This window comes from Punica granatum, chromosome 5, assembly GCF_007655135.1.
Source record: "Punica granatum isolate Tunisia-2019 chromosome 5, ASM765513v2, whole genome shotgun sequence".
Lineage (NCBI taxonomy): Eukaryota > Viridiplantae > Streptophyta > Magnoliopsida > Myrtales > Lythraceae > Punica > Punica granatum.
In genome coordinates, this window is record NC_045131.1 from 29,099,298 (window position 1) to 29,169,585 (window position 70,288).

Consider the following 70,288-nt stretch of genomic DNA (forward strand, 5'->3'; position numbering starts at 1 on the left):
AAGCGTATTGGAAACTTTCAATAAATTAATAAATTTAATAAATTAATTCATACAAATTCGTCTCTCTTCTACCCAAGGGATTGCATCCCTGACATCTTTTTTTGGGTAAATGGTATAACTTCATTGATAACAAAAGGGATTTACATCAGAGACCAGTGCCAAGTGCCAATTACCCCTGTACCGATCAGTAATGTAAAATACTCAAATACTCAAAATCACCCCCCCAAAATCAACTAAGGGCAGTATCAAAATGGCGAAACAAATGCCCCACTAGAGTAGATTGTACAATTTTGCATGAGAAGTGGGGAAGAACGGACAACTTCGCTTGCACATCCGAGAAGATCTTCCGAATTATGACTGCTGAAGACGAGACCTGCTTTTGGTAGATCCTGGAATTCCTCTCCCTCCAAATGCAATAAATATAATGAGTCCAAAGTAGCTTTAGGCAAATAATGTCAAGCTTCTTTCCACGGAGAGAGGAGATCCAGCTAAGTTCCGTATTCCAATCAATATTGGGTCTGTTCAAACCAACACGGGCTAATAAACTTCTCCAAATCCCTTGGGTAGCCGGGCATCCAAGAAAGAGATGATCCCGAGTCTCTAGCTCCAAGCTACAAAATTCACATTCAGCGGCAGCGAGTGAAATTCCCCAATTTAGGAGGCGGTCTTTTGTGCTCAGTCTATTATGCACACAAAGCCAGCTAATGAAAGAAGATCGAGGGAAAAGCCCCTCAAACCAAACAGCACTCCTCCAATCCATCTTTGGACCCCTGGTTCTTAAGCATTTCCATGCACTTGCAATAGAAAAGGTTTCAGATTTGTGAGCTGTCCATGTGACCCTATCACGGTTGGAAGGTCGGATTGTTGCTGCGAGGTCATGGATTAGAGCAGCTTGTGGGTCCGAGCTTCTAGGCCAGTGCCAGCAGCCTTCGATTAGAATTGAACTAACAGTTGTGTGTTCTTTGATTGATGGAAAACATTGAAGTCCTCTCGTGCAGTAGTTGATCAAAGGTCCAACCGGTAACCACGTGTCATACCAGAAGGACACATTCGTGCCAAGGCCAATTCGATAGCAAATAAAGGGAGACATCAGAGTCCTAAGCTGCAAGAGTTTTCTCCAGTTCCAAGAACAATCACCAGGTATCCTTAAAGACCAAATACTGCGGCCTTTGATTAAATACTTAGCAGCCCAAGCCACCCAAAGAGACCCTGAGCTCACAAGGAGAGTCCAAAGGTTCTTTAACACGCATACTTTATTCCACATAGTTAGGTTCTTAATGCCTAGTCCTCCATCAGATTTAGGAAGACAAACAATTTCCCAGCTGACCTTTCCTCCTCCTGTATGCTGCTCCAGGCCATTCCATAAGAAGATTCTGCATTTCTGCTGCACCAATTTGATGACTTTCTTGGGTAGAATGAAGTGGGTACACCAATAAGTAGCCATGCTGAAAAGTACAGAGTTGATCAACTGTACCCGACCCGCGTAAAACAGGTGTTTCACAGTCCAGCTCCTAACGCGCTTTAAGATTCTCTCAGTAAGAGCCTCACAATTCTTCGAAGAAAGCTTACCAGAGACAAGAGGGAGCCCCATGTATCGCACAGGTAGAGTACCGTGCTTAAAGCCAGAGCTAGTCACCAGTATAGAGATGCCTTCCTCATTAATGCCACCTGTGAAAATTTCAGATTTCTCAGGATTCAGCCGAAGCCCAGACCAGTTGTGAAATGTGTTCAATACGTCCAGAATGGCAACAAGGGACTCTTTGGACGCATTTGTGAACAAGAATAAATCGTCAGCAAAACAAAGATGGATCAGCTTGATGGACTTGCATCGTGGATGGAAGCCAATTTTACCCTCATCTGCAGCAGAATCCAAGAGAGTTGAGAAAACCTCCATAGCAATAACAAACAGATAGGGCGATAAGGGATCTCCTTGTCTCAATCCCCTTTTGCCTGCAAAGTAACCAGCTAAGGACCCATTGATGGCCACTGAAAAATAAGGAGAGGTAAGACATCCCTTGATCCACCTAATAAAAATGAGAGGGATTCCCATGGCCTCCAGGCAGTTAAGAATGAAATCCCAATGCAAAGTGTCAAAAGCTTTCATCAGATCAATTTTGATAGCACAACGGGGTGTTATTCCTTGTCTATGATAATTCCTCACAAGCTCATGAGCAAGCAAAATATTATCGGATATTTTCCTGCCCTGCACAAAAGCTGTTTGGTTCAAGCTTATAACATCAGGAAGAACCCCTTTCAATCTGTTAGCAATCACCTTGGTTATGCACTTATAAAGCACATTGCAGCAAGATATTGGCCGGAAGTCCTTCATGCGATCAGCTTTCTCCTTCTTAGGGACTAGGGCTATTATAGTAGAGTTCATCTCTCTGCGTAGTTCACCTGTGGAAAAATAATGTTTTACAGCAGCAAGAAAGTCCTTTTGGACAATTTTCCAAGCATGCTTGTAAAAAAATACGGTGAAACCATCTGGGCCAGGGGACTTATCATTTCCCATCGAGAACAGGGCCGACTTGATCTCCTCTTCAGTGATAGGAGACTTAAGCAAATGATATTGGGAATGAGAGATCTTCTTTGTGAGAATAGAAGAGAGTTGTGCCGCAGAGATCCCCGCTACGCTGTCGTCTTTACCTCCGAGAAGACCTTGATAGAAGTTGATTGCTTCCGCTTTGATTTCCTGCACTTCTTCCAGTTTGGCACCAGAATTAGTGTAGAGTACACGAATAGAGGTTCTTGCATTCCTTATTTTTACCGCCTTATGAAAGAATGACGTGTTCTGGTCTCCCGCCTTCAACCATGCCACCCTTGATTTTTGTTTCAGAAGCTTCTCTTCTTTGTCCATGGCCTCCAAAAGCTCGATCCTTAGAGCAATCTCCTTTTTCAGAATTTCAGGGGGCAGACAATGACTATTAAGAATGGAGGCTTGGATTTGAGCAAGCTGAGTTTGCAAGTCAGCAACTTTTGCATGTACATCCCCAAAGTGAGATCTATTGAAATCTTTCAGGTGCCTTTTCAGATTCCTTAACTTCTTGTAAAGCACCGCCATGGGGTTACCCTCCTGTACCTCCAACCAAACATGTTCCACAAGTTTCAGGTACTCCGGATGTTCAGTCCAGAAGTGAAAAAACTTAAAAGGCTTGGGCCCAGCATTCTCTTTGACACCAAACCTTAACATAACAGGACTATGATCAGAAATTCCAGGAGAAAGAAATTCCACTGTTGAGGCAATATCTTGTTGAAACCATAAGTCATTAACCAACGCTCTATCAATCTTCCGAGCTTGGAACCCCTCCTGCCTTTTGTTGCTCCATGTGAAGTAGCAGCCGACATATGGATGATCCTTGAGCTCTGATGAGGTAATAAATTCAGCAAATTCCCTCATGCTTTGATCAATGACTATCTCCCTCCCTACCGCTTTAACCTCATCGGTATCCTTAACTGCATTGAAATCGCCCATCAACATCCAGCTATACCTCATACCCACTGCTAGAGCCTGCAAATCGCGCCATAATTCCCTTCTCTCCAACAAGTCATTTGAAGCATAGACAAAAGTTAAAGCAATCCAGCCAGTTCCTTTGGGAACTTTTACCAACAGATGGATATATTGACTAGTCTTGCTAAGGAGTTGCACTTGCAAGTCCTCCCGAACTAAAATCCACAGCCTGCCATTGCTAGCATACTGATAGTTCTCCATCAGGAACCAACCCTTCCATTTGTCCACAATCTTTGGACAATTATTTTCCTTTACCCGTGTCTCAATGATAGCAAACACTCCTATATCATGATCCTTGGCAAACTTATGGACCATTTTTTGTTTAAGAGGGTCATTTAGCCCTCTAACATTCCAGGAGGCAACTAGCATTAAGGAAGTTTAGAGGTTTTACCTCCCTTACCCGTTCTCGGTTTCCTTTTGCCTTGTACTTTCTGGACTGATTTCCCTCTCTCCATCACAATGCTTTTTTCCTGCCTTGAAACTCCCTGCCGTGAATATACCTCCGAATCATCATCAGAGTTGATGGCATCATCTTGGGGCTCCATTGCTTCTAAATCAGCTGGTTTACTGTTGGACCGTGAAGATACACCTTTGGAAGGGTCTGCAGATTTGTCCCCATGTAAGTCATTCAGTACTGTCATTTGGTTTTCATCTGGGGCAGAGGAAGTAGCTGCATTCACAGGGTTTAAGGCTTCCAGTCCATGTTCTTCCTTTCCAGCGCACTCTCCAGCACTACACAAGTCACCAAACCCAGCCTCCTTTATTCCATCGGTCCGAGAAGAAGAGGCCATTCCAGGCTTCTCTTCCACAGTTGCTGCAGGAACTTCAGATGGGGGTGGCGTCGACTCCGCTGGTGCAGCTTCAGGAGGGCTGCTGCAACTGTGCCCGAAAACCTTGCATTGGTCACACTTCGCAGGCAGCCACGGGGTATCCACTAGAACCTCCACAGTGTGTTCATTGCCAAGATCAACAGTTAAAGTATTCGGGATTTCATTTTCAACCTCAACCTCTATACACACTTTCGCATAGTCTAATCTCGAGCGTAGGGCAGTAGCTCTGTCCATGTATAGTGGCTTACTAATCGCACTCGCTATGAAGCTGATACCCTTAGGCTGAATCCCTGACATCTTTCATACACATATATATATATATATATGCTTTCTTTAAATTTAATAAATTAATATTGTGAAATTATATTTATGGAAATTATTCATATTTTGCATAATATATTTTATTTGAAGAATAAAAAATATAAACATTGACCATGCTGATTAGTTTAATATCATTTCAACTCTACAGGCATGGGTAATAGAAAAAAGAGTTCTCTTTTTCTTCTAACTTATTTCCATGCCGGAATGAAAAGGGGCGGGGAAAGCGGAAATATTAGAGGCAGAAATTTGGGGAAAATACGTTACAAATGCGGGAGAGGAGTCAATGGGTCCGATCGTCAGGTGGAATTCGTGTCAATGAAAGAGCAACCAGGGGGCATTTGAGAAGCCTTCCCTTTAGAAAAGTCAACGCAAACTTAAAGTTACAAAGAGACAAAAGTCTTCTCTTTTCCAAATGAGAAACGCCCTCTTCTCCTCGAGGCCGACAATTAGGAAGGCCCAAATGAAAGTTCAGCCCTTCAATTATAATATTTAAAAATCGAAAGGCATGACGGCAACGCACTATCTAAGCTCCGTTAGTAAATCTTTAACTCAATATCCAATATCCTCATGAATTCATTAAAAAATTAATTTTGTTCTATTTTATTTTTTTTCTAGCGTGAAATCTGATATACGGTAACTTAATTGGGTCTCGATTAATCCCGTCAAACCGGATCGAATTTTGCCATATTTTTTAGTTGGACCAAGTTTAAGGCGAAACGTTTCTAATTAATTAGTCATCATTAGTCGTACATGTGAATTAAGCTTTAAAATTCTGTCTTAAAATATGGAAAATTTTCTCGATATTCGTGGAGAGTATCCGCGATATTAAAATTAAGTTTACTTTTTTCTCCTAAAAACTTCTCCATCCTCCCATAGATATTTTATATTTGCAAACGCCTCTGCATTAATTAGTTTTCTTTTTTTATTTTATACCGGGTTTTGGCCTCGTTATTCATCGGAAAAAAAAAAAAAAAACTTCTCCATCCTTCCTGGCGCCAACCCAACATATTTATTTCTCTGAACGTGTTAATCTCAAATATGCATATGAATTTATAACTTTATATACATATATATGATGTATTTATATATGTTAATCGTTTGGATACACGAATACTATTATCTTTATATGTGTTATTTTAATATATTACAGTTAATTTATATTTAATAAAGTAGATTATTTTTTAGTTTATATATATGTTTGATTCAATTATCTTTTCTCATCTATATATTTTAAATGGGTAATTGTTTTAAATTCATATATTTTTTAAGTTAATTCAATTAATTATTATCTTTGATAATTTTCAAAAATATATATCAACTTTATATTAGCGTTGCATGGGATTTCGCCTGCTTTATTTGAAATTCAGAATTTATGAGTGCAATTTTTAGTAGTGAGATTATTCACATTTTTTTTCTCTTATCATATTATTTACTATCCTTGCCTCAATTTACAATAAAAAAATTATCATTCAAGAAAAAGGTACTGCGTGATCATGGACTTAATTAAGAGACCTGCTCTGAATTGAATATAATCAAACTAAGTTCGTGAGGAGGATATATATATATATATATATATATATATATATTCAAATAGGGCAAAGTTGGCCTTTCGCGTTTAACCAATAACCGAGAGAGCGGATGGATTCATTACTCAGAACGATTTGATTAAGATTACCTCAGACAATCCGGCTATCTATAGAATAAAGTTTACAATTGATGCTAAAACCAGAGAATTAATAGGGATCAATCTTTGGCAAATCATAGAAAATATTCTAGATATAAATTACCTAATCGGTTGGATAATTTCTTCTTTAAATATAAGTTTATATCTATTGCTACGATGGTATGACACATTTTGATCTCATTTTCGTCATCCCCTATTTATTTTCCTTTTTTTTTCTAAATTATAAATGTCTTACAGAATGTTGAGCAAGCAAAATACCATGGAGCATATGACTTGCAACTGAGGTTTACATGTCAACTTTTGGCCATTCTACAAGCCATGGAAAAGCAAGTGATGCTGTGCTAAGTTTTCAGTGAATAAAAAATGATCCTCTCTGAAGCAGTTTTTCGTTGCGATTCCAAATGGATGATAGGCCACATTGAGGGAGCTCATAAAGAAGCTGAATAAAGATCGTTGGCTACTTTTAGTTCTCGTGCTGTTTGTATTAGCTCGACAACAAAAAATACGAAGCATTTTCTCCACAAATTCTTTACGAAAGCCTAAGATCTCGGGTAGAATTATTATACAAAGTCAAAGGTGTGGCAATTCTCACTAGAGTTTGATTATGCTGGCATATATTGAGCAGACCTGCAGTGTCCAATGCTATAAGCATGAAGAAGGGGCTGGGAGCAGCTTGCCATGCTCATGATGTTAATCAATATAAATGTGTTCTTATTTTTTAAATCAAAATATGTGTTTTTATTTTAATTATTTATAAAGATTTTCGTGAAAAATATTTTTAATTTTACTTTAAAATTTATGGCAGACTTCAGTAAAAAAATGACGAAATTTCTTGTAATTATTGGACCTAGGAGGCTAGGAAAAGAATGAGATGAGAGACTCAATTAGGAAGAGGAGACAAAATTTTAGTTTTTCTTTATAAATAATATGATAAGAGAAGAAAAAGAAATAACAAAATTTTCCAGTGTAATAGAATAAAAAATAAAAAGGTCTGAAAATTTTAGTTTTTCTTAATAAGTAAATAAAATTCTAATATTACAAATAAATTCTTTCAAATATCTCTTAATTTCAAATTAAGAACGAGTACCTCTATTAAATCACTTTCTCGGGAAGATCCCTCTTGTTGTTATTGTCTACATTTGTATGTCTGACTTCGAAAGCAATGTACTACCTGTCTATTAATTTCAAGAAACTTCATGAGTTGCAACTTAATAATAAATAGCTCCCGATTAATTATTGATTTATTGAATTTCTTTTTTATGTGAAAGAAAACATGTTCATGCACGATCTCGTGACAAATACAAGTGAGGAGAAATCTGATATGGACCCAATACTCTATGTAAGAGTTGAAATATGAAGTGATTAATTTCTTTTTAAGACCGCATGATGCGCTATTTGTTAATTTGTCAAGAGAAATTTGGTTTAAATGTTTATCTATTATATATATATATATATATATATATAGTAAAATTAACTACACGTCCCATTAAATGGGATGATATTAAATGGGGTTAAAAAAAGTCAATTTACCCATAAATTAAAATAAATGAAAAATAAATCAAATTATATATATTATATTGTCATAGAAAAATATTGAAATTTAAAAATTGATAAACTGTGTAATGCGGAATCAAGGGCGCAGCACTTGAAAGTTGAAATTGATTCACCACTTCCTTCCTCTTTCTTATTTCCACATTTGCTATACCTATTTTATTTCCCTCTCGCACCTCAATTTAGAGAAGTATAATTCTAGAGTCAAGAAGTAAATTATTTTTTCATAAATTAATATTTCATGCAATGTAGAATTCTATTTTTCATGGTTTACATGGTATAAACATTTGACTTAATTAACCGTGTTGAATATTTAAGAAGAACACCTATGAAAAAAGGAATATTTAAGAAAAACTTATATAGTATAAGTACATAACTTAAGCTGATAATTTATTTAAATTATATAAGACATCTGTATGCGATTAACTTCCTTAATAAATGTTCTAATTATACTCTAAAAATGAATTTATAATAAATTTACTGAAGTAAAAAAGATACATATCTAAATTATATTTAAAAAATAAATAATTGATCATATATAGGACTTATAAAATAAATTATCACAAACCACTAATTTTATAAACGTATTGTAATGTGAAATAAATTAAATATTTGAAAATGAGGATAAAAATGCGTAAATGAAATTTGTAATTTGAGCAGTTCTGCATTTCCATTATATATCCCTCTTACACATTAACGGTTAAATATACATGCAATACATACTAATTAAAACCATTACTGCAAAATAATTATTGAACAAGCCAAATATGTATACTTTATCATAGTTTGAAAATGGAAACTATTTGTTGAAAAATTTTATTGCTCTGAAGAAGCAGATTATTCTCAGAAAATTTATGAACTATTATAAAAAATGATCAAATGCATGAAAAATGAAAACCCACTAATACAAGGGATAGAACATTTAAAAAAAAAGATCAGGTGTTCATATATAATATTGAAAAAATCACCGTTTACTAATTCTATGAACATGTGATTTTATAAAAAATATATATTAAATAAGATAATTAGTTGCAAAGTGATAAATAAACTTTTTAACATTAGTCTAACTTTTAGTAAATATTATGTTTTTTAATTTGAAATTAGTTATTAAAAAATCTTAGTTTGTTAATAAGATTATTTTGTCATTTGAAACAAATAATTTTTATAAGAATTTACAGAGAAACCCGTACATATAAAGCTCGGGGTAAAAAACTAGTTTTATCCTTTTAATGAGGTGTTTTTTCTGGGCCTCGAAGGCTCAAACCACTATAATAAAGTTCATGCATACAGACTTTATCTGTCAACTGCCTCAAGTCTTATATGCACCAAATATTTTCTTTTCCTTTTCTTTTTTCAAACACACGTTCTTGGAGACAGCAATGTTTATAGCAAAGTGGACAGCATTGTGTATGAATTAAATGCAAGGAAATTAAAGTGATCAACAGTTAAGAACTTAAGCTGGAACACATATGCACATGCTTAATTATGTCTCATTTCCAGATCCGTATGTCCTAATATAAACCTCATAAATTCGTCTAAAATGCCCATTCGAATTCGGCTCTCGAAATACAAATGATTGAACTACCCGTATTTCACCCCAAAAAAGATATGAATATCGTCAACGGTCTTTATACAAGTGAGCTACCTTTTGAACTTCGTAACTGAACTGTCTATTGACTGGAAAAAAATTTTAAAAAATGAAAAGTAAAACAGAAAGAAAATTATGTACTACCAGTGAGAATTTAGCAATACAAAACTAAAAAGCAGCACGGGCAATATAATTTGCTCCACACTGACAAAATTTCTTGGTCCGTTCCCAACAGGAATGTAAGTAGGAAGTGAGCATTCTTCACCATTGAAAAGAACTCTTGAAGGGAACCCGTCTCCTTTTGCGATGTTGAGCCCCGGGGTGAGCTTCTTCTTGAACGAGATCACTGACTGTTGCTTCCCAGGGACCGGCGGGTTTACCTTCGGATTGGTCCCATTGGTCTCGCCCATGATATAGGTCAGACCCGGCAAACCCTGGAGGAAGATGGTGTTGTTGAGGTCCTTGAATAGAGTTCCATTGAAGGAGTACGCTTTCTCGAATCCCTGGGCAGCTTTCTTCATCTGGATGGCTGCGAACCAGTTCTCGAAATTCACTCTTTCCCAGTTGAACAGCGTGATTCGTACCGACCACCCATTCTGGTAGTCCGAGTATAAGTGCCAGTTCATGCTGACCCCGCAGTTGTCCCCGCAAGGCAAAGGACGTGGGATGTGGAAGTGCTTGATTTTCGCCCAGGCCACTGCCTTAGCCGACCGGTTCGCGAAGGGCACCAGGATGGCCTCTGACGGGAGGAGCATAGCCGAAGCGTCCTTGTTACATGTGTCATCATCGCTGCATCCACATGCACACGTGTTACACGGGATGACGGAGCTGTTATAGTATGCAGAGAATGAGACACAGCAGTGCGATGTCGTCTGGGTAGGCTTCGTGATGTTGCACACGACCTGCCAGCTGGCGATTGCGGTTGTCGTGGCCTGCAGCCCACTTGGATCGGGGAATTCACTCGCTTCGACATGGATTGGAGCCCCGCAATTGTAGTCCGGGTTCAGTAGTCCAACGATTTTCCACCTCTCAGGCGGGTGAAGAGCCGTGCGGTTCAAATCTGGTGGTAGCTTGTAGACCTACAATCAATGTTGGCACGGCCCATGTTAAAATGTATTAGCTTTTTATTTTTTATTGCTGGAAAGTTTGTATTAATACATGTTAGCTTGTATTAATACATGTTAGCATGTATTAATTGATCAATCACGGCCAGATGTCCGACATAATACAAAACATCTCATTGATTGTCTTGTTTTTTAGAAAAAAATTAGTCGAAGGAAGCTCATGAGCTCTAGTAAGGATTTGCCCATCGGGGAAATGACATAGCAACTTGTCTCAGGACCTCCAGTTCATGTGTCCAGCATTGATTAGCTTTAAGCCTACCTGGAGTTGGAATACGGACTTTGACTGGCTGGGGTCCATGATGGTTGGTAGCAGGGTCCCGTTCCGGCAACAGTACGGCAACTTCCCGGTCTTTGTATCATTTGCCCTCTCACGGGGGAGATCACCGATGACCGGCCTCTTCTCGCAGTTCATGACCTGCGAGAAGTCGAGGCTCTCGTAGTGCTGGGCGGCTTGGCCATAGATGCAGTCGGAATAGTCGATCTTGTGAGTATAAGCTCCTCGCATTGTGTAGATGAACTCGCCTCTCATCCATTCCCACGTCAAGTTCCAGTGGTCGAGGCGTCCTAAGGCATTATCGTTTTCCATCGTGACCTGAGCCAGATAATTTCCCTCGTAGGCTTGAATTACATCGTAGGTGAAGGATAGGTCGCCCTTCTGACGCAGCAACAGCTTCGTCTTTAGCTTTTTCACTTTATGTTTTGGATCCCGAACGCAGCAAGCATACATTGATGTCTCTGGAAAAACCAATTGGAGCAAAGGTTAATCTCAGAGATATGTATAAAAAAAAAAGGAAAAAATGAAGGTTCGGTGAATGAGTAGATTTACTGACTGCGAGTTGTCGGTGCAGGGCATTTGAATCCGTCGACATCGAGCCGAATGGTCTTAGGCATTGGGACCTTGGGCGGCTTCACACCGAACTGGGTCCCCATCAGCTGTATCTCTGCCTGGATCTGACTGATGTCTCCTGCGGTCTCGATGGAAGTCTTGAGATCCGTCTGGGGGTACCCAGTGAGGTAAGTCCCATTCCCAACATCAGCAGGAAAATCCTCAGTATCCGCCAGGACCGCTCCGGTAGCAGAAACCAAGATCTCTTTATGCTGGAAACCAATGAAAATCTTCCATCCCTGAACCTCGACCGTGCCAGTGTTAGTCACGGTGACGGTTGAATTGAAGGCCCATGCCTGGGCCGAGGCGTTCTTCAAGCGGGGGAACTCCTTCCTCCTGGAATTAAATTCGTAAGATATGAATACGCCATTACAGTTCTCTTCTGCCGGGGGCGGTGCTGCCGGTTCATCGCTGTCGTCCTGAGCTACGATCCAAGAGGTCGAAGCCAACGAGATGAAGAACGTGAACAAGGTTAGGGACCTCCACTCTATGTTCATGTCTCTTTAGAAAGGAAAAACATTTGATCTGATTGCTCTTTCCTCTCTTGAAATTGTTAGGAATTGTTGAAAAGGGGGGGAGAGAGAGAGAGAGAGAGAGGAAGAGAAGAGGTGGTGGAGTGAGATTTGATTTGAGTGAGTAATGGGGCGCATTTGGGGAAGACAAAGTCAGATGAAACCTCCTCCTCAGAGATACCGATGTATGTGCTCAGACTAACTGCTTTAACGGTTTTATGAATTTTGCATTAAATCATCTAGTCATGAATATCCAAAATTAATATAATTAATGAGAAAGGAAGCGTAATGTAATGAGATACGTCCTTGCTTGGTAATCTTTAAATTCTCATCAGTAGAATTATCATATATACGCATTTATTTAACCTTTTTTTGTCAGTTTCATTTCGCTAGTTCATTGGAGGGGAAATCAATATGAATAATTTTATTGTCCAAAATAATACGATTAATAAATATTTCAAAAATGGGCCTGCACTTGTTGAGAATTCGGGCCCAAAATACTACAAGACCAAGGCCCACCAAACCTTTTATGATCATTAGATTGACATCTTAAATTTTTTTTTCAATTATAAGAGAGGCACGTAAGTATAATACAATGAAATATAAATTTTAATAGGATATTCTCACCGAGTATCAAATTTGAAATTTCTTGATGACTAGGCGAGAACGTGCGCCACTGCGTTATAACCTGTTTGAATAACACCTTAAACTTTGATGATTGCTAGATTGAATCTTATACATCTCAGTCCCGCTTTGCTTCACATCATCTAGAAAGCCTAATATGAAATGAAATCAAACAGGTCGCTAGTTGAAGGTTCCAAAATGGAGACTTTAGAGGGAATTTACTTAATAAGTGCGAGTTCATTGTATAATCTTTTCAACTTCCAGAATGGAGACTTTAGAGGGCATTTACTTAATAAGTGCAAGTTCATAGTAAAAACTTTTCAGTGCAAACAAAATAATCTGGTTATTATTATCTCAAAAACCTAATATAAAATGAAATCGAGCAGATCGCCAGTTGAAGGTTTTAAAATGAGACTTTGGAAGGCATTTTCCTTATGAACGTGAGTTCAATGTACAAACTTCACAATGCCAATGGAGTCAATGAACTTATTGGTGCCAAGCGGTCAAGTACGTGGAAGGTGCAAAGTGTATAAAGACAAAGCCTGAGGGACAAAGTGGTCTGGAAGCAAAACTTTGGGGGGCAAAGCATAATTTGCTTTTTCATATTTCGTATTTTCATCGGAAACTTAATTTTCCAGTTCCAAGAGAGATGGGAAAACGACGTACACAATCAAACTATAACTGGAAAACAAACTCTCGTTTCCAAGGAACTGACCTTCCAAGTTTCAAACCCAGAGGACTTTCCAGTTAGCATAACTTCAACCATCAGAGCATAAAAGAATCCATACCTCAACAACTGCCTAGCCGAAAAAGGGAAAAAAAAGATTAAATTAAATTTTTGCAACTTCTTAAGGAAGAAAAAGAACACAGGGAAAAAGAAGATCATCTTCGTCCGGGAACACAGACAGTCATCATCTGTCTTCAACACATCCTTGCCCGAACATGCCCTGGTAAAACACGGCCAATTCAAATTTACAAAAGTTCCATCGATGTTTGGTTCTAAGTTTTCCTCCTCCAGGGCCGAATCATGGAACCACAATCTTTTTCTATGAACAAGTGGTAGCCTTCTTGGTCCGTTCTCTTACTGATTCCGAGTGTTCATATAGCCAGGGGGAGCCGGTCTATAGTTGTAGGTTCGGAGTTCTCTCCATTTCTAAGTATGCAGACTTTGATTTTGACGCTCGGGATGTTTTTGATGAGGATGAGGACTTGGGGGATGAGGATGACTTGCTCTTCTTCCGTCTCTGTTTCTTGGGAATGCTAGGGAGGTCGGGAGGCAGTTGGTCTTTGAAAGCCTCCAACGTGGGTTGTTGTCCCATTAGTTGCTCGAAATCTGAAACGAGAACGGCGAAAGAACTCAGAATTTAGGACATCCTTGACCAAAAGAAGATTACTTGCTTCTGGAAAACTGGGAAGACCAAACAGAATGTTGTCTAAAACCAAACAGACAAGACAGAACTATGAAACCATAGGCAATATAGTTATGCTGCTTCTAAATACAAAAGGTATAAGAAATAAAGGAATGTTTGTATCCCGAGCACAAATGAAAGTAAAAGATTGAGTAAGGTCCAATCAGAAGCAGGATGTTTTTCAACAATGACAGCCAAATTCGGAGTGAGACTCGTCGTAATTGATAGGACCACATTGATGTTTCAACAACAGATTGAAAGATAGATCGACAGGTCTCTGCATCATTAATAAGTATCGAAGATTTAATGGCGGAATATTAGAAGTTAGGCTGGAACGGAAACACGGGTCATGGAAGTGGTTAAAGTAAACAGACAGAACCCTTCAACCAATGTAAATCAATAACTAAAAATGGAACACCAGACACCAAGAAACAGGCCTTTTTCCAGGGACAAGAAGTAATCGGAGATTCCCCTTATTAAAGAAGTATTTACTCTAGAAGAGCCAAAGTTCTTCGTAGCTGGAGGAAAAGAATCTCGGGGCTTTCCTCGCACAACTTAAACAAAACCTCAGATATTGTAAAAGGAATTTTGATGTAAACAATAAACATTATCACTGTTCCAGAACCGACAATTCAACCCGTGAAGGTGGGCAAACGACGGGACCCACCTGAAGACTTTCCTCCTTGTCTGTTTATGACAATTTGATTTCAGTAACTTTTTTACTTCTTGTGGCATGATTTTCTTTAAACCAGTGACCAGGAAGAAAACTTACCCTGGGACGACCATGTCGAAGGGGGCACTGAGTTAGAATCCCCGTGGTCACCGATGGTGGCTAGCGAGGTCGAGAAATCAGGTGCTGACTTGAATTCATTCATCTGCATTGTGTTTAGGTCGTTAGCTTTTAAGAACAGTTAAACTGTCAAAAGAAAAAGGGCCTCATTCTTCCTCTCAAGGACACAAATTTAAAGTGATTCTTGATCTCGGTATGGAATTGCCGCCTTCTGTGATCTGCTTAGACTGTAAATTCTAGAATGTGCGGGGCAATTGTCATAAACATGCACAGGGTATATAGTCAAGAAGGTGTCAAGTACCAATAGGAGAAATTTTTAAACATGATAAGCCACCATCTCTCACACATGGACTCAAACTCGGCGAATGCCTTAATACGATCCCAAGTCACCGACGGCAACTGATCTAAATGTTCCACTCGCATATCAGTCCATCACGTTGGGAAATGAAGAAGGAAACAAAGCATGAAACTCACCCAACTGGGGGCACTTCCAGAAGGGCCATCCCACCCGATATGAGCAACGTGCTTGACATCTGTCGGGTACCCAATCTCCATCTCCCTCTCCTTCACCACTGCAAAATTGAAACCAAAAACCCAATTAGCATAACTTCCATTTCCTGCAGTTCAACAGGGAAGTCTGCGCCTTTTGCTGCAGGGAACTGCTCCAATGCTTGCCTTTTGCACATATGGAAAACAACGACAAGTTTCAACCTTTTCCTCAACATACATCCTCCGAGCCGACACATACTATACAGAAAAGTGTCCCAATTAATTTTCCAAAGCTAAACCAAAAATTAATCCTCTTTTACAGACAAAAACTACCCGGAAGAAAAAGAATGGCAGAGAATGAAGAGGGGGGAGATGTGTTACCGAAGATTTGAGAGAGGTACTTGAAGCTTTTGTAAATTCCCTTCATCTTTGTGGCCATTGCAGCAAGAAGGCAGATAATTTTTCTCAAGAACCAGAGCAAAGAGCCTTCCAGTCACCAAATGCAGCTACTCAGGAAGCTTTGTAAATTCCCTTCATTTCCTCGCAACTGGTGCCCCCAGACGAGCCATACCAGATAGCTCAGACAGACTTGGTTGCAGAATTCCGAGGGGAGGAGGAAAGGAGGAGCCTTTGGGGGCAGAATCTCTGTGGACCTTGGTGAGGTGGAAGGAAGAGACAGAGAGCAGAGCAAAGGAGGGAGAGGAGAAAGTGGTGTGGGGGAAACTAATGGAAGCTTCACAGATGAGGCTATGAAGGGAAAAGTGGTGAAATTTTGGTGCTTTGCTTGTCTGCTAGGGGATGCATCGCAAGTGTTGTAGATATAAGTGGGGGACTGCTTTGGCCTGTCTTTTGTTGCTTATTGAGTTAACGATGGCCTCAATGGCGTTCACTGGCCTTACCAAGGACTCTCTCTCTCTCTCTCTCTCTCTAACTCTGCTGTCTCATATTAAAGAGACGGGGTAGATGGGGCAAAGAAAAGTGGGAGGGAAAGTTCTTGGGGGAAGGGGAAGAAAGAGGCCATTTGTTTGTCTCCCTGTCGGAGCAGTTCTTTGGATCTTTGAAGCAGTCAATGAACTCGTACGGAATAATGGATGGAGATGTCATATTTTGGTAATTAGAGATGATAAATTATAGAGGACATATACTAATTTTACATCGGTTAGGTTATTTCCGAATTTTATTTCTCCAATTGGATTACAAATAGTTAAATTGGCTCTCGTAATTTTTTGAATGGTTCTATTCTGTCAATATATATTTTGCTCTCGCGAATTACCATGAATAATCTTATCTCCCTCTTTCCTTCTGCAATATATAATTTCTTAATAATTTTATATTCAATTCTTAGCTAAAAGAAAATTTAGCCTAATAAGACGTACCTTTTGCCCGGCTTTTTCTTCATATTTTTTCCATTTATAGATATTCTTTGGAAGACAATATTAGATGAAATCAACATATGAAACTAACATGTGTAACTTCTAATTAAATGTTGAGAAGAATTTGAATGAAACTGGTGTTATAGCTCCACAAGATGATGTGTCAGAGTCTAGTTGCGGTTGCATACCACGGATTGGTGAGACTATAAGATATCTTCATCTCACTGGCTAATACTAGTTCTCGTTCAAATGTCTATAAGAAAATGCTTCTATTAACGTCCGACCGTCCTTAAAGAATTTCTCACAAACCTCTAAAGCATTGCTCCTGCTTCTTTATATTGTATATAGATACATGTTCTTATGTTTGGTCGAATATACAGAAACTTGTGTTTACTCAATAACAAATGTTTATAGCTAATTATTGTTTTATTTTCTATGTTAAACGAGCTTAGTATGATGTCTGTATTGGATATGAATAATTGTATCTCTTTGATAAGCATATTACCAACATATATTCTAAATTTCTTATCTGAATGAGCATATATATATATATATATATATATATATATATATCGGTAGGATATTGAGGGTATATTTTAATATGTGATATTTTGTTTAGGACTTTATTTCCTAGTTTACTAAATAGCCAGTTTCTAATTATTATTTAAAAGGACCTATATGCTTAAGGCCTTCTTAATTAATTCTTGATTGTTAATATTCAGAGTATTTTTTTGGGTAATTATATTCTAAGCATTTTTAGATTAATTGATTTACATACTATGTTTTCTGTATTCAAAATTTAAAAAATGATTCGGCTATGATCGTGATTCATGATGCATTAACTATGGACAACGAATTTCATCAGCACAAACACTATATGCATCGCTATTCGAAATTTTAATTGGTAGAAATTGAACTATTAGAACCTCAAAATTCGGTTACTCTGGAATCTATGCTATATAATGGATAATGACCATAAAAATATCACTATAATAAGTTTATTGTAGCCTGTCGGAGCAAGTAAGTAATTAATTAGTTCTTTTTTTTACTGACTTTGACTAATTATGATTTATGATCTTTTGAAATGACAGCTTACCAGCATTCCATTATTATTATTTTTTGAATTTCTAGGGAAATCCTATGTGCCAGCAGCAAGTCATAAGAAAATCTTTTTAAATGAAGCAAAAGAAAAGAAACATTATGAAAATTATATATTTCATAAGTCAAATCATAACAGATTCATTCAGCCCATAATGAATTTGTGGCAATTGGTATTTCAGAATCTTTTATTTCTCTTCGTGCCATCCACATGAGAAAGAAGCATACTCTATTAGTTGTTGTAATGCAATGTACAATTCTTTTAATCCGAGAATGATTTGTTTAGGTTTTTTTTTTTTACGGGAGATAAATTCGAATTTTGCTTACAGCTCATGTGAACACCTTGTAAATTCATAAAATAGATAAATTCGTCCACATAAATAGTACAAATGATCTAATAAAAAGTATTTTTCATGTACAATTTCTTAATCGCTCCAGCTTAATCTTACGAAGAAAACTATACAATTAGGCTCCCAGACCAATCTTATCGGGTTGGAGAACCATTTGTTTGCATAGCAGAATATCATTTTCCTAAGGGTACTTCATTTGGGTTATTATATTATTCCACTAACTTGTTGGGTGATACGAAAATCAGAATTTCTTTTATTTTTCCTTTTTTTCATTTTTTTTCAATTTTTGTTTTTTAGGAGGATGTGCTTATCAAATGCTTAGTTGTATCTGAATGATGTTTATGGAAGGTTGCAGCCACGTTTTTGAGAAGATTTCCTTTCCTTCTTTGAGTGAAACGCAATCTTAATATGTTCATCTTTGCCCAATAAGGAAACAATTCCAATCTTTAACCCTTGGAAAATATGAACATTTTCATGTTTGCCTCATAATCGCATTTCTACCATCATATGAAAGAATAATGGATGGCATTTTAGATTCACCGCGTGTGGAGAAATTGTGTTATACATCTGTTACATATGTCACGAACAGAAAAGAAACCACACGGAAATAATTAACATACCATATGATTACATGATGATCAGGCGTTTCTCCACTCGTCTATTTCGACACCGCAATTTATTTTGTTTCGATTTCTTGGGTTTGGATTTGAAACGAAAACCGAACAAGACCCGTGCCAAACCATATATACAGATTATAAATTCCCATTATTGTGTTAATAACAAACCAAATAGAATATTCCCTCTATTTTCAATTAGCTCAAAATGGAGTACTGATTTTCCAATGATTAGATGCATGGAATGGTTACCAGGAACTCAAACTAAATTTTCGGGCAGGAGAACACTGACCCACTAATCGTCGATTACTCCTCTCTTTGAAATGGTTCCTGGTTCTGGGACTTGAAAAGGTGGGGCTTTGTCCATCATTTATAAATGAGTAAAATAATTTATGAAAGAGTGAGAGGAGGAAACGCTACATAAAATAATTTATGAAACTCTTCAATTAATATTTTGTTTGTTCTGTAATCGACAAATTTTTATTATTTTGTCCATATTATTTGTAAATAGGAATATATAATTAAAGAATTTCTTCCAAATAAAAAGATTATGCAAAATTTAAAATGAATTTCTCGAAATATAAGATTTTTTTTTCAAATTCAATATACTAAATATTTCATAAATAGAAGATATCAAAATTCATTTTGTACACCATCTTTCTATATACTCAATCCCCACATGATATCTCTCACTCTTCGTATTCACTTTATACATGTTTCTGGATTACTGTCTCTCTATACATATTTGTATTTTTAATAAAAAAGAATAAGGTGGATAGTAGTAGTAGCGATCTTATTGCCCCCGCTACGCTATGTCAGAACTCTCGTGTTTCATGAACTGATCAACCACCCCACATTCGCCATCATGATTCACTTCTTTGATCTCTCACTTGTAATTTACATATTTATTATGTCAACTTCAATTGCTATACAGTATATATAGATTTTGACAACCCTTTATTCTTTTATCTATATTAATTCATTCGTACGCTATAGAATTGACTAAGAAAAGGTTACCGCGAAACCTACAGATATTTCAACTAGTTAACTACAAGAGCTCGGCACGGACCGATCACTTGCACCTCACTTGCACCTACAAATTTCATTAGTAGTGCTTTAGATTGATGAACAATAGACTTCATTCAGCCTAGAAGTGGATAACATCAAATACATCGATTGCGCTTGCTCCTGGAACAGCTATGAGGGTCGAACGAAAGATAAGATTTGAAGACTTATGTTGACAGATGATGATAGATCCAATATGCAGAAATGATCGAAGTGGTCTCCTTCAGAGCCACCGCGACAAATTCTGGAAATATAATACAGTTATCACCCATAGTTCAGGCGGAAAATGTCATTCTGCACGAAGAAGCTTCCCGCCGGTGATGGAACCAAGTGAAACATCTGCAACAAAACAATAGCTCGCTCGTTATACTTAATCATCTGATCACAACGAAATGTTATATATGACTGGAATTATACAAACGTCGTTAATGAAGGGAATGGAGACCTGGCTGAATCGGAGGTGGTGTTCCTCCTCTGGTAACTGCAAGGAGCCGCTCACGAACACAACAATGCCGGCCGAGGAGGAGGGCTGGGAGTCGACGGTGCTGATATGGTGCTGGCATTTATCAAATGGGAGGTCCCTAAGCTTTGCAGAGATCTCATCTACCCCAACGATCTTCTGCCCTTCGAATGTGAGCATCGAAGTCGGGTGGTAGAGCGAGGAGAGGCTGCTCCGGTCATTGTCGAAGAGGCTGTAGTAGTGTTCTACAAATGCCTTGCTCACCACTTCCACTTGCTCTTCCATCACCACAGCACTTCGCTAATCACTCTTCCTATCGTCTCATCCTCTCTTTCTCCTTCACGCAAAGAAGAATATTTAAGGAAGAGTCCTTGCCTGTAAAGTTGTCCTAAAGGTAAGATTCCTTTCTTCCCGGGACCAATTTGCCCTTCTCAGCTTTGAAAACTGATGCCATTTAGACGTTTCAGCTGATTCTCTAGGTTATCGGACACTAAATTCATCGGATGACCGATTACAAGTGAAGATGCTCTGCTCTTGTGGCACAGGTCCTATCTGCTCGTTTTGTCATGGCCAGTCCACGTCCATGTGACTTTGCTAGTAAAGTCTTATTCAACCGGTGGATGAGGGATTGTAGGCAGATTCTAGATGTTATGAGCTATCCCTCAAATGACGAGCTACGCTTTTGTTCGACCTACAGACTGGAAGATTATAGGCAGAATCTTGAAATTGTAAGCAAGATCAAAGGATGGATGAGGGAAAATGTTGGGACCTTGAGGAAAAATAATGGAGTGAATCGAACGGGTTGCTTTCGTACACAAAGTTGCTGTGGAGGAAACAAAAGAGATGTAGAACGATGGATGTAATTTAAACAAGAGCATAGGCTGCCCTTTAACTAGCTCTTCAAGTGTCACTTTTCTGTCCGAGCATCGAGATTAAAAAACAAACAATACGTGCTCTTCCGTTCCGGAAATGCTGATATGCTTCATCGGAGGGAGAAGTGATTTCAGTACTAGCAAACTATCAATGGCCGAATGCGAAAGGAAAGGGAATATATGCTTTGCTTTTATGGTCGACCATCCAACCAAAAGATGGGATGCTCGCTTGCTTACAGCCACTACTCTTGAGAAAGGCAGCTTCTGTTGCTCTTCTCTTTTCATAGCCTTCAGGTAACACTGCAGAGAATCGGCCCGGATTCTGCGGCAACGTGCTTATTCCCTCATGATCGAACAGAAGTCAGCCCAAGCAGCCTCCTTCATTTATTCCCTCACCCTTTCACCTCGACGACAGTTACATTCGAACAAATGTATAATGTATTCTCCACACATATGTTTCTGTTGGAACTGCATCATTTCTGTTGATAAGAGAGAGAAACAACAAGACAATGACAAGCTTTATAGAGCCAAGAACCATTGATGGCCTTTCCTTATGAAAGGGTGGGGAAACAGGAAAGAATAGCATCACTATACAAGTTGGTCGCATTCCGTATAGGGATTTCATTCCATTTCCATTCTCCCCTGCCATAATTGCACTATGGAATCGCTCTAAAACACGAATACCTTATCTAGCAACTCCAGTCAATTTCCTTTCCATTTCTATCGAACCCCACCTAGGAGATCACTCGCATACCTGAACAGTATTTATGCATGAATAGCTCCAATGGCTCATGCAACAAAATATCGGTAAATTGATCACTACCCAAAACGGGTTCAAAGGCATTCACAACCTCTTTTCTCAGTGACACAGAATGCCAAAGGGCAAGCGCAAAGATGTCTCGTTGCCAAACCGTCACTGACATCCTCTCGTACTCAACTTGCCCAGTACAGAAGAAGTTTCTTTCCCTTACATCCCACCTTGATTCCATGAAACATGGAGTGCATTGAATTCCACACTCAGCTAACATTAGTTGAGGTATATATGGAGCCGATGTGTATCTGAAACACAACACCCTAAGTCTAAGCTAACACGGAACCACTACTGAACATTTATCAACCTGTGCGTTTGGATTGAACATCAGTAAATCTTTAGGGAAGACAATGAATGTTATTAACTTAGTTTATAACTGCGACAATTTCAAAAATCAAATCACCTATCAGACATTAGACGGAGCAGTTCCTCAAACCAGAACAATCACAGCAAACCTTATGCCAAACTTCAATATTGAAGGCATCCTCATCGCAGATCAGAAAGTCCGTAATTTTTCTACACAAATAAGCTCAATTTCCATGCACTTCATTTGAAAACTGTCTCGCAATTTAGTCTTACATCTATCCATCAACTTAACTGATTGAAGACTCCACAAGATGTGTTACCCATATCTACCAGAACCGTGACGTCATGGACACATATAGCAGCGCACCGAATCACTTTAATCAACATTCAGATATCTAATCAGGTAACATCAGGGACACATACAGCGATGCACTGAATCAGTTTAATCAACATTCAGATATATAATCGGCTTCCGTCACTTGTGCTTGTCGCAATATAAGCATTGATCATATCACAGAGAAAAACAAGCGCGTATATGATATACTGAATCATGAAGTGGCCGCCTAGAAGTCTAATATGTATGTGCATCCCTAGCAAAGATCATGTGTCGAATTATTATGCTCAAATAACTATTACAAATCAGTCTCAGCAACAAAATCTTCGCCAAATCAGTCTCAGCACAATCACATTTCTCACCGGCATGAACCGAGTTACCAACTGGAAGGCCAGAATGCATGCACCCCGTATCCTGTCTTCCAATTATCCAAGTACACGACCTTTTTCACCGCCCAGAACGAGATCAAGAGAGCAAGAATCATAACAACCCGCTGAACCGCGAGATTACGAACTTTAACGAGCAGATGAGTCACGAGAGCCATCAACACCCCAACGATTGTGTACAAGAACCCCACTGCAAAGCCCTCAGCTCCGAGCTGCATCCCCGAGCCCTGATAGAAGAACACGAGCTTCGAGGGATCATTCCGATCCGCCAAAAACATGGGCATCTTCCGGATAATGTTATGCATTGTGCCCGCGACGCTGAAGAAGTAGACGAAGACTGCACCGAAGAGCCAAACTTTCTTGTCGTGGAGAAGAGTCTCCCCAGCCCAGACCCGCTTGATCATGAAAGGAGACCAGACCAAGAGGATGGCTACGATGAACATGATCTGCATCTTGGACACAATGGGGGGACGGGTGATGGGGCCAACAGAGATCTTCGTCCTAGATTCGATGAACTCGGCCATCGACTCGGCGAGCCGGGAGAAATCGCCCTGGTCCATCTGATCCGACTCTTTGAGGGACCTGACATGGGGCCCCACGAGGCGGATGTGGGGGAGGGAGTTGACGCCGAAGAGGGCGAAGCTGGACTGGGACTGCTTAAACTCAATTTCGCAGAAGAAGAGCTTAGATCGGGCAATGGGGTTGTCCTGGTTGTTGGCGATGAAGGAGGAAGAGAGAAGGGCAAACTCCTTCTTCAGGGCGGTAAGGTGGAGCTCCGGCTTGTCGTGGAGCTGCTCGGCATCGAAGAATATGAGGATGGAGTAAGGCCTGGGGGTCTTCTGGGAGGTGAGGAAGCGGGAGATGGAGTGGTCGTCGAGGTGGATGACGCCCGATTGGGATCGGGACTGGAGGGCGAGGAGCTCCGCAGTGAGATCGGAGTCGGAGTCGGCGGCGGCGCGGCAAAGAAGGAGGAAGAGGAAGATCAGGGCCGCTGGAGAGAGCATCTTCGACTCCATGGATGTGACCAAACCTAATCCGAGGAGACTGGGTTTCAGAACCTTGGGGAAAGGCTTCTCCCCGAAGACGACGAAAGGAAGACGTTGACCTTTCGTTGACTTCGGGGGTGGGATAAGCTGAACTGTGGCTCGGTGGAATGAAAGCCCAATCACCTAGTCGGGCCCAATTCTCTTTAATTCTCCGTCGAAGCCCATTTGTTTTTGTTGGGCTAAAGAAGCCCATTTATCTGCAGATCCCCCAACTTTCGGTTTGTGGAACGCGTTGATTGAAAATTCTACCATACAAATTGATCGAAATGTGAGGGTATGATAGCGATACTTCTTCCCATTTTAATAGCTGAATCTGATCTTAAGATTTCAACGGCGGAGATCTGAATGTATGATACATCCATTGGCTATCATTATCAAGAAATTTCGTTTTGAACCCTTCGTGTTTATCATAATTGGCAAGAAAGGAATAACAAAATTTTCAAGTGAGAAAAAAATGAAAAAATTTTCAAGGGGAAAAATTCTCCTCCCTTGAAGCTATTGTTCATCAGATCATCCAGTATGTGAGGAGAGGATTGCCTCCATTTGGACCATCCCAAAGCTTGGATTTAAGTTAAGTTGTTTTATTGTTTTACTTCTTGTTTGAAATTGCCAGAACTTGTATTAGTCTTTCTTTTGGCTTTTGGATTTAGTCTCTTTTTGTCCACTTGGATTCTCACTGAATTGATATGCAAGTTTAGGCAAATGATGGAATGATAGATAGGCACTTATTATTTAGAAAAAAAAAGAGTAATTAAATTATATGTTATCGCGATGGGTCTTTTAGACTGTCTTGTGTTTTCCAAAGCCGGTTTTCGATTTATGTCTTTCAATAATCAATTATTGCAATGGGGAGGTAATTGTACCATAGACCGTCCCCAATTTATATGTTCGGCTATTTGCATTTTCTAAGATGGGTTTTGAATTATATTTTGATATATTAAAAGATTAACCAAAAAGTTTTTGTAATTATTACACCGAAAATAAAATTGCAATATAATCTTTAATTAAATGGAAAAGGGCAAAAACGGATGACAGCTGTGGGATTTGAACCCACGCCCTTTCGGACCAGAGCCTAAATCTGGCGCCTTAGACCACTCGGCCAAACTGTCGGATTGTTGAACCTTTCGATGAAATATATTAGATGAACAAAATATAGGAAATTGTATCATTGTATGTCACCGACAGAGGGCACGTGATGGACTTCTGTACACAACCATGAGACATTGAAATCCCAACTGGGAGCCATCTGACTTTTAATTTGTAATCTTTTATTTGGACACCGCAGACTTTTTATTTAACCGATTATTAGAATTATAATTTCCCTAAATTTTCATTCCCTAATCGATAAATCACTTAAGAGTGTGAAATTATTGAATCTTATAACTAAATAAATGTCAGATCTTCTCATTATAGAAGTAGATGCTGGATGCACGGTGTGATAATGAATCTCTCACCTCATTTGATGAAACCAGTTCAATTGATTTGGTTATTCGGACTTCAAATTGTTCTCTGCAATCAATGAAGTTCAAAACTTTTTTTCAGTATCGTTATTAACAAAAATAAATTATTTATTTAATATAAAGCATGTCGATTGATGAGATTGAGTATGTTGGTCATGTTTTAAACCGAGGAACCTCCTCTTTAACCCTTTCCTCTTTAATTTAACCAATGCCAACAAAATAGCACTACTTTTCATCAGTCTCCATTAACTAAAGAAATCAAAAGTGCTACTTTAATTTGATTAACAATTCATGTGCCCCATAAAAACGGAACCGTGTTTTATCAAACCGTGCAAGCTGCGTCATATTTTCAGTTCATTCAGTATTCCATATAAAAAATGTAGCTGTGCTCCTAATGTTGGACAGATTACTTACCTCGATTTTTCACTAGATTTTTCTTGATAATAATAAGCTATAAGCTCAAAAAAAAGGATTTTTTTTATAGACCATATAGTATATAGTAGAGGAATTTTCAAATTTCTCCGCTTTAAAACCTTTTCCAGCTTTTGACTAAAGCTATGGGGCCCACTCCTTAATCTAGGGTAAATTACAGCTTAAGAAAAGTGATTATTTAATTCAGAACCAAATTAATCAAGAGATATTTTCTTATCTATTGATTAAGACTCATCCGAACTCAAGCACTAATAAGCCTTATCGAAGCATAGTCTGTCCATTAATAACATAATTTATTAATTGTACCACGGTTTTGCATAAATTTAAAGCTTTTTGATAGAGCAATAAGATGATTGTTCCCCACCACCAAATCCAGTTGGCAAATCTAAGAAGTTTCTGAGTATTGAATAAGCCAATCGATGCCATTCACGTTCTTGCACGATATGAATGGACCCACCCACCTTTTTTTTTTTCTTTCTTTTTTAATATTTTCTGACAATAACATTGCCCAATGGGCTGCATTGCCCGCTGTGGAGCCAGATTTGATTCATCCATCTTCTTCACTGTCACTGTTCCATTCCATTTCCTAGTATGCCCATGCGGGCTTCTCTTGTCCCTAAGGAAAAAGAAAGATTCCAAGTCCATATTATTGGAAGAATGAAATCCACCATCTTTAGTGATTCAAGTCTAAGGTTGATTTTATTACAATGCGGACCGTCATTCGATATATTCGATGAAATACTACAAAGAAATTGAAGAGGTCTTTTAAACGCCTTTACAATAAGCTTATAGTAATCGATACAACTGCTAAAATTTCTAGTAAAAGTCAAGCAGGGAGGATATAACAACGCTCATATCAATCGGAAACATGAATGTTGTATTGATGGGATGCCATTGACCGTTCAACCCGAGTAAATTGTATCACCATGTAAGATCTTCGATGTTTACTCGAATCGAATAAATTAATCAGAAAATGCCATTTTAGTTTGGTCAGTTCCCTCTTCTGCCCTTCACGCAGACATTTCAATGACTATTGAAAAATTATTAAACACATTTAATGCCATCTCCTCCCTTTCGTCCTCCTGAAGATCCCATTCCATTCCACTTTTTCTTCTTCATCCCTCCTCTCCTCTCTCTGCTTCAGTGCTTCTCCATATTCGCCAATGGAGAAGAGGGTCTCAGCTCTTGTTTTGATTCCACTTCTAGCTGTAATGGTGCGAATGGATCCGTCGTCAGCGACATCCGAGTCGAAGGCAAACTTCGAGGACCAATTCAACATTATGTGGTCGGAAGACCATTTCAAGACCTCCGAGGACGGCCAGGTCTGGTACCTTTCCTTGGACAAAGAAACAGGTAAGATGCTAATATCCGTCCGCCTAGTCGAACAGAGTTAGCCGTATTCATGTTATTCGGTGGCCATTCCCTGATTTTGGTTGTTTTGGATCGGATTCGGATATTAGGATGCGGGTTCCAGACGAAGCAGAGGTACCGATTCGGGTGGTTCAGCATGAAGTTGAAGCTCGTCGGTGGGGACTCTGCCGGTGTCGTCACGGCTTACTACGTAAGTAGCCGTTCACTCAAAACTCTAGAGACTTGGATGAGGCATAGGCAATCGACTGAACCGTCCTTAACTCATCGAAAGTTAAGTAGCAACTTGCTGGGCACGGTAGAATGAAATGAGAATGCGATTTCGCTACATTATAATCTGCATCGAATTCATCATTCCAGGTTACGGGATGGGACATAATCAAAGAAAGCTTCTAACTAGTTGAAGAAAAAAACTCCGATTTTACGTGAAAAATGCATTTTGTTCAATTAATCATCTACAACCTAGGAAGAAGCACAAAGATGGATCTACTGCTTCTTCAGTAAGATATGAAATATCCTTGGACCGCAATTATTGTTAGATGAGAGTATTCTCACTCAGTCGGACATTGGCTTGTCCTGCCATAAAATACTTTCAACGTGTTTCATACCTTTATAATGTAACCATCCAATGACAGCGCAGTTTGTTAATTATGTCATCGATCTATTTAATTGAATATCTTTCTCTTTCTTTTTCTTTTTCTTTTTTTCTCGTTTTAATTAAATTTTTCTTCATTTTCCCTCAATAAATAATCAACCTATTTAATTGTCTGGATGTAATAATTAAGTAATTTGAATTGGTATGTGGGGCAGATGTGCTCGGAGAATGGGGCAGGGCCAGAGAGGGATGAAGTGGACATTGAGTTCTTGGGGAACAGATCGGGACAGCCCTATCTCATACAGACCAATGTGTATAAGAATGGGACTGGCAACCGGGAGATGAGGCACATGCTCTGGTTCGACCCCACCAAGGACTTCCACACTTATTCCATCCTCTGGAATAACCAACAGTTAGTGTAAGTTCTCATATGCCGATCTCGATCTCGATCCGGTTTGTATTGGAGCCCGTCACAGGACTCAAATCAGTCTTACCATTATTACCGTGTTATGAATATCATAATTGTCTTAATATCTAGTGACTAACTTCTCGTTGAATATATGCAAACAGGTTCTTTGTGGACAAAGTCCCGATAAGGGTATGCAAGAACAACGGGAAACCGAACAACTTCTTCCCCAATGAGAAGCCCATGTACCTTTTCTCGAGCATCTGGAACGCTGACGACTGGGCCACCCGGGGCGGCCTGGAGAAGACCGACTGGAAGAAGGCTCCGTTCGTGTCTTCGTACAAGGACTTCAGCTTCGACGGGTGCCAGTGGGTCGACCCGTACCCAAAGTGCGTGTCCACGACCACCGATAACTGGTGGGACCAGTACGACGCGTGGCACCTCTCAGATTCGCAGAAGAAGGACTATGCTTGGGTGCAAAGGAACCTCGTGATATATGACTATTGCAAGGACACGGAGAGGTTCCCCACTTTGCCTGAGGAGTGCTCACTCAGCCCTTGGGATTAAAATTTAAATTATTGCCGAAATTCTTTAGAGGGGAATTTCCTATTTTTGATATTTTTGCACCATGAGCAACTGTTGTATTCCATTATGAGAAATTATTAAATTTATTATATTATTTATTTCCATATATAATCAATAAAAATGTGTATTATGTGGTTCTATGTTCATTTTCTTTCTCAATTTTATTTGTCCTTCTGAACAATTATGCGTGTCTGATTAGAGCAATTATGTCTCATGGTTTGGGTTAAGATTACGCTCAAGCGAGATCAATCTTGGCTAATAGACTAAGGACAATTAGTGATCTCACCAAAATAATGATGATGATGATGATGATTACAAATATCGAAGAAATTGAATAAGAGGATAAAACTGCTATAGTTGTATCCTAATCAGATTATACTAGACAAAAAATAATTTAATCGTACTTTTTTTGGGACTACGAGATTTCTCACTACGCTAACTCAAACTCCTCTTCATTTCGTTGGTCAACTTTGACCACAGAGTATTTGTGGGTTTAGAACCCCTACAATACGATAAAGAGTACAGAAATTGCTAATTAACAAAATTGCTATTACAAGTTTTTTCATTGTAACCTCTACAAAAATAATTTTTATCATATATATTTATAGTATTTGATTGGACAAATTACGCCATATATCCTATGATTTCACCGTTTTTTGAAATCTATCATATACTTTTAAAATTATCAAAAATATTTCATGATTTATATTTTTTTCCAAAATATATGTCGCCGTTATATCTTCCATCAACATTTAATGGTCTTGCCACTGTAGCCCTTTACTGAGATAGATTTAAGAAAAAAATTAAAACCACGGGATGGATTTAAGAAAAAAATTAAAACCATAGGATATATTTGAGAAAAAATTAAAACCATGAGATAGATTTGGAGTCTATTTACGTTTCATTAACGGAAAATACATGCCGGAATAGATTTGAAAAACAATGTAAACTATGAGATCTTTTTAATAATTTTAAAAGCATAGAATAGATTTGAAAAAAAAGAAGAAGGTGAAATCATGAAATATATAGGGTAAAAACACCGTATTTGATGGATACTATCTCTCACCTAACGATGTTGAGCGATCTTGGTGCTCAACCATTGTAGCAACAACCAGATATATCAATACTCCATTTTTCATAAAATTCTTTCATTCAACAAAAAGAAATGATAATAAGTAATACACTGGATCCTATATATTACATGATTGTATTTTCTTTCATACGTATATATAGAGATAGTTCATCGTTTGTTTAAATAATGTTGATCTCTAGTTAATATGAAATCATAACCCTCTAATCTATATATGATATAATTTACTTACCTGAGGTTCAAGATGATGATGGGCTACACGGTTCCAAGATTACACCTCGTAGGTTTTATTTAGGACAACAGATGAAAAACTTTCCTACTGAAATTCCCCTTCGTGTGAGGGACTATAGAGCCAAAAAGTGGGTTCTTTCTCTCGAACGCAATATTCTTTTAAGCATTTAATAATCAAATTCAATCTATTATAAATATATGATTTATAACTTCTTATGAGTTCAAGTTCTTTTAACTTGTAGACTAAGGTGGCAACACAATACTGTGTTAACTGTCATGTCCTTATTACTGGTGATAAGTGGTGACCGGAAAGGTCTTGCAACTACTGACATGCTCTTTGTGATGTGGCATATCTTGACGTACCGTTTCGGTTTTTACTATTTTACATGTAGATATATGGATGGGTGGGGGTGGGGGGAGGAATTAAATAAACATGGGCCGTGAGAGGCGGTCGGAGGTCGGCCCGCGATCGGCCCATAAAAACCAATCGTCGCGCGGGCAAGGAGCAGGAAAGCGAACGCTCTGGAATAGGGAATCGCAACTGGAATAGGAATTCCGTCCGCGGTTGAGCTTTCTCCGTTGATTAGGGCACAGATTATCGATACCGGTAAGAAGCTAGCGAGGCGGAGGAGAAGAGGATTTTCAGCTCAGGAGCTCGACTATGGTGTGCGAGAAGTGTAAGCCCCTCGTTCCCTCTTCCAATAGGCGCGATCTCGACTCTGAATTGCCCCAATATTTTGGATTAATTGATCTTTTAAAGAGTTGAAAGAATCGAATTTTTTGCGATTTCAGGTGAGAAGAAGCTGTCGAAGGTCATTGTGCCGGACAAGTGGAAGGAAGGGGCCAGCAACACTACCGAGGGCGGTGGCCGGAAAATCAACGAGAACAAGCTCCTCTCCAAAAAGAAAAGGTCCTCCCTTTTCCTCTTGTCTCAACCCTAGAAACTGTCGATCTCAGTGTCCGTGTGTGTATTTAGGCCAGTGGGATCAATCGGTTCTGCGAAACATTGGAAACGGACAATCCTTTAGCTGCTGAAAGGGTCCAATTTGATGCGCGGTAATACAGAATGCAATGAATTACCAGCTCAAGGATGTCGAGAATCGACTTGGATCCTATTTGCTTCCTTTCCTATTTGCTTTGGTTGATTTCTGGGAAAAATCGGGCATACTGTCTTACTCAGAATGTTAAAGGAATGGTCTGTTATGGGTCGGTGATCATCTCAGATCGATGAGTTATAGAACTATATCAAAGGAGTAAGTTTAGTTGATTACCCAGCGTAAGCTTAGATTACTTCATGAGTTTAAGAATGTGTTCAGTTCTGAAAGCGATCAGGATGCTGCATGTGGTTGCTTTGTGGTTACAAATTTGAAGCGCCTCCGATGTAGTTGAGAATAATGAATGCACTTCTTGTGCTGTGCTGTGTTGTCTGAAACTGAATTCCCTTATGCTTTATGTATTCGTGGAATCCATCGTGTACAAATTCTTCATCTACTTTGGAGGCTAAATTCATTGTTCTTATTGACTCAAAGTACTTCCAGGTAGCCTCGACTGAACAGATTTTGTTAACTTGCAGGTGGACTCCTTACGGGAACACCAAATGCATCATCTGCAAGCAGCAAGTACACCAAGACGCCAAGTACTGCCACACTTGTGCCTATAGCAAAGGTGCTGATTTCAGTCCCTATGCTTTCATCATAGTATATATAAGAGTGTGTTTATATGTATGTGCTTTTGGTATCAACTGCTGAAGTTATTAGGCTTTTGTAGGGGTATGCGCGATGTGCGGGAAACAAGTACTTGACACCAAGGTTTACAAGCAAAGCAATGTGTAATGATAGGCGAGATCTCTGCTTCCTTTCTTAATGCTAGTACCTTGAGCACGATTTCATTTTCTTGTATTGAGCCGCTAACCCTTGTATTTCGAGCTTGCCAGGCTCGTGATTTAGGCTGTAAAAGTGAATCGAAAATGATATGTATTGTGTGTATAAGAGCTTGGCTTTAGCATCATTTTCTGCCTTTGCTGCTATTGTTATCAGTTATCTCAGCTGCCATTTGATTACGAGTTCGGATTGTTGTGCTGCACCCTCTAGTAACCGCTATTCCTCGTTTAGTGTTTGCCGAGAAAAGCAAGTCCCAACTAGATTATGGACAGAAAATGATTGTTTTGGCTAGTTTTTAATTGAAAACCAATAGAATGATGCTGATCCCTCACTTAGAACACTTCGATAACGATAATTCCATTGGACAAGAATTTTGTACATTATACAACTGATAGAGTGAGGGACAGGGACATCATAACTACTCTATACATCGAAAAGGTGGAGACATATTTTACACCAACTTCTAAAGAGAGAAATTGTGAAGACGACATTTTCATGTTTTCCCCACTTGACAGTGAAGTTTGTGGGTCTTTTTAGCTCTGATCAGTTAATATTTTATTTCCTTTCATTCACTGGTGGAGTATCTCGAGTTCCAGTACTTCTCGATCTCCTCTGCGGTTCTTCCCGGGATTCTTCCAGCGATCAGAGACCACCTGCGCACCCGCGGATCGAGAAAATACTCTTATCAGCAATAGGGTTCAGAGCAATTGATCGAACAATATCGATTTTCCTAGATTGAATGACGTGTAACGATATGGGCCCGTGGGTCCTAGATCGAACTAGCTACATGTCTCGTGCCCGAGGACTAAACATCGGACGTAAGAACTTATTTAAAGCACAAAGCAGGGGAACTTAAGGGAAAAGGTTTTACCTTTCTCCAACAAGGTTGTACATCCTAATGATAAGTGTTTCCTCATCATCCGAGAACTCTAGCTTCGATTCTTGGCTCGTTTCCTCTGAGTAAACGAACATCGGCATCAGTACAAAAGATGCAATTTATCAACGAAACACGACAGAAGAATTAGCCGAATGCTTCTAGAATGTATTCAGAAGAGAATGCAAGAGCAGAGTAAATGGAGGGGTACAAGGAATGGTCAAACTAATGGGTACCTCTGGAGTCAACATAGGTGTCATCGGAGGAAGAATGTTCGGAATCCGCCATTGAAGGCCACACCTGAACTGAGGGGAACTCAGTGGATGCTTGTGTGAACAAGAAGGAAGAGAGAGAAAGAGAAGAAGGCGATGCTGATGTTGAGGTGTGTTTGAGTGGACAATTGGACTATGGAGGCGCTTAAATATTAATAATGGAGAGGGGGAGAGAGAGAGAGAGAGGGCTGTATCATATTCTTACTAGGAAAGCAAAAATAGGAATCACGAGATACCACACTTAACTAATCGCGTTTCATGAGGGTGAATTTTACCTATAGTGCAAGTGCACGAAACTTATCAGAAGTACTTGATAGTCAGGATCAATTAACACCTAAAGAGGAATTTAGTATCAGCCAACGGATGGAAGAAATCTTGTAATTTGATTGCACAAAAAAAAAAAAGGTTAGAAAATAGGAAAGGCATGGGGTAAATATAAAATATCATTCTCAATAGTGGAGAATGGATGGTGTGGAAAGAGAGAAGACTGGTAGTTGAAACATTATTTATGAGGAGCTGAGCTGAATACCCTTATGCAAGTTTGATAGGTAGTTGAAATCTGATGTGTTATCAAATCGCTATAATAAATTAATTAAAAAATACACATACTTCTTTATGAAATTTTGCTATTACATTATTAAGAAAATTCTATCATAACATTGAATCTTCATGACATACTTAATACTTTAATTTAAATGTTTAGTATTTCGATTTAAGTGTTTATACTTTTATTATTTGTGATAAATTATACAAAATACTAAACACTTAAATTGAAAGTAAAAGTAAAAAAAATACTTATACTAATAACGATTATTAAAAATACTAAATAATTAAATTGAAAGTACTTATTATCGTGAGTTGATGTCATACTAGAAAGACCCTATTACATTTCTAACAACAACAATACTAATATGATAATGATGATAGTGAAGATAATGATTGCATGGGATAATTAATCACACTAGCCTTTCACACTGGTCTTTCTTTAATGATTTAGGGTGTACTTGTGTAAATCCTGTTTAGAGACTCAAAAACCCAAATGTGAAAAAAGACCGATTTTATAATAGCCGTTTATTCTCTTTCTGATAATAGACGGACCAGAACCGAGCACAAATTATATGTTGCAATTGCGGAGTCTGGAAGCCTGGGAGATATCACTTAACAACAAAGGACTTAAGCATTGTATTGGATGTAATTTAATGGCAGAGACTTTAACGGGGGAAAATTATACTTCTACATCAGTAACTTTAATTACTTTTTTTTTCGTCCTTTTTTTTTCTCTCTCCCTATTTTCAGCCACTTTCTTTATTAATTTCTCTATTAATATCCTTCAGTAACTTTTATTGTTAATCAAGCTGAGTTGCAAGACTTTTATTGTTCCTACCTTTAAGTATATACTTGCAGGTTTATCCCATTAATTCTATTTGGTATATTCCCGTAAGGGTAGGAACATGATGCACCTATTATGACCGTTGGTTGTGATTGTTGGTGAAATTTTGCGTTCGGATGCCAGCTCGAGATACCCTGACTGCCCTATTTCATTATGGAGTAAAATTTCATCGTGGATTTAGGATGTTCTTCTTCCCATTTTCATTGGGGTCCACGATGAAGTATCGCTAGCAAATAATGATCGGATCTAATGGTGTCAAGATACCAAACTACAATTGTATATGTTTTTCTTTGATGCTTCTCCTCTTATTTTTTGTAGTTTGCCCGATGAATAAAGTTTGTTTCGGCTCTGGTAATTTTTGGTCAGGCATTTTACCTGCATTCATTTTTGCTGTGGATTAATAAATGGTTCACTTAACTGCTTGATAAAAAAAAAAAAGAACATGATGCACCTGTGGGTGAGATAAATAAAATATGAATCTTACCGAAAAAAAATAAAATATGAGTGAAAAGTTTACATTTATGCCCCTGATCTTTATAAAAATAGGCATTTTGCTCCTTTCAGTCTATTTCCCGATCGACGTGAGTCATACGCATAGCACATCACAGTTTTTAGTGGCAAAAAAGAATTTTGAATTTATTTATATAGCGAATCGTGTCAATCTATTCAAGAAGATAGGCAGGGAGTCTCCTGTATATTTGATTTCCAATATCAAACGTGTGCGTGATTGCACTTGCGCGGGTGCAATATTAATCGTGATTTAGTGGTGCACTCGGTTTTTGTGCATATCTGAGCAAGATCGGCAAGTTTCAAATTACATTAATTTCTTTTGATTGCACTAATCCTAGATTAGTATTGGAGCTAACGAAATTTTTTTTTTGGTGATTCTATTTCTTTCGTCAAGTGGCTGAAATACCGATGAAAATTGCAGCAACCAATCAACGTAAGTATAAGCATAATTAGTCATAAATTTATATTAACTAATGAAAGGATTAATTTATTCGTTTTTTCGCCTAAGATATTTTTTAATTGACTTATATATCCGAAATAACATTATAAAATCCTAAAATAACTTAAGATGTCCAGCAACAAATTCAGGAAAATTGTTCTGACAAAAAGATCTAAATCTTTCCAAAACTGCTGAAATTAATTGTACAAATATATTCATGGAGGACTTTCTAGCAAGTCCAAGAACATATACATATATATATACACTGAAGCTTTCACTATCTCATATTCTCATCTTCTTTCAATCCCTTCTTATTCCCATGAGATTAATACAAACGTGGAATTAAAAGGAAAATTGCATCATGACGCATTGACTGGGAGGTTTCTCTTTCTCTTTAGTGCTCTGTTCTTTTGCGGCCGTATCCTTGGCATGATTCTGTGTGCTGATAACCATTGGAGACCTCGATCCATTGGATACATTATTTTAATGAAATGAAAATGACATAAATCAAGAATAATGAATACAAAGTATGTATTTACTTAAAATCTTCAATGCTAACCTTTCTATACATCAAACTACCTACAAATGCCTAGTATACTTAATTAAGAACAAATACGACTCGTCCACCATCATCCATGCAACTATATTTGTTGTGTTAGAAAGAGTTCGTAAGTAGATTAGTTGGGCCCGTCCTGATTACATTAGTTAGCTTGTTTGGATCGCATGTTATATATGTATTATAAATAACTTTTTCTAACCCCTAATCCAAACTACCAGTAGAGGTGTCAAAGATGATATTAAAGTGCAAATTTCTTTTTTTTTGTCCATTTCTCTCATATATATATATATATATTATATACATACTATACATAAAATTTATATTATATATAAAATGTCATTATACTCTCGTGACTTTTTCTCTCATATTTTCGACAAGTGACTTTTGGTCACACATTTTTAATATATATATATGTATATATGTAACATCCCGAGAATTTTCTTCAATATACATATTTACAGATTTCATATATTATTTATTAAATTAAAAATTTTACATACATGTACACACGTATATGTGTGGGTCGTTTAATTTGATTTTGTGACAACCTCATATTCCTTATCATTATCAATTTAAATAAATTAATAATTTATTAATGTTTAATTATTGAATTTTATCGTAATAAAATTTTCGAATTTTACAAATGGTATCAGAGCCTAGGTTTTTCGATCTCCCAAGCCTGTGGGATATAAACTTATTTTCGATTACTTGAATTTCGGGGACAAAATTCTTTAAAGGTGGAGAGTTTGTAACATCCCGAGAATTTTCTTCAATATACATATTTACAGATTTCATCTGTTATTTATTAAATTAAAAATTTTACATACATGTACACACGTATATGTGTAGGTCATTTAATTTGATTTTGTGACAACCTCATATTCCTTATCATTATCAATTTAAATAAATTAATAATTTCTTAATGTGTAATTATCGAATTTTATCGTAATAAAATTTTCGCATTTTACAATATATATATATATATATACATACATACTAGCTCTTTCTCTTCATTACTCATTTTCGGATAAACCGCCTAGGATTCCCTAAGGTCGAAGCCAAGTAATCCTGGAGTCAAAACCATACGCGATGGCGAGCTTCAACGCCTTCCCTCGGCAACATGCTCAAGCCCTTGTAATCCGTTTCAATCCTAGAAAGCCTAAATTCGGCTTCAAGAGGACCCTAAGAAGTTAATACTACTGATTCCCTATGATAACCTCATATCGCTTATTTGAGCGACATTCTTTCTAATGTGCAAGATTTTCATTCGAGGCAATCACAAAACATACTCGAAGTCAACTTCTGGTATTAAAGAATTACATCGAACCCTAAGAACCCCTAGCCCAGAAGAGAGCGATTTAACAGAACATGGAGAGAGAGATATGTTGTAGAAAAGGATTTCTATTCTCATTCTGATATGATTACAACTGAGGGAGAGCTCACATTATATAGGTGAGGCTCCTCACAAACAGACACAAACAAGAAAGAGATATTTTTCTAAGTGACCGACAAGTTTAGTTGCAAATTACAGACTGATTACAACCGACGTATAAGGATAATGACCTGAGGCCATTAATTACATGACTTTTAAGAAAATTACAAACAAGACTTTAATAAATTAAATACTTAAGCCGAGGTAGCGGGATCACTGCTACTATGACAGTCGCTATCACTTTCGCTGCTGCGTCTCTTTCGGCTCCCTTTTTCTTTCCACCGATTTATCTTGTATAGGGCCCAGTTGAATTCTTCTTCCATGAGATCACCCCACCAGTCATCATCATGTGAGGGTGTCGGTAGTACTGGTTGAGGTCAGCTGTCTCGGTTTTGTAGATTGGCACATGAATTGGGACCGGCTTGATCAGTGACCTGGGTTGGCTGCTGGAAGCTCGAACTGGGTTGATCTCCTTGTGCCTAGTTTGGTGGATAGAACGGAGAGTCAGCTGGTGGATCAAGGTCCAGCTGCATGAAAACATCTGGGTCAGGAGAATATGGATTCTGAGAGTCAGGATGAGGAATAAGATTTTCTTCATTGTATGCTCTTTCAATTATGCGCTTGGTGAGCAAATAGTCTCCTAGATAATCCCACTCCATTGGGACCTAGCTAGTGGCCATATGACCAGAGGGACTACACCATTCTTCTCACAGATGATTCGTTGAAATTCTCTGTATTCGTGCTCATCATCACAGATATCTGTGAGTAGAGTCTTCTAGACTTCTGAGGAGTAATTCCTTTGGAATTTAGATGGTTCTCCTCGTGTCTGTGCAGTTCTTCCTCTTCTGGGACCACCTACATACCATGTTTGATGGAACTAGACAATAATGTGCCTGTCCATTTATGGTAATGGTTGCAACCTTTTGGCTTCTTGAGTAAAAATGGCTTCCTACTCCTGAAGTGGCCTAAACCATTCTAGGAACAGATAAAATGCGTATCTGAATTCCTGACTTCAGTAGGGTAGTTGATCATGTCCTTAACTATAGAGTTATGCCGGAGAAATCTGAGGATTTCTGGTAGTTCAAACTGGATGCCAATGATGTAGCAGTAGCACAAATACTAGTAGAACCATTTCATGTCCTCTGGGTATGGTGCAATTCCAGAGTGTTTGAATGGGTGGATGAATGGGTACTGAGGATGCATCCCGAACGGGTGGAGAGTGAGTCTTCTATGGTATCGGAATATTCTCCATTGATAATGTCAGAGAAAGTTGCGAGCTTCCACTAGGAATCTTCTTTCCCTTACCAAGTTTGAGACTTCAGGGGGAATGTCTCCCCTAATCCTTCCAAGGCTTCTCTAATGAACGCTTGTGACTTGGTTCTGTGCACGCAGGGTGGTGAACATGTAGATAATAGGCAAAACCTGCAGAGTCTGCCATGTTTGTGCCTATTCCTTCATGGATAAGAAGTCTGCTAGTGTGTTGTGTTTCCCTATGATGCGTTTGACTTCAAAGTCAAACTTGGAAAACCATTCTGCCCACCGTAAGAGCTTTGGGCGAGGCAATTGTTTATGCTTGAACTGCAGCATCTTGGGGAAGCTAGACATATCCATTTTCACCCTGAACCTGTGTCTAATGAGGTGGACTTCGAACTTCTTTGTCTCATTTATAACCGCCAGGATCTCTTTGAACATGGAATAATAGTACTGCTCTGGCAGTTTGAACTTTCCACTCCGGTAACCATAGATGTGGCGTTTACCTTGGAGTTCTTCAATAAGGACTGCTCCCCAGTACCTGTCACTTGCATCTGTCTGGAGGATCCTTTTTTTCGTAAAGGGAATTTGGAGTGGAGGCAGTGATTGTAGCTGAGCCTTTAGCTCCTTGATCACTTTGGGTTGAGTAGGACCCCAAGCAGGGGCGTCCTTCTTCAGCATCTTTTCCAGAGGGCGAGTGAGCTTGGCTATTTTAAGAAGGAAATTCCTTAGGTAGTTGACTGTATCTAGAAATTGTTGGACTTGCTTCTTGGTGAGTAACTCCTCTGGGTATTTTAATAGCTCTTGAGCCTCGTGTGGCTCTAGTTGGTACTGGCCATTGGCAAGCTGCATCCCAAGGAAGTTAATCTCCCGTTGACCAATTACCATTTTCTTCTCAAAGAGCATGATTCCATAAGGTTTGACAATTTCTGAGAAGCGCCGGAGTAGGTGGACATGGGCTTCTCCTGTTGGGTTGAATAGAAGGTTATCACCGATGTATACGAGGGCTTGATCCATGATAGGAGCAAAGACACGACACATGGCCTTCTGAAACAGCGATGGTGCCGTTTTGAGTCCAAAAGGCACGACCTTCCATTGGTAATAGGCATTCGGGATACAGAACCGAGTTTTTGGTCTGTCTTCTAGATGGATCCCGAGTTGTCAAAAGCCCGCTTTCATACCAAACTTTGAAAACACCTTAGCCTCAGAGAGGCTAGTAAAGAGGGCTTGCTTGTTAAGCAATGGAAACTTGTCATCCTGCAGAAAAATAGTTAAAGGGTTGGTAGTTGATGACTAGGCGCAGCTTTCCTCTGACTTGCTTTGACCACTTGTTAACGTGGACTGCCTCGCAGACTCATGGTGAATCAGAGGGCTCTATGAGATCTTGCCGGAGTAACTCTGCACATTCGGCGGTAGCAAGTTGCTGATGCTCAAGGTTCATTCCTGAGTGATTGGCTTTGTAGGATTGATGCCCTCATTCTTCTTGAATGACAATCTTACAAAGAATTGCTCATTTTTCCATAGAGGATGAGGACACTTCTCAAGGAACTCAAAGTGAGAGTCCACACAAGACTGCTACTTAAGCTCTTGAAACAGTCCAATAAGGATCTGCTTGACTTTGTCTTCCTACACCATAAAGAGTCGAGGGATTTGCACATACGGTTGAAAGTAGTGCTTAAAATAGACTCCTTCTGGCATCATCCTAAGCTTGTTTACTTTTGTGATTATATACCAGTCAACTACGATGTCTTTCCTAGGTAGGGCTGAACTCAATACCCTGGTGATGAGAAAACATCCAAGAAAGAACTGGATCTTAATAGGTCGGTTGATGAGGTAGGTGGAAGACACCTCACTGGAGGCGATGCTGAAGTGCTTGGTATGCGGCTTCCAACACTCTTGTTTCCGGGTTCATGATGGTTTGAGCAGCTCCAGTATTTAGGAACGCAATAACCTTGAGAGACTTTGCGTATTTGGAAGTGTAAACCGCGACTGGAATGTGAGGAACTAAATTTAGTAGGTTAATCCCTTCAGTATCCTCGGTTGCCATGTAGCACGTATCAGACTCAGACTCTGAGAAGCTAGAGTCAGAATATGTCAGAACTTCCAAGGCCACGATGGACAATGATCCAACTTCTTCATCTAGAGAGAAGAGGGATTCCACATCCTCTTTCTCCAATGAAATGCCAGTAGCTATTTCCAGCTGTTGGACTAGCTTCACTCCTTACTTTGGAGCTCTTAGACAGTTCTTAGCAAAGTGACCAGGCCTGTTGCAAATATAGCACTTGGAAGACTAATACTTCTTCTCGAACTTCCTCTTCTTCCTCGGGTACTTCCATTTCTTTCCAGAATATCTTCTGGACTTGGCCTTGGAAATTTTTCACTTGTTATAGTGCTTTTTCTTCTTTGTTGGGCAATTGCAGGTCTTGTCTCTTCCAGAGCACTTGATGTATAACTTGGGCCGTTTGCAGGCCTTGTCCATTACTCTATCACCTCTTAGCATCTCTCTAATTACTTCCTTCTTTTGATAAGCTTCTTTAAGAGACACATGGATTTCCTATTGGATTTCTCCAACGGTACAGTCAATAATCCTTTTTCTTCTTGATTGCAATGACCTTTCTACTGCTCCTGCAAGTGGTGTAGGAATAGATGAAAGGAAAGCCTGTATGAGAGAGACATATGAGCTGAACTCATAGAACAGACGGACCATGTGTTTGAAGTGGAAGTCTAGACGCTTCTTCTTGTAGGAGCAACACTTTCTCTCGAAGAACTCTCTTCGTTTGAGCTCCTTGAAGTCGTCAGGATTTCCCACAAAGAACACATGCAGAATATGGATAGCTTCTGCGGAGTTCTTTATGAGGAACTGAACTTGATCCTACTCCCCTAAGCCAGTCCACCAATTTAGTAGTGTCCTAGTAAACCGAGATACGAAATCGGACATGAGCTCATGGTTACTGTCAACTGTTAGTGCCCGCGTAGTGAGATAGGCCAGGAACTCCTGCAATATGTCTAGCCATCTAGAATAGGGGATATCGTCTAGGGTAAAGACAAGATTCCCTTTGGACGGTGCTGTTACTGCTGCTGGCGAGGTATCTGTTACTTTATTTTGAACTTCATCGTTTGAGCCAACTCCTTTTCCCCTTCCCATTATCTTTATAGGGGGGATAAGACTCTTCGGTCTCCCATGAGTCTTCTGAAGCTTCATGAGAGGTCTCAGATTCCTTCTTTGTGGCTGAATTAGACACATCATCTTTTACTAGTATCTGATCAGCTCTGCATTGTTCATTGAGGAAGGAACTAAAAGGGTTTTCGTTAGGGAATACCATAAAGGCTCCCTAGATGTCTTCTTCTTCTTCTTCTTCTTCTTCTTCTTCTTCTTCTTCTTGTGGAGGCTTGGAGGTTGATGGGACTTCTGTAGGAGGGGTTTCATACACCTCCTTCTTGGCTTCTTTCTTTCTTCTTGCTACCTCAGTAGCCCGCCTTGTCTTTTTCGGCTGTGGTTCTTCCTGTGAGGGAAAGAACACTAAAGGCATTGATGGCCTTTCACTTTCTCCATATGGTCTCTCCAAAAAGTTGAAGAGGCTTGTGGTTGGGGGTGATGGTGGTGACGGTGCTCGAGTCCCAGAGAGAATTGCAATCTAGTTTTTGAGCTTGCGAATCTCTTATTCCTTTCTGTCCAAATCAATCTAAAAATAGGGGACAAGAGGAGCATCTTGAATCTCCTTTAGTCGCTTCCGCAATACTCGAAGGAGTGACTGGATTTCCTGATGGTGCCTATCAACTTTGCTGTCAAGCTGGCTAACATGTGCTTTGAGTAAGTCCACTTTAGTCCCAATGAAAGAGAAGACACGGTTTTGTGAGACCGCGTTCTCTGACTACCAATTTAGGACAGCTTCCCCAGAGGTGACAGATATGGTTCTTCCTTGTTCATCCCGTCCGGTTGTGTTTGAGACTTTGAAGGCATGGGTATGCATGCCTTCGCTATCTGGAAAGTTTCCTAGTTATAGGAACGGTTCTTCGTAAATTGGCGAGGTTGGATAGAACATATAGGCGATAGCTGCTTGTGGATTGGCAGCTATTTTGCCTTTATGCTCCATTTTGTGAACTAGCCTTTCAGAGATAGAGGCTAGCATCATATCTTTGAGACATTCCCGAATTTCTTCAGGATTCTCCCATTTCTGCTTTTTAACCCAATTGAGAATGGGCTTGTAGCAAGGTAGCACCTTCTTTTTCTGTAAAATCGATAAACTTGCTTCTACATCTATGTCTGGCTTGGGATCAGTGTCCTTCTTGGCCTCCTTAGAGCAAAGAGGTTCTTTTCGCTTCTTCCTGTGAGAGACATCACAGTCGCCACAATCACAGACATCCCAGTAGCAGTGCTTTCCTCCTAACTCTTGGAAGAAGTACACTGGCATCCCACCCTTAAAAAAGGAGTGGATCGGAGGCATTTGCTTCTGTGCCTTCAGGTTGTCACGCAGCCCTTCATTTGCTGGATGCATCATCATCATGGTCTGGAACATGGGAGAAGCGGATGGCTCTAGGTTCTAGACAGGACGGTGGTCGAAAGAGATTACGACCTTTCTGTCTGGCTTCTTTACAAATTTTGGCTCCGATGACTGGATCGAATGAGCGTTCTGGTAGAGGCGCTCATAGTTAGTGACCAATTCTCCGAAAGTAGCCTCACTAAGTCTGCTCTGGAGATTTTTTGTGGAACATGGACTCAAGTGGGTGTGTTCATTAAATCTACCAAGATGATGAGGGCCTCTTTGGACGCTGGAAGAGAGAGATCCAGAGCATAGCTCTAGACCTGGTAGGCCATCTGGAAATGAAAAGTGGTCACCACAGAGTCTTGAACCTAGAGGGCTCCAGTAATTTGGAGTTGGACCTTGAGAGCTGTCAAGAGGCACAAATTTGAGATAGCCATGTTGAGATTAGGGAACATGGTGACAAAGACTGTCCTAGCATTAAGGGTAGTCTCTATCATCCCTATGCAAACATGTTGATACTCAAGAAATCTGGTATCCAACAAAGCCATGCGAGCCACAACGGCAAACCCCTCTAGCTATGGTAGCTAAGGGCAAGTTAAATTGCACCGAAGTGAAGATGCGTATACCCCTGAGAGATCCACTGTCTTGGAAACTCTAGAGGGATCTGGAGAGTCACGAACTGTTCAGCTTCCGAGGCCTGAATAGGATGTTGGTCAAACTTCGTAGACTGTACATATTCTTGACCCGGTGATGAGACTGGCGGATGAGTTGTCGAATGCTTTTGATAGGCGAGAAAGAAGGTTGCTTGGAAAATGCGGTATATGGGTTGATGAGAGGGAGGTTAGTGGATGAGATCTTATCGTCCTCACTGAGGTAAGATACCTCATAGAAGGCGTCAAGTTTACTTCCGAAAGACTTCCGATAGGGAGTCTCTATGGAGAGGGTAACGTCTATAGATGAAGGAGTAGTTGTAGGTGTAGTCATGATTATGAGACTCCAGGCATTAAGGTAAAAGTTCTTCAGTAATTCTACAAAACCAGGCTCTGATACCAATTCTAGGCGAGGCTAAGGAAGTGCAATAGGATTCCCCGAGGTCGAAGCCAAGTAATCCTGGAGTCAAAACCATACGCGGTGGCAAGCTTCAACGCCATATCTCTCAAAGGAGTTAGCCATTCATTATAAGTATATCTGCTCTATTATTATTTCATAACTATTTCTAGTTTCAAAATTTTGTTGTAACATATATTTGCTTTCTATTGTCCCAGGAAGTTCATACATTATTTGTCTCATCGCGATAAATTATGTGATTATTTTCAAAACTTTTTATTTTCTCAATTTTTGTTCAAAAAAATACTTGTATTCTTTATGAATTTCTACATTTCTTTTCATACATTTTACTCGGACACTTTTGGTGCACTCTATTAGTATGACATTTTTTCTCACATTTTTGACTCTTTATTCATCGCTCATTCTCAACATTCGTTGCCTCACATATTCTATCATATATTACCTCAGTCGAGTTAAATTTTGTACATCTCTTTTAAAAAATAACCCTTCCCAAAGTGTTTCTCTAATTTTTTTTCATTTTTGACATAATAATATTACTGTTTTACCATTTACTTAAATAATACGTATACTACCGTAGATCACATCTTTTCAATAGCATGTCATTTTTTCATTCGTTTTAATAGAAAAACTAACCTATACGTATTCTTTCTCATTGCCTTTCGATTTCAAAACACCCTTTCATACTTCTTCACTATAAAAACTATCTAGCACGGTCTTTCTCATAATTATTCACTCTGACGAACGCATCAAACATGACTGCTCCATTTGGTTTCGCAGTTAAAATCACAAAAAATTTTAACTTTAACTTTAACTCAACACACTACACAACAAAAATACACATTTTTCAAGTCAAAAATTTTAACTTTAACTTTAACTCAACACACTACACAATCATTTGTCCTTTTTCACAATCAAAATCAAAGTTACTTTAATTCTGAAACTAAACGAAATAACTTCTCCATTTAATGCTCATGGTTCCTCTCTCCCCTTTCCTATCTACATTTGTATTTTTTTTAAATTTTCTCTTTCGGTTTTGAATTACTTCTCCTTTTAACTATTTTTATTCTTTGACTTTGCTAATTGTTGGAAAAAAAAAAGTTCCCGCATTCTCTTTCTTATACCATAATCCTTTTATATTTTTCAAGTTTCAAAAACCAACTTATTCATATTGTTTCTTTTGACCTTTTGATTTCAAGGCACCCTTTCATACTTTCAGTATAAAAACTACATAGGTAGCATTTTTTTTATCATAATTATTCACTCTGACCACTGTTATCAGAACCGGACCGGACCGACCGGTCGGACCAGTTCGATCGGGAACCAGCACCTTGTCCGATCCGGTTCTCTGAAAATCGAAATTGCACGTTTAGACCGGTGATCCCATTAAACCAGGTGGTTTTTTTTACTAAGCCCATATGAACTGGCCGGTTCTATGGGTTTGCTTTTATTGAAAAATTAATATTGCATGCATGGTGACTTGAACCAAGGACCTCAACCTCCCTAAAAGCCACATGCCTAGCCTCTTAGTCATTTAGGCAATAGCCATATTTGTTTACTTTTGATCATTCTTTATCCCTTTAAGCATAATAAAGGAAGAAACAACTTTAATAAAAAACTTTCTTTCATTCATTATTTCAATTATTTGAATTATTGTGTATATATTTAATATATCATAGTATTTCTTAATTTTCTATGCATTATTTATTATTTAATTAGACGTGGGGTCCAACTCATCGAATTCCGGTTGAACCCATAAACCCGTAAACCTATATCTCGACCGATTCAGCGTCCGGTTCGATTTTAATAACACTGACTCTGATGAACATATCAAATATGAAATAACTTCTTCATTCAACGGTCACAATTCTTCTCTCCCCTTTTTCATTTAAATTTGTATCAATGGATTTTCAAAATTTATATCAAGAATTTTTAAAAATTATTTTATGGATGGATATTTCTAATGAGTTATTAACATATATCCTTTAATTAATTTCTTTTGAAAATACTGAAGAAATTCAAACAATTTTTCAACGAACTTTTCAAAATTTATAGTAGTTTATTTAAAAATTATTTAAGACATTATGCCATCGGTAATTTGTTTCAAAGTCCCAATCAAATTTTCTATGGGATTCTATAGATACAAAAGTACGCATAAAGAATAAAAAAGAAAGAAAGAGAAGAAGGGCTTCAAATAAAAAAGATACCATATCGTTAATTTTTTATTTTATTTTATTTTATTTTCTCTTATATCAGGTTTCTTCCTCTCTATCTATTCTGATTCTCTTCTTTTTCTTCTGTCAATAGACATCGTCTACCGTTCTATCCATTGCCACAATAATGCCTGCCACAAACTCCTGCTAACAATATTGCACAAGTTTAGAGTCCTCATGCTATTAATGTCCTCCTTTCACGAGCTCTAGGTACATTTTCATTCTTACTCCTTAAGGATGCGTGTGTAAAAATGGAGAGATAAGCATCCAACGTAAATTTAATATCGATTATGAATACAACTTATTAGTTTGTAACTGAAATTAAATTTAATCTTGTGCCTTAGGTTGGATCTAAAGTGTATCGTTTGTTTTCTTATTTTATTTATTAAGTTTAAATTATAATATATAATATAAATTACTAAAACAAATTTATATATATATAAAATCGGGTCTGATCAACTTCCTTCCAATTTTCTTTCTTTAAAACTTAAACCCAACCCTTAAAGTCTTTAACTTTCAGAATGTTTTGATTGATTAAGGTTGGGTTTATTTTTATTTTTTTTCTGAATTTCGAGTTATGGGTGTCATTGCAAGAATATTCTTGAAAATAATATTTATATTAATTATTTTGTAAACATTTGTTGAAAATTTGAATTCACTTCTCTATTTTTTCTTTAGGATATTCTATTGAAATGATTTATTTCTGTACCTTAGGTGGGATCTAAAGTGTATTGTTTGTTTTCTTATTTCATTTATTAAGGGTTGAAGAGAAATAAGTAAAAAGTATAGTGGAAGATGACCATGTGTGAATTAATTGTGGAGCAAGATAAAAGAAGTGAGTTTAAAATTTGAGTAATTTCATAGTTTTATTCTTGCCTTCAGTTTTACTTTTTTACTTCAATAAAGTAAAAAATAATGGTGATAATTCCGTAAAATTATACAAAAACTTATCCATATACTTAGATATAGCGATTTGTCATTAATATGCTAATTTTATATGTACTTTTTTATGTTACACATATATAAATACTATTATCAATAGATGTACATGTATATGTTTCCATTGAAATTATAATTATTTGAGCAATTTTATAGTTTTATTCTCGCCTTTAGTTTTACTTTTTTTTAAATAAAGTAAAAATTAATGGTGATAATTTCGTAAAATTATACAAAAACTAATAAATATACTTGGATACAGTGATTTGTCATTAGTATGCTAATTATATATATATTTTTTATATTACACATATGTAAATACTATTATCAATATATATACATGTATATGTTTCTATTGAAATTATTATTATTTATTTATTTTACTAAATTACAAGAAATATTTTTTGTGAATATTATTAGTTCTAATAATTTTTATTTTGAATGTAATATTTAAATACTCATGGGATTCACTTAGTAGATTTCCATGTGCCATATCTACAATGTTAGTGTCATATTAGAAAAATCCATTAAAATTGACAGGAAAGTGATGGCTAGACATGATACGAAACTCTTAATTGTAATTTTCCATGCAATTAAAAAAATCGTGATAGAAATAATATGAAGGGCAAATTTTTTTTACTTTTTTGGATCACCAACCTTCATAGACATTATTAACTATTTTTTATTTTATTTATTTATAACTTAAAGTAAGAATAGATTTCGGACTAGAAGTAGTTACAAATCCATTCAAAAGGAGATACTATTAATTTACCTATAATTCGTATATTTCTTTTTCTAAAAGAATTTTCTCGATTTTGAGCTCATGAATATTTTGTGGTTCATTAATTCTTGTATCCTTTTACAAGCATATATTATGTCGTTCGAGTACTATGTATTTTAACCTTATCAAAGAATGAAAAAGTTTCACGTGTAAATTCACTAGTATATATATAATAGCCTCTCCGTCCTTCATCTCGATCCGTCAGGTCGAAGACTATTTGTTTGAACAACATTCTTATGTATTGGAGATTACTTCTTGCCGATAATCTTTCACAGTACGTCCGATTACGGTACTACTTTAAGAAAGTCTCGAGATGTGGACGGACATCAAAGTTGATCAAAATTTTATGAACTGTTATAAGGAATTAGTCTTTGCTTTCGTTCTCAATATTGTTAGAAAATCAGTAAGATCCAATTATTGAATTTCTCGCACGGTTGTTGCAATGTCTCCATCTTCTATTTAAATATAGGAAGATTACCAAAGGTTGAATCAGATGGTACCATATCTTTTATTTTTTAAGAAATGTAATATGGTTGAGTCTTGTGAATGAAGAAAATCTATTATTAGATTATCGAAGAAAATTTACTATCATATTAGTGCATAGTAAGCCGACTTGCTGACTTGAATCTGGATTTTGGTCGGGATTTTATTAGACTTCCTAATAGCTGGTGGTGCCCATTATAACAAGAACGTAGGAAAATAAGTAAAAGAGAAAACCGAAAGTTGCAGACAACTAACAAGGGGTCCCAGCCCCGAGCAGAAAAACCTCAGCATGCATGTTCGTTCTTTCATTCTCACGAGATAAGAACAAAGTTATTTTGACGTCTCGATCCAACATACTGATCGGAAGGCCCGCAATTCAATGAAATTCTCCATTCTCGACAAACTTTTACTAAAAATTAAATTAGTCTCATCACGAGGTGCGATGGATTTGATAAATCATAATTTATGTTGAGAATATAAAAAAGTTAATCCCACATCGAAAGCATAAAAATAAAATAAAATGATTTATATTGGATTGAGCTTCACAACTTATCAACTCGAGTTTTTAAGTTGAAAGTTGAGTCAAATCCCGTATAAGTCCAAATGAAAATTTAAGATGGTATCAGAGCCCATGGTAATGATCCTGGGGCCGCGTATGCGCAGGAGCCCACACCACACCAGTGAAGTTCGAATATGAAAGTAGAAGTTCGGAAGAAAATATAATGGTTTATATGGGATTGGACTTCACAACTTATCAGCTCGAGTTTTTAACTTGAAAGTTGAGTCTAAACTCGTATAAGTCCAAATGAAAATTTTAAGTGTGGAATTAACTTACTGACAATTGGTAGATGGATAAAGCAGTAGGTAAGCATAACCCATAGGAGATGTCGACAATGAAAGTCGAAGAAGTACATTAATTAATTCTTCCGTGGATATATATATATATATATATATATATAGATGCCCTCTCAGAGGAATAATTCATTTTTAAAGATTTACAACTCATATTTTTGAATATTAGCTGTTGAGCCCATGTGTTTGTAAAACGTGATTTTTTTTTGCTAATTTATCATATATAAAAAAAGAGAAGAAATCAATATAAATCCTGGAATCAAACATTGTCAAGATTATGCATAAAAAATTTAAAATATAAATTCCAACCACGGCATGATGAATTTGTCTTTAAAATTGTCAAGATTCATGTGATGTTATATTGTGTCTTATGTTAATCACATACATAAAACTAAAGGACCTAAAATTTCTACAAAGTTTATATGTGAGAAAAAGTAAAAACTTGAAGAACACACCTTCGAGCGTGTTCGTAAAATTGAAGAACTCCAACAGTAGAAACATTTCCCAGAGCCAAATCAGTCATATTTTATGTGTGATACCTTCATTATTTATAACATATCACACAAAATATAATATAGATAACAAAACACATCTATATTGATCTGATTTATTTTTTGAAAAGCAAATATATATAACACATCGTACCAAATACCTATCATGATTTGATTTAATTTTTGAAAAGCAAATTACTTGATTTGCTTTATCTAGATCTTCGTATAAAATATAAATATTAAAAATCTTAAAAATAAAAAATAAATACTCTCATAAATCTATATCTATATGTTTTTAAAAATAAAGAAATTCATTTATTCTAAAAGCCTAAAAATTAGAAAAAATAACAACTAGTCCCACAAATCAATATTTATATATTTTAAAATTGAAAAAATATATTTTAAAGAAAGCTAAAAAATAAAGAAAAATAAAAAACAGTCCAACATATCTATATATATTGTTAAAAAATTCAAAAATTAATTTCTTAAAAAATTAAAAATATAAATTGAGCGTTCTGAGATCATTTGACTAGGCCCACCATGTTTCTACTTTTATATAGACATATAAGGTGCGTTTGGATTCAGAGTTAAAGTAACTTTGATTTTAATTTTGATTTTGATTGTAGAAAATGACAAATGAGATGTAATTATAAATTTGACTTGGGAAACGTGTGTTTTTGTTGTGAAGTGTGTTGAGTTAAAGTTAAAGTTAAAATTTTTGACTTGAGAAATGTGTGTTTTTGTTGTATAGTGTGTTGAGTTAAAATTAAAGTTAAAATTTTTTATTCCTAAATCCAAATAGGTCCTGATTTGGAGATTATATTCTACTAAAAAAATGTTTAAAATTGTTAGGAAATATAAATTTCATGGTTGGCCTACAATTGCGTCATGCTTTTACATTTAGGATTTTCAATTCAAGTGTTTAATATATCAGTTTTAAGTTTTAAGTACTTTGTACTTTTTATCATGAATAATATGAGTAATAAATATTTGACTGAATAATTAAACACTTGAACTAAAAATATCAAATTTATTCCCGCCATTCATTGTGATCTTAGTTCTTTTAAAGTTCAATTATTAATAAAAAAATGATATCTTAGAATTTCCCTCTCCGTACATGGCAAGTGCATGTACAATGTCCCATCGACTCTCAACACCCGAAGAATTGCAGCAGACGGTAAGTGCATGTCCCCGATATGTAAAGACCATTATTTTTAACCCCCAATAGGGGAAGTCCCCTCTGGATTTCTTCAATATTGTGGTCAGGTAATTCATCAAGAAAGAAAAAGGAAGTTCAGATAGTTTATAGATATAAATCTATGTATATATTGAAGATTCTATGATCAATTGACTTGAGGTTATGTTACGACACAATTGAACTGGGGTAAGATATAAATAAATCGAAATACGACACGCGTTTTGTACAATACTAAAACAAAAATACGACACAAACGATTTGAAATACGATGTCTGGTTGTATACATGTTTTGAGGCGTCGTACTGAAAGATGTGACTTAACCTCAAGTCACTTGACCTTAGCATTTCCAATAATATATAATGGCAAAATCTAAAATGGTTTTGCATGAAATATATATATACTTATTTTTAAAACCTCAATTCCTTATTCAATGCTCTTTCGGTTGATTGAAATTTATATTTTGTTTTATGACTAATTAATTATTTTAAAATGAAGATTTCTAAAAAAAATTTCGGTTTCTATTGAATATTAAAGAGTACTCATAAACCTTTTTCTTTTTCTTTTTCCTTTTCTTTTATAGAAAGCCTGGGTATTATAGCGGACCTTTTTGTAATTAATATATATTAAGTTTCCTTAGCTAGATGTTATTGAACATGACGATATTATATGAATAAAATTACCACCATGAAGTGAAATCTTATTCGCAAAAGTATCATAGTGATCACTTTTCGAATAATTATCTTACTTATTTACTCTCATTTCAATTACTAGATATTATTTATTGGTAATAACATATAAATTAGGGGAAAATGTTAATAAATGATATAAAAAAAGTAGACTTGTAGGAAACGAATAAGAAATTAAAAGAGAAATGTTACTTTTATAATTAACTAAATTTACAAAAAAAAAAAATTAAGGAGTGCGCTGGTCCAAGACTTAGTTCATAGACTAGCTAGCGTCCCATAACGTTTGTATGGTCAGAGAACCCGTCCTATTCCGCAGTATCAACCAACTCGATTTGCAAAGATCGAGTGCCGACAAATACATCAACAGAGTTCGTCTTTTACACTGTTTTTCATAGTTTTTGAAAAAGGAAAATGAAGAACACACTTTTATGCATCATGACGTCGACATTCTGCTCAGCAGTGTTCTTCACGTTTCTTAAACCACTTGAATGACGCTCTGTATAGATGGAGAAAATGGCTCATCGAGATTACTCATGGTCGGCTCAAACTTGCTCAATTAACCAAATAAAAGCATATATCATATACTGAAGAAGACGACATCACTGTCAGAGACTCAAGCAGATAAAAAAAACTTTTGGCGACTATGTATAAGGCAGAGACGATTAGACAGGAGCGAAGGCTGTATTTCTGGGAAACACGGAGCCTGGTCAGAGCCCAATCATCCAACGTATTCGATGTCTTCTCAAAAACCATGAATCTTGATGTGTTCCTTCTTCATGATGGCCGCCTGTAGGGAGAAAAACTGGTAATGATAATAAGAAACAAAGAGAAACAAGACCCCTTTTTTTTTTTTTGTGAATGCTCTTATATCCGAAAGTCCAATAGGTCTCGACTAATTCAGTTCTAGCCGAGTTGGCCCACTAAGGGGTAAAACTCTCCAAATCAAGGATTTTCTCTATTCACATGACTTGAACTCAAATCTTGTTTAACAACACCCTCTTTTTAGTCACAAGAGGAGAAGAGATGAGAAATGGGTGCACCTGAATGAGGAAGGTGGAAACGTTCTTTCTCTGATCACCTTGGAGTTGAATAACCTACGCACAACAAATACAAGTTGCAAAATATTACCCCCTTTTTGCATGAAGCTAAATGTTTCGTGTATTTGAGGGGTATAATATTTACAATAATGTTCAGCATCTCTTCAGAGTGGAATATGACAACAACAATGCGCTCTAATTTAATGAAAAAGATCTCTCATCTGGTGATAGCTCTCATCTCTCTTTATTCTCTATTGGTTCTCTTTCAATTTACGATAAAGAACATTTCAGCACTCCCCTGCAAGTTCAGGGACCGAATGAAACCGAAAAAGAATAATCAATCTTCTAAGTTATCTAATCAGCAGAAAACTATTTCTAACTATTTCTAACTAGTTCTCAAAGGGACAGTCAATCACAGGAAACAACGCATCCGCACGAGAAGAAAAACTCTTTCTTGAGGTCTTTTAGGATCTTACTGTAACTAAATTCCTTCTTCAGCCCTTGAACAGTGGTCAGGCTTTTCCTGCCGTTCCTCTGCTGAATACGCACGTGCACGTACTCCTTGGCCCCAGCACCCGAGTCATCAACATTGGCCTCAGAAAAAGGATCTTGAGAAACCAACCAACCAAACAGAACGACAATTAGATAGCTCGTATAACCCCGTAAGAGACAAGCAGGAAAACTCGATATTTTAGTATTTTGAGAGCAGGAAGTGAAAGCTGAATGTACCAAAGGCACTGGGAAGTTGGATATCCAATTGAGACATGAAACTCGGTCTAAAAGTTTACAGAGAACACAGGAGAACGTCCTCTTCTTAAGATATGCTAACAAAGCTGCAATGCCAAAACAAATTCAACAGCATGAGAGCAGCTCCCTGAGAACAAGAAAACGCAATGAGAGGAGGGATAATCCAACTTCAGATGATGAAGATATTTAGTAAATTACAGTTAATGAGACGACACGAGATGAGCTTCGAGGTGATTGAGGTACTATGCCTCATTTGACCAACATATTAATCACGCACACGAATAAAAAGTGATCATCATAAACATGGGTTTTGCTAACATGGCTCAGTGTCACCGTGATCCGTTTAGTATTTTTAGTTCGAGCGTTGAGTACTTTAGTTCAAGTATTTAGTTTTTTTAGTAATCGTAATTAGTACAAGTACTTTTTCCTTCTACTTTCAATTTAAGTGTTTAGTCTTACAATTGAATTGTTTAATAGTTTGTATAATCTATCACAAACAGTAAAAGACTAAACATTTGAACTAAAGTATTAAGCGTGTCACGGTGATACGAAATCATACTAGAATTTTCCCATAAACATATATAATGTAATCATGACATTGCATATATTGACAAACTACCAATCTTTATGAACCCATTTCACTCCCAGAAAGTGAATATTTTCCCCGAGAAGACAAAACCCAACTACAGGGCATGTGATCCAAATCCAGGCAATAAACACTTGTCGGTCGAAATAACAATGCGGTTAATAGGTTCGTACTTCATCAAGCTAACGAGATAAAAGATGACGGATTTCAACGTGATTAAGATACTATGCCTCATTTGCTTAGCACATTACCAAAACAAATCATAACATACACTCATGAACAGAACAACATTGGATATATCCCATCATTGGCAAATAGAATAATTAAAGATGACAAACTACCAATTTTGCAAACCCATTTGGTACCATGAAAGTTTCAACTGCCAAAAAAAAAAACTAAAAGAACAAGAAACAAAATCTTTTTCTCCCCCCCCCCCCCCAACAAAAAAAAAAGGTGAAAATGCCCAAAATCAGATCAAATCTTTTTGGTTGCACTCATCAGTTTTCCATGTTTGCTATATGAAGATCGAGAGGATAACACCTAATCACACCAAAGAAATCACACGTAAATCAATAACATACTTGCTCAAGGAGAGAACTTGGGAATAAAAAAAAAACCGAAGATTGAAGAAGTACCTTATCAGGAATCAAAATTTCGACTGGGTACGAACTGTTTTTCTGGGTTGGAGGATCGGAGCAGAGAGGGGAGATCAAATATAATGTTAAGATGAGGGGGAAAAACAAATTGGAGCCTTTTTATCGAACTTTTATTTTTCATTTTCCGCATTTATCGGATATTTTGGTGGCAGAGGAATTCTGGCGACCACAAACGAAGAGAAATGATTCTTTCCTTTTCAAGTACAGCCCAAATCCACCGATTTTTATTTTCTGAGTAATGGATGATGATTATCTTTCCTGAGTAATGGATGAGTAACCAGAGGACTAATTTGTCCAACGGAATGATCGTTGGAGGACTATGTTGATGGCAAAGATCTTTGAAAGACTAAATTGATGGTAATATAATTTTCAAAAATCAAATTGATAGTTTTCTCATTATTTATGTGAATTATGAACTTTTTTTTTTATATATATTTGCTTATTAAGATGTTTTGATACAGTTTCATTGTTAAATCCTAGGTTTCTTAGTATACTTAGTTATATTTTTATAAGTTTTCATTTGATTTAATTGCGATGCAGATGACCGCAATTTTTAGGTATGCAGATGTAGTTCACAATGTTCAATATTGCCGGGGATATGTGGTGGTTCTAGACCACGATGCGGATGCGGTTCATGTAGAATTCACATCATATCCGCACCATTGCCATCTCTAATTCGTTTTCAACTCACTAATTTACCAATATTGGCTTTATTATAATATTCAATAATTCTAAAAAGGTATATTGTTACTACTACAAAATTATGTTTGCTCCTCGACGTCATCATTTGCTGCTACAGAATATAGCAGAAAAATAATAAATATTTTATTAAAATATAAAGTCGATTAAGAAATACAAACAACTAAATTAATAACAAAAAATAATACCTTAAATTATCTAATAAAACAAAATACACATATGAAATAAATTTCATTCTTTTTTTGTTCATGAAAATATAATATAATAAAGAAAATCATTAAAAAATTGTGATACTGAAAATTTCCACAAGGAGGATTGAAACTTTATAAGCACATATGTTTTATCAAGAACTCTAAAAAAGTATCTGCTGGTTCTATAAAATCATGTTTATTTCTCGACATCGCCGTCTTTCGCTATAGAAAAAATAAATATGAATAAAATAAAATGCAAAGTCAATTAAGAATTGCAAAAAATCAAATTAATGATGAAAAATAATATTAGAATGTAAAAGAAAATTTCTCTTAAAAAAATGCTGCAAAGAGTAGCGACTGCAATCTCAATGAATCAATCGAGATGAGATGACAAAAAAAATCGAGATGAGATGAAACAAAAATAAATCAAGAGGCAGAGAAATCAACTTGTCCATTCATTTTTTGCACGTGTCATTTTGATGAGGAAGGTAATGAGAGGGTTTGACCCCAAAAAAGGTGATGAGACAAATTCTTTCTTTTTCTCTTTTATAAATTAAATAATCCATTTATTTTTAAAGTTTTAAATTAAATTGTCTAAATAAACAAAATACGATTATCGACAAAATTACTTTCTTTTTCATTTATATTTTAAAATTAAGTAAAATACATAATATAATAAAGTAATTCTAAAAAAATTGCGAGATAATGAAAACTTTCCTTACTCCTTAACATGAGGATCAACACTAGATAATGAAAACTTCCTGTACTTTTTAACATGAGGATCAGAACTATGATATAGATTTTATATGTTGTTATAGATTATCGATAGATGGATTTCAAAGGATACTAGTCTTTTTTCTACTCATGTGTTGCACGAGCTCTTTTTTTTTTTATACATCTCTATGCATGTTCTTATTATAGTTGTTACATTTTAAAACATCAATCTTCTTATTGAAAATATTTTCAATTAGCAATTGTAATTTTTAAATAGTCATATTCACTATTTTTTTGTTAAAAATTTAGAGTAAGTTAATTATTGTAATGATGTGGTCAAATAAGTTTTTATAATAATAATATTTAAGTTAATGGTTAATATGGATATGTCACTTACATTAATTAAGTTTAATAGTTAGAATAAAAATTTATTGTGTCCTCTTCTAAGATAGTTTTTTATCATTTTTAATCTTAAGTTTTATTTTTATTTTATTTATGAGATTAAGTTCATAATGATATGTTATAAAATTTTCTTTCATAGGACTACAATTTTTTAAAAAATTCTATATATGATCAATTAAATTTTTCGTGGTGTTTAGATTACTATGTTGTATATGTTTGTTTCAGCACATATATGTAACATTTTTTTACAATAATTATTTTAATTTATTTTTAACACGATAAAATATTTTGAATTATTACTTTCAAATTTTATACAATAATTAATTAAAAAATTAGATGAATTCTGAATTATTCAATAAATATGCAACTAATGTCTCTCAATTAGTGTGTAATTATATATTTATTTAATCATTTGTATATTAGGCAGGTTTACTATAAATATATATGCATAACACGATTACACATTTTTAATATAAAAATATATAACATATTTATTTTCAAATATTTAACTTTTAATTTTATAATAGGAAGGGATTGTCAGCTAGTTGTGCTATTAAGATAGACTTGATGAAGGCTTTTGATTCCTTGAATTGGAGTGTTCTTATTAATTTGCTAGTAGCTATGGGCTTCCCTGAGCAATTCATAAAATGGATTAAAAGCTATTTCGCTTCTCCTTGGTTCTCTGTTGCTTTCAATAGATCCTTGGCAGGACTTTTCAGAGGTGGGAAGGGAGTAAGGGCAAGGGGACCCATATCACCTTATCTACTTGTTATTGCCATGGAGATTCCTTACCCAATTATTGGATGAAGCAGCTACTGGTGCCGCGCGGGGGGGGGGGGGGGGGGGGGGGGGGGGGGGGGGGGGGGGATGAAGTTATCTAGAAATTCTATATGATATCTGGTTTAAGACTCAATGCTGAGAAGACAGCTGTTTAGTCCTGGTGTAAAAAGAAGAGGATCTGAAGGGTATTCTTGAGAACACTGGTTTTTAAGAAGGGACGACTGCCAGTTAGGTACTTAGATGTCCCTTTAATTTCCAGTAAATTGCCTTCTGCAAATTGTGTGTCTCACTGATTATTAAAATTTACATTCGACTTATACGGACTTTGGTACATTTTCACTTAAAAACTCAAGCTGATAAGTGATGGTACTCAAGTCACATATTAACTCATGAATTTTTCTTTTCTTTTCCGATGTGGAATTTATCCCATTTTACTCATTAACACTCGCCCTCACGTGCAACGTGTAGGCACGTGTAGTCTATTTCTGCCTACACGTTATCACGTGCCCTTAAACACTCGCCCTCAACAATTGACCTTGAGTCGGGCTTTTCTTCCGTGCTCTGGCGAGGGGGGACTAACACGAGGCGCACTTTAGCTGCACTCGACATACTGGATCTGGTGTGGTGTGGGTGCGCACACGCGCGTAAGCATGCATACGCGTAACCTAGGCTCTGATATCATATTAAAATTTCCATTTGGCTTATATGAGCTTGGGTCCATTTCCACTTAAAAGCTCAAGCTGATAAGTAGTGGTACCCAAGCCATATATTAACTAATGAATTTTCTTTTTCTTTTTCGATGTGAGATTTATCCCATTTTACTCATCAACACTAATAAGATTACTGAAAGGATGAGGAGTAGGACAGCTCAGTTTCCGTCAGTTTCAGGGAGGCTCCAATTGATAAAATATGTGGTGCTTAGTATGATCGATTATTGATGCTTCCATTTCTTATGACCCAAGAAGGTTGTGAAGTTAGTACAACAGAGATGCGCTGCTTTCTTATGGAAAGGATATATTGACAATGCAAGAGGTGGTGTGAAAGTTAAGTAGGAGGAACTTTATTACCCAAAAAATGAGGTTGGACCTGGGATTAAAAAGTGTTGTGGGTATGGAACGAGAAAAATACAAATTATGACGAGCCACTTATTTCTCAAAAAAATAAAAAATAAAAAAACATATGGATGCGAGAATTTTGTGGGAAGGGAAGTCCAATGCGCTAATGGGGATAGAAACTCGAGAAACAAAGTGGCTGATATGGTAAGTTTTACTGGGTAGGATTGAGTTTCAACCAAGAATTAATGGTTCCAAGTCAGCATAAAATTCTTGGATGATCCTATTTTATCACGTCGCATGAAAAAAATACAAATTAAATTATAAAAAATAAGGAAATGGGACTAATCTTTTGAATACTCGCCATAATTATTATTTATTGAGGAAATCTTATTAGTTTTTTTCTCACGACGTTAATGTGAGAAATAATCATTTAAAATTTTATCCTCTTTAGTGGAATAAAACGGTGCAATCTAATAAGACTTTCAGGTGGGGGAAATCCCATGGCTTTGATCCACCAGAGAAATGTGGGGGGAAATCCCATGGCTTCCAGTCTGTTCAAAATGAAATCCCAATTTAAAGAATGGGTCCCTAACCGGATACTTTGCAGGTCAGCGGGGACTAAGGCAGGGAGATCATTTATCCCCTTATTTATTTGTCATTGCCATAGAGGTCTTCTCAAACCTTTTGGATACTGCCGCAGCTGAAGGTAGAATCAGTTTTCACCCAAGATGTAAATCTTTAAAGTTGACCCATTTCTGTTTTGCGGATGATATGTTCTTATTCACGAATGGCTCTAAGGAGTCACTCTCTGTTATTCTGAATGTGTTGAATTCCTTTAATAATTGGTATGGTCTAAAACTGAATCTTGAGAAATCAGAGATTTTCATGGGAGGCATGAGTGAGGAAAGTGTCTCTAAATTACTATCTTGTTCTGGATTTAAGAGAGGTACATTACCTGTACGATACTTAGGGTTTCCTCTTGTTTCTGGAAAGTTCTCTTCAAAAAATTGTGAGGCCCTAATAGAGAGAATCGTGAAAAGAATCAAGAGCTGGTTTGTGAAATACTTGTCTTATGCAGTTAGGGTACAGTTAATCAACTATGTATTCTTCAGTATGGCCGCTATTGGTGTTCTCACTTCATTCTTCCAAAAAAAGTCATCAAATTAGTACAACAGAAGTGCATATCCTTCCTCTAGAAAGGCCTAGAGCAGCATACAGGTGTGGGCAAAGTCAGCTGGGAAACGGTATGTCTACCAAAGACTGAGGGAGGTCTCGGCATCAAGGACCTAGCTTTGTAGAACAAGATATGTGTGCTAAAAAACCTATGCTCTCTCATAGTGAGTTATGGATCTCTTTAGGTGGCTTGGGCTACAAAATACTTAATTAAAGGCCGCAGTATTTGGTCTTTAAGGCTACTGAATATTCATGGAATTGGAGGAAACTTATGTAGCTTAGAGCTTTGATATTTCCTTATATCAGTTGCAGAGTTGACTTAAGTACGAGTGTATCCTTTTGGTATGATACTTGGCTACTAGTTGGACCATTGATTAAATTTAGTTCCAGGGGGCCACAGTGCTTCCCATCAATTAGAGAACATGCAACAATGCAGTCTTGGTATAAGGTTATTGGCACTGGCCAAGGAGTTCGGACCCGCAAGCTGCTCTGATTCGAGACTTGGCTGCAGCACTTGAACTCTCCAATCAAGATAAAGTCCTATGGACACCTCACAAATCTGGACAATTTTCTATATCTAATACCTGGAATTGTCTAAGAACCAGAGGACCGAAAATGGAATGGAAGAATGCATTCTGGTTCGATGGACAACTCCCTCGATCTTCTTTTATAAGTTGGCTTTGTGTGCATAATAGGCTGGATACAAAGGACCGGTTACTAAAATGGGGGATTTCGCTTGCTGCAGTTAAATGTGAATTTTGCAGTATGCAATTGGAGACTCGTTATCATCTCTTTTTTGAATGTCCAGTTACTCAAGGAATTTGGAGAAGTCTACTAGCTTGAATTGGCTTGCACGGATCCACTATAAATTGGAATACAAAGTTATGCTGGATCTCTTCTCTTTATGGCAAGAAGTTCGATGTTATTTGTTTCAATTTTGTTTGGACTCATTACATATATTGCATATGGAGGGAGAGAAACTCTAGGATCTATCAAAAGCAAGTTTCGTCACCAGCAGCTATAGTTCAGAAGATCGTTGCAGATATGCAAGCGAAGTTATATGTTCATCTCCGAGTCTCATTTAAGATTGTATATTATGTCTTAACAGTGCATATGCTTCACTCTCTTAATATTGCCCATAGTTAACTGTACTTTATGTGATACATTTTTGGAGTATATTTTGGGATTCCCTTAGTTCATACGGATTATGCCGGGGTCACTAATTCTTTTGATGTAAATACATTTTGTTTTCAATGAAGTATTGCCAGTTATCCAAAAAAAAAAACGGTGCAATAAAAATGTTGAGAGAGTGAAGCGGTTGGTTCCCGCGGAAGGGGAAATAGCGTATGATCCCATGCAGGCTGTGGATATATAAACCTAGTCCTCGTACACCGGGTAGCTCTACGACCAACATTATATTATTATAAGTCTTGATTAAAAGTACACCGAGAAGCTGACGCATGAAACGCCCTTGATATATACGGAATAAAAACCACAAATCTTCCATTATCAACCAATTAATGAGAATACATAAGGAGTTATCCTCTAGCAATTCTCAACTGAAGGGGTGCACTAATCAATCGACTCAAATACTCCTCAAGAAATAAACTTCTTGCAGCCCAACTAATCAACAAATACTAGACTTTTAGTTGAAAAAATATCACCAAAGATGGGACCGAAAGAACGAAGGTCAAAACGCTGGCTAGAGACCTCCAATGCCAATCTCCACCATTCAGGGGAAAAAAAAAAAAAAGTCTACACCTCTCGTTGAACTTTCAATTTGATCCAGCAGTGAATGACAATCTGATTATCGAGTTCCACGAAACCGAGCGAGCATATCGGACTGAATAGACGCCTTCGAATATTGTCATTGTTTCCCTCCGACCTTTGTTATTTCTTCTGCTGAGCGAAACCTTATGCTAGAATTATCACACATGCCATATCTATATAAATTATAAAAGTTAAAGCAACTCATAGGATGGTGCCATCTATAATATAGAAATTTATGGTTGAATGACTTTTGAAATTTCTACCAATCATTATACGACAAATAACGTCTCATTATCATGCCTCATTACCCAAGAAACTCCAAATATATAGGTATAGAAGTCAAAAAGTCTTTTACATTTTATATAGACATATATATATATATATATATATATATTATGTAATCATAGCGTAAAAATAAACTTTAATAAGATAACTTGTCACAATTGAAAAGGGTTAATAACAAAAAAAAAAATATATATATATATATATATAAACTTTTCACATTTTAACAATTCTAATATGAATTTTTTTCTTAACTTAAAAATGTACAAACTTTCGATTTGATAACAATTCTAGCACGGCATCAAATTTTCTATTAATTTGGGCGGCATCGAGGCCACAGAGGACTCCGACGACCTCAATTGGAGGAGTGCGCCAGTGACTCCAATCGGGAGGAGGGTGGCCGGAATCGAAGCCCCACCCCTTGGAATTAGGAGAACCCTCAAATTGGGGATTCTCCCAATTCCGGTGGGTGGAGTTACGATCCCGGCCATCACCCCCTCGATTGGGGTCACCGATGGTCTCTGTGGCCTTGATTCCGTCCAAATTAATGAAAAATTTGATGACGTGCTATAATTGTTATCAAATCGAAAATTTGTACATTTTTAGGTAAAAAAATATTCGTGTTAGAATTATTAAAATGTAAAAAGGTTATGCTTTTTTTTTTTTGTTATTAACCCCAATTGAAAAGGAAGATTGAAATTAAGTTCCTCGTAGACAAAAATTCATCACGATTAAATTTATGCTACCTATATACCCATGTAATTATACCATTAGATATTTTCAGTATATATATGCGACATCTCTAGCTCGTGCATATGCAGGAGCCTTTCTTCTAGTTGTATTTGAACTCATTTATATAGTGGGTGCTCTGAAAAGGTTTCATGGGTTTGAAACCCGATGTTAGCCATGTGAGTGTTAATTTATTTGGATTTGGGCCACTCTCTACAAAGGAGAGAAAAACCGGCCCAACTTTCCGGCGACGTACTCTTTTGTTTAAGGTCCATGAGATAGTCCGACTAGCTATCAGTTATGTCTAGTACATGTTATGGGGAATTATTTCATCCCTTGAACGAATTATATAAATATATGTATAACAAAAAATTGATCCAACAACGGGCATAAGTTAATAACGAGGAACAGAGAAGCTCATACTTCAAAGAAGGGGCAAGATCAAGTCTTGTTATATATGTATCAAAATTTTATATGCAATTCCGAAATTTAGCTTATGATCAATCCATTGGATTCTGGAATAATAAGCGTGATATTAATACCATTTGGATGATAAAGCACGATTGACAAACAAAAATACATGAAGGTATTGTAGTAAGATCACTGAATAAAGCGTCGTCATCCATCTTAAACGAATATTTCATTCTTCTATTCGCATGAAACGTGCCAAAATGATGAGGATGAGTTAAACGTGCCGAAATAAATACATGCAACCATAATCTACTTACATATCCCCCACTTCAAGGAAGAATCGAAGGGCTCCTGCTCAACTCGATAGCCCCGAAATTTTCCGATTCAGGAATCTCCAAGAAGAGGCTGATAAGAGAGCGCTCAGCTTCTTTTTCCTGTTCTTGACTGAGGACTGCGATGATCGGAAGGTGAGGTGGACCGTGGCCTCCTCCCTGATGGTATAGTCGGCAAGGGAGCGTCCGTCCTCGAGCTGCCTCCCGCCGAAGAAGAGCAGCTGCTGGTCAGTCGGGATCCCCTCCTCCTCCTCTATTTTGGCCTTGACGGCGTCAACAGCATCAGTGCTCTCGACAAAAAGCGCTATGGCCTTTCTTGTTGGGGTTCTGACGAAGATTTTAATCTGCATCACGTGACGATAAGAAAAATTAAACATCTTAGAACCGATAATAATAATAATTAGGTGGGAACAAGAACTAGCAGCTCTTCGCCGCACCTTGAGAGATCTCCGGCGGCCTCCTCAATTGGCTTCGTCTTCACTATGAATGAGAGAGGGAGAGAAGAGAGGCCAGCAGTGATGAGGAGGGCAGACATGGTGATTTCTCTTTATAGAAAGATTCAAATGCTGAAATTACGAAATGTCATCCGGTTGATAAATTGCGCGAGGATTTATCTACAGTACATGAATAATTATGGTCTTGTGAAAACAATTCCCGGCCAAAGAAAACTTAGAAACAAATGTCGTGTCTTTATGTGCTACTTTTCAAATATCGTGTTATATTTAAAAAAAAAATATTAAGTTTTGTGAATTTCTAGACTATATTTTAAAGATTATATTATATGTAGAAAAAATGTAAGAGTCGTGTTTTTTTTAAGTGATTAATAATGATGATGATGATGATGATGATGATGATTGAAAATCATTTCGTAGTCGCATATATATATATATATAAAGAGCCTGACTCGGTCAATGACAAATCTGACCATCCCGATCTTGCCACGTGTGTGGCCTTCTAATCGCCCTGGTCCATAAGGCAGATTGAAAGCGAGGTGATCCACTTAGAATAAATAGAGTGAGGTGAAGTCAACGTTGTTAGTGCAGCACATAGCCGCCGTTAGTTTTGACGGTCAATCACAACCTTATCATCGCTTTCGCCTTCCTTTGTTCCCAACTTCTAGAATCTAGACTTATTCCACGTAATGTAAGATTATATTGTTTGAGGAAGGGATGTCAATAACGTGATATAAAGCAACAACTCAGGAATAAAAAAGTTTTGAATTCGATCTTCATTTATTGAACTTATATAACTATTTTTTTTCTCTCTTTTTAATAGTCTCATCGATCTCCTTGGTAATAAAAAAAAAAAGAAAAAGATTTGTCGCTTACTTTAATTGTAAGAAATTCTTAGAATACATTTAGAAGATTGAGTTTAGATTGAGATAATGATTTCAGTATGTCCGGATTTCGCTTGAGCAATCCTATATTGTACGTGGACACCTTGCAAGTTTATAGGACAAATTAGTTCGGCAAAGACTGCATAAGTGACCCACAAAAAGGTTCTCACGCATGATTTTCAAAATGGCTACAAGAGAGAGGGATCACTGTGGGCTTTTGCTTTTGCTTTCATAGAAGAAAAAAATACACACATATTTTCAGAGAAACTTCCAACTACGGCTTTTGGCTTTGCTTTCAATTGCTTGAAAATATGCACTTGTGGGCTTCGAGGACGTTTCCTTTCCAGCAATCAATTAATTCGACAGTCGTCCTTGACTGCTGAAGGAGAGAAATAAACAAAAAACAAAAAATCTGCCGAAGACTCAAAGCTTAGTAAACTACCTACCAAGGAATGAATTTTATCTGCAATTCAGTTGATGAGATTTCATCGAAAGTATCTTGTGAGTTAAATCGATACCTAAATAGAAATTAATCTCAATTAATAGATCAACGACATCTCAAGTTTGATGGAAACGAGAAAAAGAAAAGAAAAGAAAAGAACATCAAAGATTAAAATGGTGATAGCCAACATTGCTATCGTTATAACGATGCTAGTCATTATTGTCAAGTTCTCACGCTCAAAGTCTTTAATTGGAGGTCCCGCGACGATTTTAGTCTTCCGCCAATAGGTTCTTAATTTCCTTCCTACGGGGCCTATAATTCCAATTAATTATCCTGTTAATCTATTCATTTCAACTTTTACTTTTACTTTTACTTTTCCTTTTCCTTTCAAACTAACTAATAATTAGGATTGACTTTAAATAGATTGAGAGCATCCAGTTATCTCATAAAGGAGAAATTTTTTAGTTTCCTTCCGCCTCCTTGTAATGGTTGGACCAATAAAAAAAAAATTGATCTCACAATTATGGAGAATCGATGTAAGACCTCAAATAGGACTAGAGCAAACCAGAATAGAGATGAGCTGACATAAGTTCATCATCATAGTTCCCTTCAATAAAGAGGAATAAATTATAGAGGAGCAGAGAGTTTGAAAGGGGAACAAATTATATTCTCTCCCATATTTGGCTTTTTGGTTTTCTCCCCCTGATATCTCTCTCTGCGTGAGTCATTTACCCCTAACTTATGCATGATTTTTTAACTAAGTCTTCGATGAAATGTGTGTTTTCGATGTTTTTACGTGTGTTTTTATTGAATGGTCTGAGGTATTAATTTCATCTCCGTGCTTAACGCATGTTGTTAATTGATCACCAATAATATCGTTGTTGTAATCCAAACAAACTCGACGGAGTGAGCGCGGGTTTACACTAGGAGTGAAATAACCTTTGTTTGACCTCGATTAATCTAATAGTTGGGTTGATTTGAGTGTATAGATAGAAATATACTTGCATGTGTTAGGTACCCGCAAGTCGGGATTGATGCTTAATGAGCCGTCTTTGCTTGCAATTCCCATAGAGATATAGGGCATTGGTTAAAGGAGGTATCTTGCCCAAACAACTCCAAAGATACTTAGAGAAGTGTCGAGTCTCTGGGTAATACACTCATTCGTTTAATGAATCGGAAAAGTGACTATAAGTGGAGTTAGTGAACATTAAGGAAAGTCGGGACCCTAGGTCTTCTCATTAGTGACTGTTGTTTGGTGATGTCTTGAACTTTGTGTTAGTTTAACTTACTTCTCTGGCTTTTTGTCTCTCGTAAAATCGATTGGCTTGACTTCTATTGGAGTGTGACAATTTTAGTGCCCAGCGATATTATTAGCACAATTCTCCGTGGGAGTAATACTTTTCTTACTTTTTTATTAGTTGAACGTTCCGTACACTTGCGGGCACAACACCCTTTCTTCTGTAAGTGTTTGTTTATATAGATAATCTATAGCTGAATATTTATTTATATATAGTAAAACTTGTAATGTAATTTATGCATCTACGCGTACAACTTATTATTCTAAAACTATCCATTATAATTAATCAATCAGTAAAAAAATAAATATTTGATTGGATATTAGTATAATTTTTATTGATAAATAATAAATCAATTGTGTTTAGAGGATTAGAATAAGTTATCACAGTGGCAGTATTCTATGAAATTATGATAATATAATCGGTAAAATCGAATATTTTAGAATGAGGATGTCAAAAAGTATTATTTTCAAAAAGATGTGTAAACCTTGCATAAGAAATTCCTAAATTAAATATATGTCATGCGTGTGCCTAACTTATGGAGTATTAAATAAACATGGAATACATACTAATACTAATACTAATTTAGCACAAAAAAATAAACATGGAATACATATTAATTTAGACTATTAGCTGCAAAATTATTGTGACTAGGCCTCCCAAAATTTCTATCAAGATTTTTCTTTGAAACGTGAAATTAATCAATATATAGTTATGTTATTCTTAAGAAGCAAATTTATTTTTCAAAAACCTAAATTAATTATATAAAGAATGATATAGAAATATGGAAATAAATCCCTGCAATGCAAGAGATATAACTAAAAGATAATTAGTGAGTCATATATCAAATTTTCAAAAGAACATCAAAATTCACTTATATTTCATGAACTTACCCACTAGCAACCCAGCCCACAGAATAAAGAAGTCAGCCCAAGTGTTTTCTTTCTTTTCAATATTTATCAGTCTTTGTAGCGCGTGCGTGTGACGCTAGGGAAGTAAGAGGAGCGAGGTTAACAACTGAATAAGTACATATTACATATTAAGGAAGATAATTTTGGTTGCACAGTTATTGTTAAACTATTGAAGTTAATCTAGTTTTATTGAAGATTTTTATTTAAAATTTGAAATTTATTTACTGAAAATCCTATTATTCTTGTTAAGAGAATTTGATCTTTTTTCGGTTACAATAGGGAGGAGGCCCATAAGCCTAGTAAAATGAAATAAAATTTCTAAATATCCAATAAAGAGGCACGGGTAATTCCACATGAGTATTGAACATGTAATCTATTAGTTACCAGGAGAAAACGTGCGCCACTGCGTTCCACCATCTTTAGTAAGAGAGTTGGTCTTTCAATGTTGTACATATAACAGTTTTTTTAAATATCGTCGATGGTAAACTTATTTTACATTAGGGTATGTTATTCAGTGTAGAAAACTTCCAAAGTCTTCTTTATATGGACACTTTCTAGAGAATAAAACTAGAGTTGATTAAATTTTATTGAACATAAAATTATCATTTACATTAGTACATTTAATGCATAACTAACGTGTCAAGTTTATTTTACCATATCTACTAGCTTTCAATCCCGTGCGTTGCACGAGTTCATGTTCATATCTCTATATTACATTTTATATTATTGAATTTTTTTTCTCTTTATTAGTAAATCAATCTTCTATATAATAATAATAATAATAATAATAATATATTATTATTATTATTATTATAATAGAAGATTGATTTACCAATCAAGAGAAAAAAATTCAATAATTAATTTCAAAAATAATCTTTTATAGAATTGGGCTAATTTTGAATAGTTTCAATTATAATTTTATAACTAACGATCTTATTATACCTCTTAGATTTATCTAAATTCTTTTAAAATTCTTAGTTAATGCATTTTTTGAAGAATAATATTTTTTGACATCTTTATTTTCAAATACTTAACTTCTATATTACCATAAGATCATACAATTATTAGTCTGTGATGCTTTTTGAATGAAAATCATATGCACATGAATAATAGATGAGAATGTATGGTTACTGTTAGATAGATTGACTATAATCTTCCTATTATTATTTGTTTAAAATATTAAGTATAATATTCATTGTTAAAATATAATCATTTATAATATTTAAACGAACTATAATTTCTACGCACAAGTTTTTGGCTCAAGTGGTTATTTTTAGGGGGAGTTTTAAAAATTTGACATCATATATTCTCGAATTGAAACAATTCAAATATTAATGCATAGAATAAAAAATTAAGGATAATTCAAAGTGAATATGGACAAAATGATGTTATTTAGAAAACATATTGCATTTTCTTGAATATCAAACTTTAAAAAATTGTAATTGATATTGGCACATATTTTGCAAAAAAAAAAAGTCCATTATCATAAACTGCTTTTGTAAATTCATGCTTTTAAAGATTTTTAAATAGATTTATCTTTTACTATTTTAAAAATAGTCAATATTTGAACATGCTTATTACATTTCAATAGATTTTTCTTTTAATTACTAATTACATTGAAAAGTTTTTCTATTAATATGTAACTTTAGGAAGTTGATTTTTTTTCCCCAAACCAATTTTGAGATTACACTCTTATTTTATTTCATTTTTTTCAAAATCAAGAATGTTATGTAGAAAAGTTTTTCTATAAATATATAACTTTAGGAAGTTGATTTTTTTAAAAAAATCAATTTTAAGAGAGAATTCTTTTTTATTAAATCAAGAATGCATTTGCATATTAAATTAGTAAGCATTTAATAATTTATATGCATTTACTAATTTAATCCTAATAGTATTGTGTCACTATTTATTATATCGCATTTAACTTTATTGGCATATAGATTTACAATTGTGACACTATTTATTATATCGTATTCACATTTATTTGTATACTAGCTTTCTTGGCCCATATATTGCACATGACTTTTACTATAACTATAATTGTATTTACCTACTCAAACTTTTATTATTTTTAGTTAAATTTCAAAAATTTAAGAAGGAATTGATTCTTTTTTTCTATATATATAATATCTAATAATTTTATCCAAATATCAATCGTGATTAATTCATATGTTACTACTATATTAGAGAAAGATTGTGATGTAAATTTTTCAAAACTATTATTTTTCCAATTTGAAATTAGTATGTTAAGTTTTGAGGATAATTTTGTAATTATTTTAAGTTTTGAGGATATATTAAAATTAAAATATTTCACGTCCAAACGTATTTATGCATCTATATTAAAATTATTAAGTTTGTTATTTATAAACTCTTAGCTTTTATTCATTTATCATTAATTTATTACTATTTAATCCTCATTATATATTTCATATATATAAATTATTAAGTATTTTTATTCATAAACTCATAATTTTTATGCATTTATTACTAATTTGGTCCAATTTAATCCTAATTACATATACGTACAATTATGTCATTTATTACATTGCGTTCAACTTAATATAATATATATAATAGATTACCTTTCTATACCTATGATATCACAAGATTTACCTTTATGAACCTATTAATTGTCTTGTAGTCAAGTTTATATATATTTTTATTTATGAACTTTTAATCTTCATTCACTTATTATTAATTTAGTCTAATTAATCATAATTATATATATTTCATATATATCCAAATT

At 36.4% G+C, this 70,288-nt stretch overlaps 8 protein-coding genes, 2 long non-coding RNA genes and 1 other non-coding gene across 12 annotated transcripts; 2 read left to right on the forward strand and 9 right to left on the reverse strand.

Moving 5' to 3' along the window:
* Window positions 1-3,876: 3,876 nt before the first annotated feature.
* LOC116209144 lies at window positions 3,877-4,635 on the reverse strand. The gene has a single exon (XM_031542700.1). It carries the CDS (start codon window positions 4,633-4,635, stop codon window positions 3,877-3,879), a length of 759 nt encoding a protein of 252 aa, XP_031398560.1.
* Window positions 4,636-9,406: 4,771 nt separating this feature from the next.
* On the reverse strand, window positions 9,407-12,120 carry LOC116207361 (COBRA-like protein 10). Its single transcript, XM_031540270.1, has 3 exons — window positions 11,437-12,120; window positions 10,866-11,341; window positions 9,407-10,561 (listed from the first exon to the last, which is right to left on the reverse strand). The coding sequence occupies exons 1-3, from the start codon at window positions 11,987-11,989 to the stop codon at window positions 9,623-9,625; spliced, it is 1,968 nt and encodes a 655-aa protein (XP_031396130.1). The 5' UTR covers window positions 11,990-12,120; the 3' UTR covers window positions 9,407-9,622.
* A 1,088-nt stretch (window positions 12,121-13,208) lies between these two features.
* Window positions 13,209-16,316, reverse strand: LOC116206776 (CRIB domain-containing protein RIC10). The gene is made up of 4 exons (XM_031539580.1): window positions 15,698-16,316; window positions 15,302-15,399; window positions 14,810-14,912; window positions 13,209-13,961 (listed from the first exon to the last, which is right to left on the reverse strand). The coding sequence occupies exons 1-4, from the start codon at window positions 15,753-15,755 to the stop codon at window positions 13,750-13,752; spliced, it is 471 nt and encodes a 156-aa protein (XP_031395440.1). The 5' UTR covers window positions 15,756-16,316; the 3' UTR covers window positions 13,209-13,749.
* Window positions 16,317-19,872: 3,556 nt separating this feature from the next.
* Window positions 19,873-20,641, reverse strand: LOC116208352 (nuclear transport factor 2B). The gene is made up of 2 exons (XM_031541731.1): window positions 20,262-20,641; window positions 19,873-20,155 (listed from the first exon to the last, which is right to left on the reverse strand). The coding sequence occupies exons 1-2, from the start codon at window positions 20,559-20,561 to the stop codon at window positions 20,081-20,083; spliced, it is 375 nt and encodes a 124-aa protein (XP_031397591.1). The 5' UTR covers window positions 20,562-20,641; the 3' UTR covers window positions 19,873-20,080.
* Window positions 20,642-22,702: 2,061 nt separating this feature from the next.
* On the reverse strand, window positions 22,703-24,145 carry LOC116208351 (probable dolichyl-diphosphooligosaccharide--protein glycosyltransferase subunit 3B). Its single transcript, XM_031541729.1, has one exon. The coding sequence runs from the start codon at window positions 23,999-24,001 to the stop codon at window positions 22,976-22,978; it is 1,026 nt and encodes a 341-aa protein (XP_031397589.1). The 5' UTR covers window positions 24,002-24,145; the 3' UTR covers window positions 22,703-22,975.
* Window positions 24,146-25,060: 915 nt separating this feature from the next.
* Window positions 25,061-25,140, reverse strand: TRNAL-UAG. The gene has a single exon. It is a non-coding gene; the product is annotated as a tRNA-Leu (tRNA).
* A 1,805-nt stretch (window positions 25,141-26,945) lies between these two features.
* Window positions 26,946-28,985, forward strand: LOC116206759 (probable xyloglucan endotransglucosylase/hydrolase protein 8). The gene is made up of 4 exons (XM_031539565.1): window positions 26,946-27,276; window positions 27,384-27,484; window positions 28,102-28,304; window positions 28,457-28,985. Exons 1-4 carry the CDS (start codon window positions 27,087-27,089, stop codon window positions 28,857-28,859), a joined length of 897 nt encoding a protein of 298 aa, XP_031395425.1. The 5' UTR covers window positions 26,946-27,086; the 3' UTR covers window positions 28,860-28,985.
* Window positions 28,986-30,650: 1,665 nt separating this feature from the next.
* Window positions 30,651-32,214, forward strand: LOC116209708 (cysteine-rich PDZ-binding protein). Its single transcript, XM_031543445.1, has 4 exons — window positions 30,651-30,875; window positions 30,991-31,108; window positions 31,772-31,863; window positions 31,966-32,214. The coding sequence occupies exons 1-4, from the start codon at window positions 30,860-30,862 to the stop codon at window positions 32,028-32,030; spliced, it is 291 nt and encodes a 96-aa protein (XP_031399305.1). The 5' UTR covers window positions 30,651-30,859; the 3' UTR covers window positions 32,031-32,214.
* A 192-nt stretch (window positions 32,215-32,406) lies between these two features.
* LOC116209709 (MYB-like transcription factor ETC1) lies at window positions 32,407-33,364 on the reverse strand. The gene is made up of 3 exons (XM_031543446.1): window positions 33,189-33,364; window positions 32,950-33,034; window positions 32,407-32,731 (listed from the first exon to the last, which is right to left on the reverse strand). Exons 1-3 carry the CDS (start codon window positions 33,238-33,240, stop codon window positions 32,644-32,646), a joined length of 225 nt encoding a protein of 74 aa, XP_031399306.1. The 5' UTR covers window positions 33,241-33,364; the 3' UTR covers window positions 32,407-32,643.
* An 18,990-nt stretch (window positions 33,365-52,354) lies between these two features.
* On the reverse strand, window positions 52,355-55,214 carry LOC116207218. 2 transcript variants are annotated; one of them, XR_004156886.1, is made up of 5 exons: window positions 55,000-55,214; window positions 53,761-53,905; window positions 53,508-53,639; window positions 53,035-53,088; window positions 52,355-52,781 (listed from the first exon to the last, which is right to left on the reverse strand). It is a non-coding gene; the product is annotated as an uncharacterized LOC116207218 (long non-coding RNA). The 2 variants fall into 2 exon arrangements; XR_004156885.1 differs by having other exon boundaries at window positions 53,761-53,864; window positions 55,000-55,212.
* A 7,526-nt stretch (window positions 55,215-62,740) lies between these two features.
* LOC116206818 lies at window positions 62,741-64,155 on the reverse strand. The gene is made up of 2 exons (XR_004156805.1): window positions 63,996-64,155; window positions 62,741-63,902 (listed from the first exon to the last, which is right to left on the reverse strand). It is a non-coding gene; the product is annotated as an uncharacterized LOC116206818 (long non-coding RNA).
* Between the last annotated feature and the right edge of the window lie 6,133 nt (window positions 64,156-70,288).

Coding starts and splice junctions, on each gene's coding strand:
- LOC116209144 (XM_031542700.1), bottom strand. CDS start 4,635: ATGTCAGGGATTCAGCCTAAGGGTATCAGCTTCATAGCGAGTGCGATT.
- LOC116207361 (XM_031540270.1), bottom strand. CDS start 11,989: ATGAACATAGAGTGGAGGTCCCTAACCTTGTTCACGTTCTTCATCTCG. Junction 11,342..11,436: donor CCCTGCACCGACAACTCGCA/GTCAGTAAATCT, acceptor TGGTTTTTCCAG/AGACATCAATGTATGCTTGC. Junction 10,562..10,865: donor AGTCCGTATTCCAACTCCAG/GTAGGCTTAAAG, acceptor CATTGATTGTAG/GTCTACAAGCTACCACCAGA.
- LOC116206776 (XM_031539580.1), bottom strand. CDS start 15,755: ATGGCCACAAAGATGAAGGGAATTTACAAAAGCTTCAAGTACCTCTCT. Junction 15,400..15,697: donor GTACCTCTCTCAAATCTTCG/GTAACACATCTC, acceptor TCAATTTTGCAG/TGGTGAAGGAGAGGGAGATG. Junction 14,913..15,301: donor CTGGAAGTGCCCCCAGTTGG/GTGAGTTTCATG, acceptor AACACAATGCAG/ATGAATGAATTCAAGTCAGC.
- LOC116208352 (XM_031541731.1), bottom strand. CDS start 20,561: ATGGAAGAGCAAGTGGAAGTGGTGAGCAAGGCATTTGTAGAACACTAC. Junction 20,156..20,261: donor ACCACCTCCGATTCAGCCAG/GTCTCCATTCCC, acceptor GTTTTGTTGCAG/ATGTTTCACTTGGTTCCATC.
- LOC116208351 (XM_031541729.1), bottom strand. CDS start 24,001: ATGGAGTCGAAGATGCTCTCTCCAGCGGCCCTGATCTTCCTCTTCCTC.
- LOC116206759 (XM_031539565.1), top strand. CDS start 27,087: ATGGAGAAGAGGGTCTCAGCTCTTGTTTTGATTCCACTTCTAGCTGTA. Junction 27,485..28,101: donor GTGTCGTCACGGCTTACTAC/GTAAGTAGCCGT, acceptor TATGTGGGGCAG/ATGTGCTCGGAGAATGGGGC. Junction 28,305..28,456: donor TGGAATAACCAACAGTTAGT/GTAAGTTCTCAT, acceptor ATATGCAAACAG/GTTCTTTGTGGACAAAGTCC.
- LOC116209708 (XM_031543445.1), top strand. Junction 31,109..31,771: donor CTCCTCTCCAAAAAGAAAAG/GTCCTCCCTTTT, acceptor GTTAACTTGCAG/GTGGACTCCTTACGGGAACA. Junction 31,864..31,965: donor CACTTGTGCCTATAGCAAAG/GTGCTGATTTCA, acceptor AGGCTTTTGTAG/GGGTATGCGCGATGTGCGGG.
- LOC116209709 (XM_031543446.1), bottom strand. CDS start 33,240: ATGGCGGATTCCGAACATTCTTCCTCCGATGACACCTATGTTGACTCC. Junction 33,035..33,188: donor CACCTATGTTGACTCCAGAG/GTACCCATTAGT, acceptor TCGTTTACTCAG/AGGAAACGAGCCAAGAATCG. Junction 32,732..32,949: donor TACAACCTTGTTGGAGAAAG/GTAAAACCTTTT, acceptor GCGGGTGCGCAG/GTGGTCTCTGATCGCTGGAA.